Here is a 67701-nt window from a genome sequence, read left to right as displayed (position 1 = left end):
CCTTTACTGCTGAGCCCTCAGGGAACTGCCAGACAGTGTTTTCTCTTGCTCTTTTGGTATCATTGTGTCCACCTTCATTTTTAGAGAGAAGGATTAAGCCTCAATGGACAGACCTCCCATTCCAAGAACTATCTCAGTGAAACTGAATTGGCTAAATTAAGTTAATCTACTTAAATGTTGGGAAAAAGAATTCTTTACCACTCACCTGGATTGGTTGATTGTGTATCCTCACTGTTTAGATTAGGCCCAGTCACTGCTTCTTCCCCTCAGGCATTTGCCCTATAGCTGCAAATCTACATGCATTAGCCAGGGAGACACTGGAATTCTTCTCTCCCTAGACAAGTCTCTTAGTCTGGTTTCAGTGTATTTTTGTTCTCACTGGCAGTCTGGATTTACTCAGAAAATGAATTGTTGTAGTTAGGAAAGTTGGTTAGCTGTGAGATGTAATTTGGACTCACTTTCTTGGCTTCTACTGAAACCATAAACAAATCTTCAAAATATAATTATGAAAAGTTCTTCAAATGGAGAAGTATAAACTGTATGAGTAAATGAAATCCATTTGATTGAACATGCTTTTCTCCAGGCAATTCTGCCAAAGTGTTGTTTCCCAAAAAGTCTATGAGCAACGGGGAGAGAATTCCTTTTATTTCTGATACAAGTCCACATTCAAACTCGTACTAGGCTTGGCAGCAGTGTCTCCCCAGGAGATCTTCAGCTTGTTGATGCATGGCCCTGTGGCTCTTGTTTCCTTAAAGGTCCTTCTTTGTAATTCATTCTTCGCTGACTCTAGAGAAATGTTTAAATAGCCTTTCACCAAGTGCAAGTTTGGGTAATGCGTTGACCTCTCAAGTCCTCCGAGAACTAGTAATTGGCCCTGTTGGCATCTTTTCTGAAGCATCAGCCAAAGCCTTGCCTTTACTCCCACTTGGCTCCCACAGACAACCTTAGAGGCCACTGTTAGAAATGCACTTGGGCTTTGGTGAAACATATGCCTCTGGCCATAGTTTAGGATGGGATTTGTGTAAGCTTCTTGGAAAAGTTTGTGTTGGGGCTTCCTTGTTCATTTTGACACAGGTGGGCCTGGCATAAGATATATGGGGGTAGTTTCAGGCATAGGTCAGAGCCCAGATGATGCCGGAAAGATGTTACCGGAGTCTGGGTTCTTTGTGCAGTCGAAGAATGGAGTCCGCAAAAACCCAGGCAACAAGCACACAAAGTCTTTATTACAGGAAAGCAAATAGCTCCCATGGCTACTGTGTGGGGGAGAAGTGCCCCCCTTCTCTATTGTCCTATAAAGGTTTTTAATTCCTTCAAGTGTGTGTGTGGGGGGGTAACCAACATGGGGTGCAGAAAGATGTGGTTTTCTCCCACTGGCCTTGCTCAATATCCTATATCAGTCCTTATCCAATAGGGGTTTAGGTGTGGAAATGTCCTGTAGGTCTCATGGTTTTCTTTGCCCTTTTCTTCCCATAAACTGAGTCACAGGGGCTTAGGGATTAATGTCCATCTGGGGTAGGTACACCTCCTATAGTAAAGAAGGCCTGTGGGGGATGTTACTCCCTGGAGCCCTTCAGCCACAAGTGATAATCAATAGCCATACCAAAGAAGGCGTCTAAGCCCATGTTCCTCTACTGACTACCTGAGTTAGTATTCTGCCTCACAGAGAATGGACTTGTCTGTGAAAACATGATTCTTCTAAATGTATGGTTATGCTAAGAATGGAAATGTCACTTTTTGAAGTTATGTGCCAGGTTGACACCTTGAAACAGAGCAGGACCCTGTGCGGCTCCTAGACACGGATACCCAGAGCAATATCTTTGAGATTTTCTGCCAAAGCAGTCATCATTCCAGAAAGAAGGTCTTACTTTGGGAACCACCATAGCTCATCGCAGGACACTCTGAGGCCAGATTAAAGAATACAGGCTCTGAGCAAACTCTGATCCTTAGCAGCAAACCCACCCTTGAGCCATTTCCATAAAACTCCTCACCAAACCCTACCAGGGGGGGACACAATCCGGCTGATTCCCCTTTTGGCCTGGCAAAGCAGTAAAGCTATTCTTTTCTTGTATGACCAAAACCTCGTGTCTCCAAGGTCCAGTTCGGCGCCAGTGCACAGAGGCTAGGCTTCAGCAACAAGATTATCCTGGGACATTGTGACATTTTTATTAGTGACTGAGAGACACAAGTGGCAGTGCTCCCAGCTCGTTTAAGATTGAGTAAGTCACAATCATATCAACTTCATTTAGTGTGAGTGGGTGCCAGATTGCCATGCTGTATTATTACATAGCTTTTTTGTGTCTGCCTCACAGAGAGAGAATCATGGAACTTCACGTACTATGCTTTCACAGAGTAGCCATGGGAAATCACACCCAGACATGGATAAAGACCCAAGGGAGCGAATAGAAACACTGTGGCAAAGAGGCGGCCTACGCTTCCTCTCCCTCAGCTTCTGAGGTGATAAAGAGCTGCTGGAACCCTGCACAGAATTGCTTTCTCTTTCAGCAGCCTTTACCTTGAAACCAGATCAACAACACTCCTGAAGTTGAGAGCAGAGAGGGAAGCAATGATGTCAGCTCTACCCTCAACAGTGAACAGTTTTCTCGTGTGTGTTGCTGCCTGCTCTTGCACAGTCTGTCCCTCTCCTTGATTTTTTTAAAAATTGTGGCAAAACACACATGGGATTTACCATTTAAATCATTTTGCACGTGCAGGTCAGTGGCATCCAGTACATTCACATTGTGTGCAGCCATCCTCACCAGCTATCTCCAAAATTTGTTCCTCTTTTCAGACTGAACCTCCACATCCACTAAATCATTACTTCTCATTCCTGCTTTCTCCCAGCCCCTAGAAACCACTATTATTCTCTGTGTCTGAGTTGGATTTTTTCTAATATGTTGCACATAAATGCAATTATGTAGTATTTGTCCTTCTATAACTGACTTTTTCCACTTAGAATAATGATCTCAAAGCTCATCTTTGTTGTCACATTGGGCATGATTTCCTTCTTTTTAAAGACTGAAGAATATTCCATGTATATACAGCATATTAAAAAATGCATTCATCTATTGATTGACATGTAGGTGGTTTCTACATCTTGGCTCTTGTGAAAAACGCTGAAGTGAATATAGCACTGCAAATATGTCCTTGAGATCTACATTATTTGGATAAATACCCAAAATAATGGATTACTGGTTCATATGGTACTTCTATTTTTAATGATTTGATGAATGCCCATACTGTTTTCCATAGAGGCTGTAGCAATTTACTTCCACAGCAGTACAAGGTCCCTTTCTCCCCATCGAGGTCAATAATTGTTTTCCCTTGTCTTTTCTATCATACCAATTCTAACATGTATGTGGTAATAGCTCACTGTGGTTTTGATTTGCATTTCCCCAATGATTATTGATGTGGAATATCTTTTCTTATTCTTGTTGGCCATGTGCATGTCTTCTTTGGAGAAATGTTTATTCCAACCCTTTGCCCATTTAAGAAATCAGGCTGTTTTTGCTATTGAGTTGTATGGGTTCTTTATATATTTTGGATACTAACTCCTCATCAGATACATGGTTTGCACATAATTTTTCAAATTCCAACACAGTTGCGTTTTCACTCTCTTGTTTCTTGTGTTGTAGAGAAGCTTTTAATTTTGATGTTGTCCCATTTGGATATTTTCACTTTTGTTACTTGTGCCTTTGGTGTCCTTTCCAAGAAATGTCCAATGTCACACTACCCCAAAAATGTAATTGGACATTTCCCAGAAATTTCCAATGTCACACTACCTCAAAAAACACTGACCAACAACACAGCCCTCAGGTAACATTCCACAGCAGTGACAAGGCAAACACTGCCCACCACGAGACAACTTCTAAAAAAACAAAACAAAGAAAAGCTGAGACCAAGTAAACCAACAGAGCCACCTGAGTCACAGACTCGCACTAACGGGTCAGATAGTGCGGGTAGAAGATATGAACTAGCGAACCAAAAACCAAGGAATGCAAATGACTGAGCTAAGCTGGAGAGAACAAATCAGTGATGTGGAAGATAGAATAATGAAATCACCCAATCCGGTCAGCAGACAGAAAACCAAATCAAAAAACATGAAAGCAATAAGAGACCTATGGATATATAAAGGGCCAATCTACGCATAATAGGAATTCCAGAAGGAGTAGAAAAAGATAAGGCAATGGAAAATATATTTGAGGAAATTATTGCTGGAAAACTCCCCAAATCTAAAGGATACTGAGTTCAAGTACAGTGCTCCAAACAAGTTGAACCCAAATAGACCCACACCAAGACACATTATAATAAAATGGCAAAAGTTAGTGATAAAGAGAGGCAGCAAAGAGAAAAGCAGAATGTTACCTACAAGGAACCCCCATAAGGTTATCAGCTGATTTCTCTACAGAAACTCTACAGGTCAGGAGGGAATGGCAAGAGCTACTTAAAGTGCTAAAAGGAAAAAATATGCTACCTACAATACTCAATCCAGCAAGAATATCATTTAAAATAGAAGGAGAAATAAAAAATTTTCCCAACAAACAAAAACTTAAAGAATACAGCAACACAAAACCCAGGCTAAAAGAATTACTGAAAGGTCTTCTCTAAACTAAAAAGAAAGGAAGGAAAGGGAGGAAAAGAAAAAAAAGAAGAGGAAAAAATTAGAACTGAGGAAACCACAATCAGAGTGCAGTCACTCAAATAAGCCAGCATACAGATTTAGTCATGAACATGCTTCAAACAAAATAAAATTAAAAAGAAAAAAAAAGACGCATCAAAATCAAGCAATGCTAGGAAATAAATAGACCCTTGTTTTTGTTTGTTTGTTTCTCTTCTTAATTTTAATATAGTAATGAAGTGTTTGAACCTACAGGACATCAGGCGAAACACACAATTATAGAAGGGGTTAGCAGACTTAAAAAACCAGGGCAACCACAAGCCCAAACCAAACATTGCATTCACAAAAAATGAAAAAAGAAAAAAAACCACTCAAGGAGATAATAACTGGAGACCATCCAGCCAAAAAAAGAAAGGAAGGAAGAATGGAGAACCGTAGAATCAACTGGAACACGAGGTTCAAAATGGCAATAAATAATCTATCAATTATCACCTTAAATGTTGATGGCTGAATGCCCCAATCAAAAGACACAGAGTGGCTGAGTGGATAAAATAGCAAAAACCTTCAATATGCTGCCTACAAGAAACTCACCTTAGGACAAAAGATACATAAAGATTGAAAGTGAAAGGGTGGGGAAAAATATTTCATGCCAATAGACATGACAGGAAAGCAGGAGTTGCAATCCTCATATCAGACAAAATAGACTATGAAACAAAAGACATAAAGAAAGGCAAAGAAGACACTATTTAATGATTAAGGGATCCATCCAAGGAGAGGATATTACTATCATCAACATATATGCCCCAAATACAGGAGCACCCAGATACATACAACAAATACTAACAGACATAAAGGGAGAAATTGATGGGAATACAATCATAGTAGAGACGTTAACACCCCCCTCACACCAATGGACAGATCCTCTAGACAGAAAACCAATAAAGCAACAGAGATCTAAAGGAAACCATACAAAAGGAAGACTTCATTGATATCTTCAGGACACTACATCCAAAAAAATCAGAATACACGTACTTCTCAAATGCACATGGAACAGTCCCAAGAATCGACCACATATTGGGACACAAAGCTAACCTCAACAAATTTAGGAACATAGAAATTATCTCAAGTATCTTCTCTGACACAATGCCATGAAACTAGAAATCAACCATGGGAAAAGAAATGAGAAAAAACCTACTAGCGGAGACTAAACAACATGCTACTGAAAAACCAATGGTCAATGAGGAAATCAAGAAGGAAATTAAAACATACCTTGAAACAAATGATAATGAAGACACAACCTCTCAAAATCTATGGGGTGCTGCGAAAGCAGTGCTCAGAGGGAAATTTATAGCGATACAGGCCTTCCTCAAAAAAGAAGAAAGATCCCAAATGGACAACTTAACCCTCCACCTAAATGAATTAGAAAAAGAAGAACAAAAAAGACCAAAGTCAGCAGAAGGAAGGAAATTATAAAGATCAAAGAAGAAATCAATAAAATAGAGATTCAAAGAACAATAGAGAAAATTAATAAAACTAAGAGCTGGTTCTTTGAAAAGGTAAACAAAATTGACAAACCCCTGGCCAGACTCACTAAAAAGAGGAGAGAAAGAACCAAAATAAAATTAGAAAGAAAAAGGAGAAGTCACAATGGATACTGCAGAAATACATAAAGCCATAAGAGAATACTATGAACAACTATACGCCAAAAGTTGACAATCTGGAAAAATGGACAATTTTCTAGAATCTTACAGCCTGCCGAAACTGAATTAAGAAGAAACAGACCAACTGAACAGACCGATCACTAGAAATGAACTGAAGAGGTCATAAAACACTCCCTACAAATAAAAGTCCAGGACCAGATGGCTTCACAGGTGAATTCTATCAAACATATAAAGAGGACCTGGTGCCCATCCTCCTTAAACTCTTTCAAAAGGTTGAAGAAGAAGGAATACTCCCAAAGACATTCTATGATGCCACCATCACCCTCATTCCAAAACCAGACAAAGATACACCAGAAAAGAAAACTATCGGCCAATATCTTTGATGAATATAGATGCAAAAATTCTCAACAAAATCTTAGCCAACCAAATCCAACGACATATCAAAAAAATCATACACCATGACAGGTAGGGTTCATCCCAGGTTCACAAGGATGGTTCAACATATGCAAATCAATCAACATCATACACCACATTAACGAAGGAAAAGTCGAAAATCATATGATCATCTCAATAGACCAGAAAAAGCATTTGCAAAGTCAACATCCATTCATGATCAAGCTCGCCAAGGTGGGTATAGAGGGAATATTCTTGAACATAATCAAAGCCATTATGACAAACCACAGCAAATATAATACTCAATGGGAAAAACTGAAAGCTCTCATCAAATCTGAAAACAGGATGCCCACTCTCACCACTGCTCTTCAACATCTTTTGGAAGTCCTAGCACAGCAATTAGACAAACAAAAAATAAAAGATCCAAGAAAAAAGATCAAACTTCACTGTATGCAACGACAGATACTATACTAGAAAACCAAACTAACAATACTGAACTTAATAAATTAGCAAATAGCAGATAGAAGATTAACATTAAATCATATTCTTTACCAGCAATAAATACTAGAAAAGGAATACAAAAAACATACCTTTTAAAATTGCACCTCAAAAATCAAATACCTTGGAATACACTGACAAGGAAGTAAAGGACTTATATGCCGAGACTATAAAACTATAATCAAAGAAATCAAAGAAGATGTAAAGAAATGGAAAGATTTCCCATGTTCATGGATTGGAAAAATCAACATGTAAAAATGGCCATACTACCCAAAGCAATCTACAGATTCAATGCAATCCCTATCAAATTACCCATGACATTTTTCACAGAACTGAACAATCAAAAATTTATATGGAAAAACAAAAGACCCAGAATCCAAATCAATCTGAGAACATATGTATTCTTCTTTGAGAAATGTTTATTCCAACCCTTTGCCCATTTAAGAAATCAGCTGTTTTTGCTATTGAGTTTATGGGTTCTTTATATATTTGGATACTAACTCTCATCAGATACATGGTTTGCACATAATTTTTTCCCATTCCAACACAGTTGCATTTTCACTCTCTTGTTTCTTGTGTTGTAGAGAAGCTTTTAATTTTGATGTTTTTTGTGTGTATTTTCGCTTTTGTTACTTGTGTTTTGGTGTCCTTTCCAAGAAATGTCCAATGTCACGAAGTTTTTTCCACTATGTTTATTCTAGGAGTTTTACAATTTCTGGTTTACAATTTCATCTTTTACATTTAAGCCTTTAGTCCATTTGAGTTGATTTTTGTGACTGGTGAAAGATGAGGGCCCAATTTCAGTCTTTTGCATGTGGATATCTAATTTTTCCTGCACCATTAGTAAGACACTATTCTTGTCCATTTTGCTCTTGGCATCCTGTCAAAGATATTGACCATACGCATATGCATGGTTTATTGCTGGGACCTCATCTGTTCCATTGGTCTCTATGTCTGTCTTTGTGTCAGTCAGTACCACACTGTTTTAGCATGTAGGAACATTCCCAGACTGGTTTAGAAATAAGTAAGTGTAAGCAGAAAGGTGTAGATTCTAGATGGTAGTTCCCTTAACTCTATCAGGGTGTCATCCTCCTGTTTTGTCTTGCTTCTTTTGCCACACCCTCAGCATGCAGAAGTTCCCAGGCCAAGAATCAAACATGCACCTCAGCAGCCACCAAGACCTCAAGACACTGCAGTGACAACGCTGGATCCCTAACCACTGAGTCAAAGGAACTCGCAGTACCAGTTTTAATTTCTCTAGCTTTATATATAGTTTGAAATCAGGAATAGGGATGGCCTTCAACATTCTTCTTTCTCATATTTTTTTTTTTGTCTATTCAGGTCTTTTGTGGTTCTGTTTTGAATTTTGGGATTGCTTTTTCTACTTCTGTGAGAAATGCCACTAAGATTTTGATAGGGATTGTCTAAACTTTGTAGAGGGCATTGAGTAGTATGGAGAGCTCGACAGTATTGAATCTTACAATCCATGAACATAAGCTGTCTTTTCATTTATTTGTGTGGTGTGTGTGTGTGTGTTTACTTTCACCAATGGTTTGCAGTCTTTGGTTTAGAAGTCTTCATATTTGTAGTTAAGTTATTTTTAATTATTTGTTCTTGTTGATGCTCTTGTTAAATGGGATTCTTTCCTTATTTTTTCTTTTCTTTTGTGTTTGTCTTTTTAGGGCTGCACCCATGGCAGAGGGAGGTCCCTGGCTAGGGGTCTAATTGGAGCTACAGCCACTGGCCTGCACCACAGCCACACAATGTGGGATCTGAACCGTTCTGGGACCTACACCACAGCTCACAGCAATGCCAGATCCTTAACCCACTGAGCGAGGCCAGGGATTGACCTGCATCCTCATGGATCCCAGTCAGATTTGTTTCCACTGAGCCATGTCATGACGGGATCCATGGATTCTTTTCTTAATTTCCTTTTCGATAGTTTGTCCTTAGTGTAGTATACAGAAATAGAAATGATCTTTCACATTGATCTTATATCCTGCTGCTTTACTTGAATTGGTAATTAGTTCTAACCGTTTCTTTTTTGTGTTTTTGTTTCTTTTTGTGTGTGGAGTCCTTCATGACTTCTACAAAAAGTTCATATCATCTGGAAATAGATACTTTTACTTCTTTCTTTATGATTTGATGCCTCTTATTTTTCTTCTTCTTCTAATTGCGCTACTAGAATTTCCAGTGTTATGTTGAACAGAGCAATGAGACCGGAATGTGTTCCCATTTCCTAACCTTTGAGGAAAAGATTTCAGTTGTTCATGTGTTCAGTTGTTGAATAAAGAAGTTCTTTAATTATTGAGTGTGGTATAATCTGTGGGCTTTATATATGACCTTCTGTATATTAGGTTGGGATTAATTTCCTTCTACTCTTAGTTTGTGAGGTTTGTCATAAAAAGCTGTTGAAGCTGGTCAACTGCTTTTTCTGCGTCTATTGATTTTCACATGATTTTTATCCTTTATGGTGCGTGTGGTACATCACATTTACTGATTTTTGCGTGTTGACCCATCCTTGCATCCAGGGATAATCCCAGGTAATTTTGCTATACAGTCCTTTTAATATGCTGTAGAATTCAGTTTTCTATATGTCACTGAGGGTTTTGGTTGGTTGGTTGGTTGGTTTTTTTTTTTTTTTTTTTGCATTTTGTTCATCAGGGATATTGGGCCTCTAATTTCTTTCCCTCTGGTGTGTGTGTTTGGCTTTGGTGAACAGAGTAGTGTTACCCTTATCAAATGAGTTTAGAAGTGTTTTTCCTTTAATTTCTTGTAAGAATTTAAGAAGGATTGGCATTTAAAACTTTGGTAGAATTTACCAGTGGACCAACCCATTTGTCTTGCTTTTTTTTTCTTTTTCTTTCTGAGGATTTTGAATACTTCCTTAATGTCTTCTTGTTGGTGTGTTCAGATTATTTCCTTTTTTAAAATTGAAGTGTATTTGATTTTATGTTGCATTAGTTTCGGTGTATAGCATGATTGTTACGTATTTTTCCAGATTATTTCCTTTTATTTTAGAAACATGTTCTACTTTGTGCTTACTGTAGGCCTTGTTGGCTATCTATTTTATGTATGGTAGTGTGTGTATGTTCATCCTAATTCCTATAATCCTGCTTTCCATTCCTTTCCCCTTTGGTAAGCATAAGTTTGCTTTCTGTGTCTGTGATTCTATTTCTCTTCTGAGCATAGGTTCATTTGTATCATTATTTTTGTATTTCACATATAAGTGTTATCATAATGAATTTGTCTTTCTCTGTCTGACTTACTTCACTTAGTATGATAATAAGGTAGGTCTGCCCATGTTTGCTACCAATGGCATTATTTCTCTTTTTATGGCTGGGTAATATTTCATTGTGGGTATATATATGCGTGTGTGTGTCACATCTACTTTATCCATTCCCCTGCCAATGGACACATTTAGGTTGGTTCCATATCTTGGCTATTGTAAATAGTGCTGCCATGACCCTGGTGTGCATGGATCTTTGCAAATTATGGTTTTCTCCAGAAGTAGGATTCCTGGATCATATGGTAGCTCTATTTTTAGTTTCTTAAGGGAATCCCTGCTGTTTTCTTAGGGACTCTGCCAATTTATATTCCCACCAACAGTACAGGAGAGTTCCCTTTTCTCCACACCTTCTCCAACATTTATTATTTGTAACCTTTTTGAAGATGGTCGGTCTGACCAGTGGGAGGTAGTGTTTCTTTTGTTCGTTTGCTTTTCCTTCTTTTTTTTTTAAGCGTATAGTCGATTTACCCTGCATCCATTTCTGCTGCACAGCATAGTGACCGAGTCACACACATATATACAAACAATCTTTTTGTCATATTATCTTCCATCATGTTTGATTTGCATTTCTCTAATAATTAGCAATTTTGAATATTTTTTCATGTGCCTGTTGGCCATGTGTGTGTCCTCTTTGAAGAAATGTTTTTTAGACTTTCTGATCATTTCTTTGATTGGTTTGTTTCTTTTTTTTTGGTATTGAGCTGTATAACTGTTTGTATATATTGGAAATTAATCCCTTGTCAGTTGCATCATTTGCAAATCTGTCCTCTCAGGCTGTAGGTTGTCTTTTCATTTTGTTTTATGGTTTCCTTTGCTGTGTGAAAGCTTTTAAGTTAATTAGGTCCCTTTTGCTTATTTTTGTTTTTATTTCCATTACTCTAGGAGACAGATTTAAAAAAAATATTGCTGTGATTTTTGTCAAAGTGTGTCCTATGTTTTCCTTTAGGGGTTTTATAGTATAGTATATTATCGTGTACTCTTACATTTAAGTCTTTAATCCATTTTGAGTTTAGTTTTGTATAAGGTGTCAGAGAACGTTCTCATTTCATTCTTTTCTTTTTTTTTTTTTTTTTTTTTTTTTTTTTTTTTTTTTTTTGCTTTTTAGGGCTTCACCCATGGCATATGGAAGTTCCCAGGCGAGGGACTGAATCAGACGTGCAGGTACTGTCTATGCCACAGCCACAGCAAACCCAAGATCCAAGGCATGTCTGCAAAACTGCACACAGCTCATGGAAATGCCCGATGCTTACCCCGCTGAGTGAGGCCAGGGATTGAACCCATGTCCTCATGATACTAGTGAGATTCTTTATCTGCCGAGCCACAACAGGAACTCTCTAATTCATTCTTTTATTTATTTATTTATTTATTTTTACATTTTTTACATTTCTTTTTTTATTAAGATTTTTATTTTTTCTATTATAGTTGATTTACAATGTTCTGTCAGTGTACATTTTACACTTTTAAAATGTATTTCAAAATACACATTTAAAAATATTGTTCTAGGTATCCATGGGGACAACAAATTTCTTCTCTAGAGCTATAAAATTAAAAGTGACTCAATATCTTTTTAACTGGACATGGTTTTCTGATGTCATCTCTTCCATGGTTATTTTCTTAGTCCTTGCTTAGTGAGGAGAGAGTTTGCCTCTGAGTAAAGATTTTTTTTGTCCCACTCTGTTTTTCCTGAAAACCCATACCAGCTTGAGAACAGCATCTCCATCACTCACAGTTTCCACTTTGCTGGGAAAACTCCCCATCAAATAAAATGCATGTATATGTATATTTATAAAACGTATTCATTTTTCTGTATGTCGGAATCTAACACAGTAGATGCTGAGTGCAGGGCTCTGGCTGATGTACTGACTTTTCAAATAATCAGATGATTAGTAAGCAGTACTGTTGGAACCTGTGAAAATGGATGCTGACAACTTTTTACTTATTGCCAGGTGGTAAGATAAATATCATTAGAACAATTTGAGTGTGCAGTTGGGCCTGAGTTTGAAGTATGTACCTGGCCATGCTTTGAGATTAGACTGGGGTGGAGTATATCTGAAAACATTCATCAGAAGGTCTGACTGTGGTTTTCTTGATCCTGGCTTTGGCTGGGTTTAAGCCTCACTGTGTTCAGATGAAAAAAGTCTCCCTTTGATGATGATCCATGTTGTTTGGTTGTCCTTAGAAATGCCAGTCTTCAGGTTGTTTACCTTCACATTTTCTGGAGACTGTGATCTTTTCATTCAAGATTGACCAAGAGGCTTTAGAATTCCTGTTATTCTCATTCCTCAGGTTAGGTGATTAAAAGGCGTGGATATACCTTTTTTTTTTTTTTTTTTTTTTCCATGAGGGCGTAGGATGCCATATACCATAATCTATTTGGGGGAATAATGGTTGTTTCCTAATCCGCAATGGGAATCATGAGGCATCAAGTTAGAGGTTTTGCTTATATGCAGAAGTGATTGACAGAATCACACTCAGCCCAAGTTCTTTGGGGAAGGCACCTGCAGGCGTGTGGAGGAAATCACTGTAAGGAGGAAGGCTCTTTCCTTGTTCAGCTTCTGATGTGGAGTCAGTGGCAACCTTGTGGGGAATGGTCTGGGATGATGTTCCTGACTGGGCACGTTGCATTCAAGCTCTTCCTCTCCCTCAGGAGCTGATGAAAAATAAAGAAGAGTATCCTCCCCTCTCAGAATGATGTGCCACTGGGAGAATGGTTTTTTTCAGAAAATTTTTTTTCTTTGCTTTTTCTAGCACCCATGGCATTTGGAGGTTCCCAGGCTAGGGGTGTAATCAGAGCTGCAGCAGCGAGCCTACACCACAGCAACAGCGACATGTGAACTGAGCCACATCTTCAACCTACACCACAGCTCATGGCAACGCCATGTCCTTATCCCACTGAGTGAGGCCATGGGGTCCAGCCCGCAAAGTCATGGCTTCTAGTTGGATTCGTTCTGCTGCACCATGCTGGGAAATCTGAAAATGTAAGTTTTAGAAAAGTATATTCATGTGCAAATGCTGTCTTTTTGGGATTGTGGTAAGGGAAAAGTTTTTTTTTAGTTTTTTTTTTTTATTGCTGTGGTTGAATAAGATTTATAAACTTCTAAAACTTAGGAAGGTCAGAAAAAGTATATTTTGATAAATGTACTTTTTGAAGACTCCCTGCTGTTCTACAATTCTTTTTTCATATATAGTTGTTTTTCATCGTTTAAAGTAAAACTTTAGCTATGCTGCTAGCTATAATGAGTGTTCAAGAATATCGCTACTGGGAGTTCCCATTGTTGCTTAGCAGTTAACAAACTGACTCGAGTAGTATCCATGAGGACAAGGGTATAATTCCTGGCCTCACTCAGAGGCTTGAGGATCTGGCATTGTGGTGAGCTGTGGTGTAGTTCACAGACATGGCCTGGATTTGCATTGCTGTTGCTATGGCATAGGCTGGCGGCTACAGCTGGGATTGGACCCTAACCCAGAACTAACAAATGCCGCGGGTGCAGCCTTATAAAGATAAAAAGACAAAACAAAAATATCGCTATTGATGTGCTTCATAGCCAGAGTTCTGAGAACATTTTGACGTTTGTGAGTTCTTGGGACTTTTGTGTCCTCATGAGTCCTTTCCTCCTAAAAATATTAAAACTATGATTTTGCAACTGCATTGGTATATAGATGACTACAATCCAGGTTGTGTTATTAATTGTTTCTTCTTGTTTTAAAAGAAATTGAAAATTGCAGGGCTCCTAAAACTATCTTGGGCTCTAGGGTCTGTGCCTACTATGCTTCAATGGGCATCCTCCCTGATCACAATATATGGGGTCCTAAGAAAACTGATCCAGATAGGATAATACTCCCAAGTTGATCAACTAAGAACGGAATAAATCACCATGAAATACCACAAGATTTTTTTTTCTTCATACCCCACACAAGATTTATTTACCACCTGTTTTCATTATTTGTCCCCAGAGTTTTTTCAAGGCATCCTTCACTTCTGCATTTCTGAGCGTATAGATTAAAGGGTTCAGCATGGGGTTATTATGGTGTAAAACACAGTCACAGCTTTGTCAGTGGGGAAGGAGGTCATGGGTCTCAAGTACAGGAATGAACAAGGTACAAAGAACAAGATAACAACCGTGACATGAGAGGCACAGGTAGACAGAGCCTTGCGACGCCCTTCAGAGCTATGAGTCCTCAGGGACCTCAGGATGACACCATAGGAAGCAACCAGCATGCAAAAGATTACCAAACACATGGACCCACTGTTGGCAGCAATCAGGGGCCCCAAGGTGTGCGTGTCTGTGCAGGCTAGCTCCAGGAGAGGGATTAAATCACATATGAAATGATCAATGACATTGGGGCCACAGAATGGTAACTGGACCATGAACAAAACCTGGATCCCTCCATGAATAAACCCTAAGGCCCCAGCCATTCCGACCAGAAAGTGCACCACAGGTGGGCTCATGATGGTCATGTAGTGCAAGGGCTTACAGATGGCTACATAGCGGTCATAGGCCATGACAATCAACATGATGATCTCAGATGAGCAAAGAAATGTTCAGCAAAGAGCTGGGTCATGCAGCCTTGAAGGATATGGTGTTTGTTCCAGAGATCAAGTCAAAGATCATTTTGGGTGCGATGGAAGAAGAGTAGAATGCATCTATAAGGGACAAATAGGACAGAAAGAAGTACATGGGAGAAGCCAGGGCTGGGCTGATGAAGATGGTGACTGAGATGAGCAGGTTGCCTGCCAATGTGATCAAGTAGGTGGTTAACAAAACACCAAATAAGAGTTTCTGCAGTTCTGGATTCTGGGTCAGCCCCAGTAGGATGAATTCTGTGACATTGCTCACCCTTGCCGTCAACTCATCTTGGATGAGACATGTGGTCCTTCTGGAAAGAGCACAGTATTATGAGTGATGATTTTAAAATTCAATACGAAAGACTTCATCCCCTCTTTAGTCGTGGATTGGGGGAGCTACACCTTCTACCCGCCTCTGAGATTTTACAGATAATCCTAAAGAAGAAAGGAAGGAGGGTAGATTTCTCCTTATTCATATTAATTGAATATATACTGACAAAACCTTCAAACAGGACACTAAAACAAGATGGTATTGTGAACATTGACTTATGGTTGATCTCTAAACTTTCTTTGCAGCTCTAAAGTTCTCACAGATACTTCTTTCATGTTGGAGGCACGTTTCATCAATCATAATTATTATTTAAAGTTCAGCTTGTCTATGGGCATGAATATTTTTAGGTATAGGCACACAATGTTCTTTTTAAAAAAGTCCAACTGTGTATCAGATATGAGAGTAGCATCCAAGCCTTTCTCTGTCTATACCAGCTGTGTTGTCTGAGCTCTTCCTGCCTTCTGTCAAATGAAAGCACATGCACACACAGGGACAGGGATACAGATGGGGTTTTTGTCCCTCAAAATGGCAAGGAACTATCTTTATAACAGCTCATTGAGCAGCATTCACTCAACCGTCCAGGGTGTTTTGTCTGGCTCAGCGTGACTCTTCCATGCTCGCTCTTTCCCTGCCTTTGAATGTGAACATGTGAGTGGTACAGAGTTCTCAGAAAAGCTCTCGATATTCCTGAAATGAATTTTCTGTGCAATTGCTCTCTCATCACACCTAGAATCCTGCTCTGGATGAGATTATTATACCCTCCTCACATTTTACAAATGGAATTAAATGAGCCGTGAAGTTTCCCTGAGTTCCTACTGAGAAGACAGAAATGTTACAGTCACCTGAGATAACCCACTTTCCCTTCATCATGTTTAATCCATTAGGATGAACTTGAAGTTTTAGCTGCTCCCTGGTGGAAGTATTGGCTCTATGTAAGAATACATTCTTCTTCTGGGGAACGATCTGTTCGTGGATATTCAAAAGTGAGTACACATTGTTATTAGAAAAGACTGTAAGATATTTTACTCTTTATCCCTTTCTCATTTTGCTTCCTTCTCCAGTCCTTGCAAAAAATATAACCATGTGTTTTTCCTCTAAAATTCCTGGGTACTGACTTCCTTGCCATGATCCTCAGTGTCAGTAAGGATGAGGGAAGATCTTGTAATTTTCAGGAAAGCATAGTCTCTGAGTGGTTTCTTCTGTGTCCATGGCTCCTTTGGCTGGTGACTGTGTGGTTCATCATTCTTAAATGATTTCATTGACCCGCTCTAACTTCAATGTGGTGACATGGAATTCATGAAAAAGGGAAGGAATTTCTAATCCTTACAAACAGAGATGTGCAGACTCAATCTACTTAAAGAGACATAAATGTGAACCACAATCTTGTGAAAATGAGTAGTCGTTCTCAAGAGTGTCCTGCCTGGGAAAATCACAAGAGTGTTTTCTTCATTTGTTTTTGCCTGGGCCCATGGCATGTGGATGGTCTTGGGGTGGGAATCAAATCAGTGCCACAGAACTGTCAGCTTCAGGTCCTTTACCTGCTGAGCCCTCAGGGAACTGCCAGACAGTGTTTTCTCTTGCTCTTTTGGTATCATTGTGTCCACCTTCATTTTTAGAGAGAAGGATTAAGCCTCAATGGACAGACCTCCCATTCCAAGAACTATCTCAGTGAAACTGAATTGGCTAAATTAAGTTAATCTACTTAAATGTTGGGAAAAAGAATTCTTTACCACTCACCTGGATTGGTTGATTGTGTATCCTCACTGTTTAGATTAGGCCCAGTCACTGCTTCTTCCCCTCAGGCATTTGCCCTATAGCTGCAAATCTACATGCATTAGCCAGGGAGACACTGGAATTCTTCTCTCCCTAGACAAGTCTCTTAGTCTGGTTTCAGTGTATTTTTGTTCTCACTGGCAGTCTGGATTTACTCAGAAAATGAATTGTTGTAGTTAGGAAAGTTGGTTAGCTGTGAGATGTAATTTGGACTCACTTTCTTGGCTTCTACTGAAACCATAAACAAATCTTCAAAATATAATTATGAAAAGTTCTTCAAATGGAGAAGTATAAACTGTATGAGTAAATGAAATCCATTTGATTGAACATGCTTTTCTCCAGGCAATTCTGCCAAAGTGTTGTTTCCCAAAAAGTCTATGAGCAACGGGGAGAGAATTCCTTTTATTTCTGATACAAGTCCACATTCAAACTCGTACTAGGCTTGGCAGCAGTGTCTCCCCAGGAGATCTTCAGCTTGTTGATGCATGGCCCTGTGGCTCTTGTTTCCTTAAAGGTCCTTCTTTGTAATTCATTCTTCGCTGACTCTAGAGAAATGTTTAAATAGCCTTTCACCAAGTGCAAGTTTGGGTAATGCGTTGACCTCTCAAGTCCTCCGAGAACTAGTAATTGGCCCTGTTGGCATCTTTTCTGAAGCATCAGCCAAAGCCTTGCCTTTACTCCCACTTGGCTCCCACAGACAACCTTAGAGGCCACTGTTAGAAATGCACTTGGGCTTTGGTGAAACATATGCCTCTGGCCATAGTTTAGGATGGGATTTGTGTAAGGTTCTTGGAAAATTTTGTGTTGGGGCTTCCTTGTTCATTTTGACACAGGTGGGCCTGGCATAAGATATGTGGGGGTAGTTTCAGGCATAGGTCAGAGCCCAGATGATGCCGGAAAGATGTTACCGGAGTCTGGGTTCTTTGTGCAGTCGAAGAATGGAGTCCGCAAAAACCCAGGCAACAAGCACACAAAGTCTTTATTACAGGAAAGCAAATAGCTCCCATGGCTGCTGTGTGGGGGGAGAAGTGCCCCCCTTCTCTATTGTCCTATAAAGGCTTTTAATTCCTTAAAGTGTGTGTGTGTGTGGGGGGTACCAACATGGGGTGCAGAAAGATGTGGTTTTCTCCCACTGGCCTTGCTCAATATCCTATATCAGTCCTTATCCAATAGGGGTTTTAGGTGTGGAAATGTCCTGTAGGTCTCAAGGTTTCTTTGCCCCTTTCTTCCCATAAACTAAGTCAGATGGGTTTAGGGATTAATGTCCATCTGGGCTGTCTAATGTAGGGCTAGGGCAAAGTCATCTTGGAGCATTGCCTTAGCAGTAAGAAAATCCCAGCCACATTGGGAGCCCATTTCCCATTAAATAACTCTGCCTCACCCAAACCCCTTACCAGGGTGGGACACAATCCGGCTGATTCCCCTTTTGCCTGGCAAAGCAGTAAAGCTATTCTTTTCTTGTATGACCAAAACCTCTTGTCTCCAAGGTCCAGTTTGGCACCAGTGCACAGAGGCTGGGCTTCAGCAAGAGGATTATCCTGGGACATTGTGACATTTTTATTAGTGACTGTGAGACACAAGTGGCAGGGCTCCCAGTCTTAAGATGAGTAAGTAAATCATATCAACTTCTTTAGGGAGTGGGTGCCAGATTGCCATGCTGTATTATTACATAGCTTTTTTGTGTCTGCCTCACAGAGAGAGAATCATGGGAACTTCACGTACTATGCTTTCACAGAGTAGCCATGGGAAGTCAAACCCAGACATGGATAAGACACCCAGAGGGAGCGAATAGAAACACTGTGGCAAAGAGGCGGCCTACAGCTTCCTCTCCCTCAGCTTCTGAGGTGATAAAGAGCTGGCTGGAACCCTGCACAGAATTGCCTTTCTCTTTCAGCAGCTTTTACCTTGAAGCCAGATCAACACACTCCTGAAGTTGAGAGCAGAGAGGGAAGCAATGATGTCAGCTCTATCCTCAACAGTGAACAGTTTTGCTCGTGTGTTTGCCACCTAGCTCATGCACAGTCTGTCCCTCTCCCTTGAATTTTTTAAAAATTGTGGTAAAACACACATGGAATTTACCATTTAAATCATTTTGCACGTGCAGGTCAGTGGCATCCAGTACATTCACATTGTGTGCAACCATCCTCACCAGCTATCTCCAAAATTTGTTCCTCTTTTCAGACTGAACCTCCACATCCCCTAAATCATTACTTATTCCTGCTTTCTCCCAGCCCATAGACACCACTGCTATTCTCTGTATCTACGAGTTTGATTTTTGTATATTCACATGAAAGGAATTACATAGTAATTATCTTTCTATAACTGACTTATTTCCCTTAGAATAATGATCTCAAGGCTCATCTATGTTGTCACATAGGGCATGATTTCCTTCTTTTTAAAGGCTGAAGAATATTCCATGTATATACAGCATATTAGAAAATGCATTCATCTATTGATTGACATGCGGGTGGTTTCTACATCTTGGCTCTTGTGAATAACGCTGAAGTGAATACAGAACTGCAAATATGTCCTTGAGATCCTACATTATTTTGGATAAATACCCAGAAATGGGATTACTGGTTCATATGGTACTTCTATTTTTAATGTTTTGAGGAATGCCCATACTATTTTCCATAAAGGCTGTAGCAATTTACATTCCCACCAGCAGTGTACAAGGGTCCCCTCTTCTCCCCATCTTTGTCAACACTTGCTAGCCATTTTTTTTCTATCATAGCAATTCTAAATGTATGAGGTAATAGCTCACTGTGGTTTTGACTTGTATTTCCCAGATGATTAATGATGTAGAATATCTTTTCTTATCTTGTTGGCCGTATGCATGTCTTCTTTGGAGAAATGTTCATTCCAACCCTTTGCCCATTTAAGAAATCAGGCTATTTTTGCTATTGAGTTGTATGGGTTCTTTATATATTTTGGATACTAACTCCTCATCAGATACATGGTTTACACATAATTTTTCACATTCCAACACAGTTGTGTTTTCACTCTCTTGTTTCTTGTGTTGTAGAGAAGCTTTTAATTTTGGTGTTGTCCCATTTGTATATTTTCGCTTTTGTTACTTGTGCCTTTGGTGTCCTTTCCAGAAATGTCCAATGTCACACTACCTCAAAAAATGTAATAGGACATTTCCAAGAAATTTCAGATGTCACACTACCTCAAAAAACACTGACCAACAACACCAGCTCTCAGGAAACATTCCACGTAGTGCAAGGAAACCTGCCCTGCCACAGGGAGTACAACTCTACCATGAAAGAGAAAACAACAAGCAAGATGAAGAAGCTGAGAAACCACCCCCAGTTAAACCAACAGGGAAACAGATATCTGCAGTCTGACAGACCTGGAGTTCAAAAGAGAAATAGTGAAAATACTGAAGGAATTAAGAGGGGATATGAACAGTAATGCAGACACCCTCAGAAAGGAACTAGAAAATATAAGGAGGAGCCAAGAAAAACTAGAACATTCATGTGCAGAGATGCAAACTGAACTAGGGGCAGTAAAAACCAGAATGAATACTGCAGAAGAACAAATCAGTGATGTGGAAGATAGAATAATGGAAATCACCCAATCTGGTCAGCAGACAGAAAACCAAATCAAAAAACAAGAAAGCAATACAAGAGACCTATGGGATAATATAAAGCAGGTCAATCTATGCATAATAGGAATTCCAGAAGGAGTAGAAAAAGATAAGGGAATGGAAAATATATTTGAGGAAATTATTGCTGGAAACTCCCCAAATCTATAGGATACTGAGTTCAAGGTACAGTGCTCCAAATAGACCCACATCAAGACACATTATACTAAAAATGGCAAAAGTTAGTGATAAAGAGAGGCAGCAAGAGAAAAGCAGAATGTTACCTACAAGGGAACCCCCATAAGGTTATCAGCTGATTTCTCTACAGAAACTCTACAGGTCAGGAGGGAATGGCAAGAGCTACTTAAAGTGCTAAAAGGAAAAAATATGCTACCTACAATACTCTATCCAGCAAGAATATCATTTAAAATAGAAGGAGAAATAAAAAATTTTCCCAACAAACAAAAACTTAAAGAATACAGCAACACAAAACCCAGGCTAAAAGAATTACTGAAAGGTCTTCTCTAAACTAAAAAGAAAGGAAGGAAAGGGAGGAAAAAGAAAAAAAAAGAAGAGGAAAAAAATAGAACTGAGGAAACCACAATCAGAGTGCAGTCACTCAAATAAGCCAGCATACAGATTTAATCATGATCATGCTTCAAACAAAATAAAATTAAAAAGAAAAAAAAAGAGTCATCAAAATCAAGGGATGCTAGGAAATAAATAGACCCCTGTTTTTGTTTGTTTGTTTCTCTTCTTAATTTTAATATAGTAATGAAGTTTTGAACTACAGGACCATCAGGCTAAACACACAATTATAGGAAGGGGTTAGCAGACTTAAAAAACCAGGGCAACCACAAGCCAAAACCAAACATTGCATTCACAAAAAATGAAAAAAAAAAAAAAACCACCAAGCAGATAATAACTGGAGACCATCCAGCCAAAGAAAGAAAGGAAGGAAGAATGGAGAACCATAGAATCAACTGGAACACGAGGTTCAAAATGGCAATAAATAATCTATCAATTATCACCTTAAATGTCGATGGACTGAATGCCCCAATCAAAAGACACAGAGTGGCTGAGTGGATAAAAAGGCAAAAACCTTCAATATGCTGCCTACAAGAAACTCACCTTCGGACAAAAGATACATATAGATTGAAAGTGAATGGGTGGGGAAAAATATTTCACGCCAATAGACATGACAGGAAAGCAGGAGTTGCAATCCTCATATCAGACAAAATAGACTATAAAACAAAAGACATAAAGAAAGACAAAGAAGGACACTATTTAATGATTAAGGGATCCATCCAAGGAGAGGATGTTACTATCGTCAACATATATGCCCCAAATACAGGAGCACCCAGATACATACAACAAATACTAACAGACATAAAGGGAGAAATTGATGGGAATACAATCATAGTAGGAGACTTAACACCCCCCTCACACCAATGGACAGATCCTCTAGACAGAAAACCAATAAAGCAACAGAGATGCTAAAGGAAACCATACAAAAGGAAGACTTCATTGATATCTTCAGGACACTACATCCAAAAAAATCAGAATACACGTACTTCTCAAATGCACATGGAACAGTCCCAAGAATCGACCACATATTGGGACACAAAGCTAACCTCAACAAATTTAGGAACATAGACATTATCTCAAGTATCTTCTCTGACCACAATGCCATGAAACTAGAAATCAACCACGGGAAAAAATGAGAAAAAACCTACTACATGGAGACTAAACAACATGCTACTAAAAACCAATGGGTCAATGAGGAAATCAAGAAGGAAATTAAAACTACCTTGAAACAAATGATAATGAAGACACAACCTCTCAAAATCTATGGGTTCTGCAAAAGCAGTGCTCAGAGGGAAATTTATAGTGATACAGGCCTTCCTCAAAAAAGAAGAAAGATCCCAAATGGACAACTTAACCCTCCACCTAAATGAATTAGAAAAAGAAGAACAAAAAAGTCCTAAAGTCAGCAGAAGGAAGGAAATTATAAAGATCAAAGAAGAAATCAATAAAATAGAGATTCAAAGAACAATAGAGAAAATTAATAAAACCAAGAGCTGGTTCTTTGAAAAGGTGAACAAAATTGACAAACCCCTGGCCAGACTCACTAAAAAGAGGAGAGAAAGAACCCAAATAAAGTTAGAAATAAAAAAGGAGAAATCACAATGTATACGCAGAAATACATAAACCATAAGAGAATACTATGAACATCTATACCAACAAGTTTGACAATCTGGAAGAAATGGACAATTTTCTAGAATCTACAGCCTGCCGAACTGAATCAAGAGAAACAGACCAACTGAACAGACCGATCACTAGAAATGAATGAAGAGGTCATAAAAACACTCCCTACAAATAAAAGTCCAGGACCAGATGGCTTCACAGGTGAATTCTATCAAACATATAAAGAGGACTGGTGCCCATCCTCCTTAAACTCTTTCAAAAGGTTGAAGAAGAAGGAATACTCCCAAGACATTCTATGATGCCACCATCACCCTCATTCCAAAACCAGACAAGATACCACCAGAAAAGAAAACTATCGGCCAATATCTTTGATGAATATAGATGCAAAAATTCTCAACAAAATCTTAGCCAACCGAATCCACCGACATATCAAAAAAAATTATACACCATGACCAGGTAGGTTTGGTTCATCCCAGGTTCACAAGGATGGTTCAACATATGAAAATCAATCAGCATCATACACCACATTAACAAGGAAAAGTCAAAAATCATATGATCATCTCAATAGAAGCAGAAAAAGCATTTGCAAAGTCCAACATCCATTCATGATCAAGACCCTCGCCAAAGTGGGTATAGAGGGAACATTCCTGAACATAATCAAAGCCATTTATGACAAACCCACAGCAAATATAATACTCAATGGGGAAAAACTGAAAGCCTTCTCACTCAAATCTGGAACAAGACAGGGATGCCCACTCTCACCACTGCTCTTCAACATAGTTTTGGAAGTCCTAGCCACAGCAATTAGACAAACAAAAGAAATAAAAGGCATCCATATGGAAAAGAAGAGATAAACTGTCACTGTATGCAGATGACATGATACTATACATAGAAAACCCAAAAACTACTTGAACGGATTAATAAATTAGGCAAAGTAACAGGATAGAAGATTAACATTGAGAAGTCAGTCGCATTCCTGTGTACCAGCAATGAAATACTAGAAAAGGAATACAAAAATACAATACCTTTTAAAATTGCACCTCAAAAAATCAAATACTCGGAATACACCTGACCAAGGAGGTAAAGGACTTATATGCCGAGACTATAAAACTATAATCAAAGAAATCAAAGAAGATGTAAAGAAATGGAAAGATTTCCCATGTTCATGGATTGGAAAAATCAACATTGTAAAAATGGCCACACTACCCAAAGCAATCTACAGAGTCAATGCAATCCCTATCAAATTACCCATGACATTTTTCACAGAACTGGAACAAACAATCCAAAAATTTATATGGAACAACAAAAGACCCAGAATCACCAAATCAATCCTGAGAAACATGTGTATGTCCTCTTTGGAGAAATGTTTATTCCAACCCTTTGCCCATTTAAGAAATCAGGCTATTTTTTGCTATTGAGTTGTATGGGTTCTTTATATATTTTGGATACTAACTCCTCATCAGATACATGGTTTGCACATAATTTTTCCCATTCCAACACAGTTGTGTTTTCACTCTCTTGTTTCTTGTGTTGTAGAGAAGCTTTTAATTTTGATGTTGTCCGACCTGTGTATTTTCGCTTTTGTTACTTGTGTCTTTGGTGTCCTTTCTAAGAAATGTCCAATGTCATGAAGTTTTTCCACTATGTTTTATTCTAGGAGTTTTACAATTTCTGGTTTTACAGTTTCATCTTTTACATTTAAGCCTTTAGTCCATTTGAGTTGATTTTTGTGACTGGTGAAAGATGAGGGCCCAATTTCAGTCTTTTGCATGTGGATATCTAATTTTTCCTGCACCATTTAGTAAAGACACTATTCTTTGTCCATTGTGTGCTCTTGGCATCCTTGTCAAAGATCAGTTGACCATACACATATGCATGGGTTTATTGCTGGGACCTCTATCGGTTCCATTGGTCTCTATGTCTGTCTTTGTGTCAGTCAGTACCACACTGTTTTAGGCATGTAGGAACATTCCCAGACTGGTTTAGAAATAAGTAAGTGTAAGCATAAAGGTGTAGATTCTAGATGGTAGTTCCCTTAACTCTATCAGGGTATCATCCTCCTGTTTTGTCTTGCTTCTTTGGCCACACCCTCAGCATGCAGAAGTTCCCAGGCCAAGAATCAAACGTGCACCTCAGCAGCCACCAAAGCCCTCAAGCCACTGCAGTGACAACACTGGATCCCTAACCCAGTGAGTCACAAGAAACTCGCAGTACCAGTTTTAATTTCTCTAGCTTTATAATATAGTTTGAAATCAGGAATAGGGATGCCTTCAACATTCTTCTTTCTCATGATTTTTTTTTTTGTCTATTCAGGGTCTTTTGTGGTTCTGTTTGAATTTTGGGATTGCTTTTTCTAGTTCTGTGAGAAATGCCACTAAGATTTTGATAGGGATTGTCTAAACTTTGTAGAGGGCATTGAGTAGTATGGAGAGCTTGACAATATTGAATCTTACAATCCATGAACATAAGCTGTCTTTTCATTTATTTGTGTGTGTGTGTGTGTGTGTGTGTGTGTGTGTGTGTGTGTTTACTTTCACCAATGGTTTGCAGTTTTGGTTTAGAAGTCTTTCATATTTTAGTTAAGTTTATTTTTAATTATTTTGTTCTTGTTGATGCTCTTGTTAAATGGGATTCTTTCCTTATTTTTTTCTTTTCTTTTGTGTTTGTCTTTTTAGGGCTGCACCCATGGCAGAGGGAGGTCCCCTGGCTAGGGGTCTAATTGGAGCTACAGCCACTGGCCTGCACCACAGCCACACAATGTGGGATCTGAGCCGTGTCTGGGACCTACACCACAGCTCACAGCAATGCCAGATCCTTAACCCACTGAGCGAGGCCAGGGATTGAACCTGCGTCCTCATGGATCCCAGTCAGATTTGTTTCCACTGAGCCATGTCATGACGGGAACTCCATGGGATTCTTTTCTTAATTTCCTCTTTCGATAGTTTGTCCTTAGTGTAGTATACAGAAATAGAAATGATCTTTCACATTGATCTTATATCCTGCTGCTTTACTGAATTTGGTAATTAGTTCTAACCATTTCTTTTTTGTGTTTTTGTTTCTTTTGACTTCTACAAAAAGTTCATATCATCTGGAAATAGATACTTTTACTTCTTTCTTTATGATTTGGATGCCTCTTATTTCTTTTTCTTCTAATTGCGCTGACTAGAATTTCCAGTGTTATGTTGAACAGAGCAATGAGACCGGGAATGCGTTCCCATTCCTAACCTTTGAGGAAAAGATTTCAGTTGTTCATGTGTTCAGTTGTTGAATAAAGAAGTTCTTTAATTATTGAGTGTGGTATTATCTGTGGGCTTGTCATATATGACCTTCTGTATATTAGGTTGGGATAATTTCCTTCTACTCTTAGTTTGTTGAGAGTTTTGTCATAAAAAGCTGTTGGAGCTGGTCAACTGCTTTTTCTGTGTCTATGATATTATCACATGATTTTTATCCTTTATTGTGCCGTGTGGTACATCACGTTTACTGATTTTTGCATGTTGACCCATCCTTGCATCCAGGGATACATCCCAGGTAATTTTGGTGTACAGTCCTTTTAATATGCTGTTGAATTCAGTTTTCTATACGTCACTGAGGGTTTTTGTTTGTTTGTTTGGTTGGTTGGTTGGTTTTTTTTTTTTTTTGCATTTATGTTCATCAGGGATTTTGGCCTCTAATTTTCTTTCCGTCTGGTGTGTTTGTTTGGCTTTGGTAACAGAGTAGTTTTACCCTTATCAAATGAGTTTAGAAGTGTTTTTTCCTCTTTAATTTCTTGTAAGAATTTAAGAAGGATTGGCATTAGTTCATTTTAAAACCTTTGGTAGAATTTACCAGTGAACCAACCCATCTTGTCTTGCTTTTTTTTTTTCTTTTTCTTTCTGAGGAGTTTTTGAATACTTCCTTAATGTCCTTGCTTGCTGTTGGTGTGTTCAGATTATTTCCTTTTTTTAAAAAAAATTGAAGTGTATTTGATTTATGATGTTGCATTAGTTTCAGGTGTACAGCACAGTGATTCAGTTACGTAATTTTTTCCAGATTATTTTCCTTTATAGGTTATTAGAAAATATTGAGTTCTACTTCCCTGTGCTATACTGTAGGCCCTTGTTGGCTATCTATTTTATGTATGGTAGTGTGTGTATGTTCATCCTAAATTCCTAATTAATCCTGCTTTGCATTCCTTTCCCCCCCTTTGATAAGCATAAGTTTGCTTTCTGTGTCTGTGATTCTATTTCTCTTTTGGGCATAGGTTCATTTGTATCATTATTTTTGTATTTCACATATAAGTGATATCCTATGATATTTGTCTTTCTCTGTCTGACTTACTTCACTTAGTATGGTAATAGGTAGGTCTGCCCATGTTGCTACCAATGGCATTATTTCACTTTTTATGGCTGGGTAATATTTCATTGTGGGTATATATATGTGTGTGTGTGTCACATCTACTTTATCCATTCCCCTGCCAATGGACACATTTAGGTTGGTTCCATATCTTGGCTATTGTAAATAGTGCTGCCATGACCCTTGGGGGTGCATGGATCTTTTCAAATTATGGTTTTCCCCAGATATATGCCCAGAAGTAGGATTCCTGGATCATATGGTAGCTCTATTTTTAGTTTCTTAAGGGAATCCCTGCTGTTTTTCTTAGGGACTGTGCCAATTTATATTCCCACCAACAGTACAGGAGAGATCCCTTTTCTCCACACCTTCTCCAACGTTTATTATTTGTAACCGTTTTGAAGATTATCCGTCTGACCAGTGGGAGGGAGTGTTTCTTTTGTTCGTTTGCTTTTCCTTCTTTTTTTTTAAGCATATAGTCGATTTCCCCTGTTGCATCCATTTCTCCTGCACAGCATAGTGACCGAGTCACACACATATATACAAACAATCTTTTTGTCATATTATCCTCTATCATGTTTTGATTTGCATTTCTCTAATAATTAGCAATGTTGAGCATTTTTTCACATGCCTGTTGGCCATGTGTGTATCTTCTTTGAAGAAATGTTTTTTTAGACTTTCTGATCATTTCTTTGATTGGGTTTGTTTCTTTTTTTGGTATTGAGCTGTATAAACTGTTTGTATATATTAAAAATTAATCCCTCGTCAGTTGCATTTTTTGCAAATCTTTCCCCTCATCCTGTAAGTTCTCTTTTCATTTTGTTTATGGTTTCCTTTGCTGTGTGAAAGCTTTTAAGTTTAATTAGGTCCCATTTGTTTATTTTTGCTTTTATTTCCATTACTCTAGGAGACAGATTTAAAAAATATTGCTGTGATTTTTGTCAAAGTGTGTCCTGCCTATGTTTTCCTTTAGGAGTTTTATAGTATAGTATATTATCGTGTAGTCTTACATTTAGTCTTTAATCCATTTTGAGTTTATGTTTGTATAAGGTGTCAAAGAACGTCCTCATTTCATTCTTTTTTTTATTATTTATTTTTTTTTTTTGCTTTTTAGGCTGCACCATGCATATGGAGTTCCAGGCGAGGACTGAATCAGAGCTGCAGGTACTGTCCTATGCCACAGCCACAGCAACCCAAGATCCAAACTGCACCACAGTCATGAAATGCCGATGCTTACCCGCTGAGTGAGCAGGATTGAACCATGTCTCATGGATACTAGTGAGATTCTTAATCTGCGAGCCACAACAGAACTCTCTAATTTTATTCTTTTATTTATTTATTTATTTATTTTTTACATTTTTTACATTTCTTTTTTTATTAAGATTTTTATTTTTTCTATTATAGTTGATTTACAATGTTCTGTCAGTGTACATTTTTACACTTTTAAAATGTATTTTCAAAATACACATTTAAAAATATTGTTCTAGGTATCCATGGGGGCAACAAATTTCTTCTCTAGAGCTATAAAATTACAAGTGACTCAATATCTTTTTAACTGGACATGGTTTTCTGATGTCATCTCTTCCATGGTTTATTTTCTTAAGTCCTTGCTTAGTGAGGAGAGAGTTTGTCTCTGAGTAAAGATTTTTTTGTCCCACTCTGTTTTTCCTGAAAACCCATACCAAGCTTGGGAACAGCATCTCCATCACTCATGTTTCCACTTTGCTGGAAAACTCCTCATCAAATAAAATGCATGTACATGTATATGTATATGTATAAAACGTATTCATTTTTCTGTTCGTTGGAAAATAACACAGTATATGCTGAGTGCAGGGCTCTGCTGATGTACTGACTTTTCAAATAATCAGATGATTAGTAAGCAGTACTGTTGGAACCTGCGAAAATAGATGCTGACAACTTTTACTTATTGCCAGGTGGTAAGATAAATATCATTAAAACAATCTGAGTATGCAGTTGGGCCTGAGTGTGAAGTATGTACCAGCTCATGCTTGAGATTAGATTAGGGTGGGGTATATCTGAAACATTGATTGGAAGGTCTGACTGTGGTTTTCTTGATCCTGGCTTTGCTTTGGTGCTGGGTTTAAGCCTCACTGTGTTCAGATGAAAAAAGTCTCCCTTTGATGATGATCCATGTTTGGTTGTCCTTAGAAATGCCAGTCTTCAGGTTGTTTACCTACATTTCCTGGAAGACTGACCTTTTCATTGAAGATTGACCAAGAGGCTTTAGAATTCCTGTTGTTCTCATTCCTCAAGTTAAGTGATTTAAAGGCATGGATATAACTTTTTTTTTTTTAATCACAAGGGAGTAGGATGCAGTATACATCTGCATACCTGCCAATCTATTTGGGGGAATAATGGTTGTTTCCTAATCAGCAATGGGGAATCATGAGGCATCAAGTTAGAGGTTTTGCTTATATGCAGAAGTGATTGACAAGAATCACACTCAGCCCAAGTTCTTTGGGGAAGGTACCTACAGGCGTGTGGAGGAAATCACTGTAAGGAGGAAGGCTCTTTCCTCGTTCAGCTTCTGATGTGGAGTCGTGGCAACCTTGAGAGGAATGGTCTGGGATGATGTTCCTGACTGGGCACGTTGCGTTCAAGCTCTTCCTCTCCCTCAGGAGCTGATGAAAAACAAAGAAGAGTATCCTCCCCACTCAGAATGATGTGCCACTGGGAGAAGAGCTTTTTTTCAAAAAAAATATTTTAAAAATCATATTGATTCACAATGAATTGCCAATTTTTGCTGAACAGCAAAGTGACCCAGTCATACACATATATGCATTCATCTTTGTCTTCTTTGAGCAAAAAAGTGAGAGTTCCTGGGGGCCCAGAGAAACACTTATTCAAGTATGTGGGACTGGAATTCCATCAACTTGACTCCTTGGTTGTGGTTTTGTCCTGGGAAGGGGATGCCAGCAGAGGCAGGATGACTGGCCCATAGTGGAAATTTCTTGGCAATGACAGAGAATAACTACAATGCTGATTGATCATTTTCAAGGAGACAAGAAGGAAACTGGGTTTTGTGATCTTTCCTATTTTTTTCCTCCTGGGGCCTGAACCTTAGATTTATGAGGACCCAGAGATATTTTGAGAGTGCTCTGGTAGTGATGAATGGTTAAATAACTCCAAGAGATAATGACTTTAATAGAAAAAGCAGGTCTCCTAATTTATAGAAGGAAGGATGTGTTGGAAAGGGAAATGAGCTAGTCCTGAGATTTGGCATCAGAGGGAAGGGTATGAGTGAGGTGGCAATAAACTAAGGAAAACAAAGTGATTGCTGAGATTGGAGAAGAAAGTAGTATTTCGCAGTTTTGTCTAGGATGTGTACAGATGGCAGTTCACTTTGAACATAAACATTAATGGCAAAAAATTAAAAATTTGATAATTAACAAATTAAGATTTCTGAGAATAAAGATGGTACTTGCATGCAGAACACATATGATATCACAAAATTAAATAGGAAGCATTGCATCTATTTTAGTAATTTGAAATTAAAGGCAAAAAGGGATTATGGATCTGGGTATTGGTGAAGAGCTCTAGCTTCAGAGGAGGATTCTGTTTTGGTTCCTATTTTCCTGACAAGTGGGAGGCATAGTATTCTCCTGAGACAAATGGAAAATTTGCGGGATAAAGTTTATAGAGAACAGGTAAAATTGAACATAGGCTAAAAAGAATGTGTGGGAAGAAGGAACTGTTTGGAACAGCCGGAAAGTTTGCTCAAGAAGCTTTAGAGACAAAATTCATGTTAGAGTTTTATTTTGGCTGGCAAACCTTAGTTTATAACTTTGTTCAGGTTTGTCTTATATCTGAGGTAACAGGGAAAAGACGATGGTGTATACATCTGTGGGTTAAATATTTCATTAGTGTACTGCATCACACTGAAGCAGAAAATACTCTATTTGGACTCGTTCTGTAAATATGGCTATTCATGCATTCTCTGCTCTTTAAGAATCAAGATGATGACCCGAGTTATGTTACCTTTTTCTCCCTTGAACAGTTATAAGTCTTTTAAAAGATAAAGTTTGTTAGTGTATTAGGATAAGATGCATTTGCTGGAGTTCCGTCGTGGCGCAGTGGTTAACGAATCCGACTAGGAACCATGAGGTTGCGGGTTCGATCCCTGCCCTTGCTCAGTGGGTTAACGATCCGGCTTTGCTATGAGCTGTGGTGTAGTTCACAGACGTGGCTCCGATCCTGCGTTGCTGTGGCTGTGGCGTAGGCTGGCAGCTAGAGCTCCGATTTGACCCCTAGCCTGGGAACCTCCATATGCCATGAGAGCACCCCAAGAATGTCAAAAAGATAAAAAGAAAAAAAAGATGCATTTGCTGTGGCAACAAATGACTCCTGAACTCTCAGTGGCTTAACACATACAATTTTATTTCCTGTCAAGGCTAAGGCTTTGAGAGGTAGGTCACCCTCTAGGGCAGCTCTCTTCTGTCAAGTTACTCAGTGAACAGATGCTCTCACCACGTGGTCCTGCCAACTCAATGTGTGTCTTCCAGGCTTGCTGCAGCAGGAAAAAAGAAACTGAAAAAGTATGGAGAGCAGCATACTGACTCCTAAATGTTTTCAGCCTATATGTGACACACCTCACTTGTGCAAATGTCCTACTCAGTGGAGTTCCCTGGTGTCTCAGTGGCTTAAGGATCTGGTGTTGTCACTGCTGTGGCTCAGGTTATTTCCATGGTGTAGGTTAGATCCCTGGCCTGGGAATTTCTGCATGCCACGAGTGTGCCAAAAAAAAAAAAAAAAAAAGAAAAAAAGAAAGAAAAGATGTTTCCTAGATCTGCCTTTGGACAAAACCAAGAAACAAATATTGTCCTACTTAAAAACAAAGGCCCTGGAAAATATGGTAGTAACACATGGATTCCTAGTGATCAGCAAATGGAGGGGCCACAATTGAGAAAAATGGATCTCCCATTTAGAATGAATTGTTTACTAAAAATTTGAATATTAATCTGTTTGTAATAAATACTTAATATAAGATCTAGGTATGCCCATGGAGTGATTTGAGTTAATTAGGTCCTCAGAAATGGAGAAGTGAAATTTCTTGGATTTGCAAAACATCTGTCCTGACTCAGATCTGGAATCCTCTTCCTTTATCTTGGTCCTTTCTCATAAAACTGCACTGTCTATGTCTCCAATTATTTCCTTTCTTGCTCATCTGCAGTTGGTCTGAAATTTTCTATGCGAATTTGAACATGTATACTTTCTATCTTGATTACTTAGGCACCACCAACTTAATTTTTTTGGTACCGGTTACTTTTTTTATCTATTAGCTATGGCATAAATGTACGCAATAAAAGATACTTTGAATGTCTTTCATCAAAAAAAACATTGTGCCACAGAGTATCTTATGCCTGGGAAATCATGTGAAAGAGTGCTCCACATTTGTACCTGGAGGAATTTTATATCCCTCCGTGGCTTTAGGCAGAGAAAATAATTTATTCTGAGAGCCCAGAGTATAATGTCAATGGTCCCCCCTGGAATCGGCAGCAGTGCAGTACTAGTTTTGAGGATGAGTCCTGCCTTAATGATGCTCTCATTTCTCAAAACCACTTTATTTCTGTTTGATCTCTGTCTCCCACAATAAGAAATCTATACTGACTACAGTACTTGGGATTAAAACTATGCATTTTTATTTATTTATTTATTAAAATTTTATTTTCCCACTGTACAGCAAGGGGATCAAGTTATCCTTACATGTGTACACTACAATTACATTTTTCCACTTTTTTTTGCACATGGTATCTAGACAAGTTTTTTTTTTTTTTTTTTTTTTTTCGTTTTAGAGAGGCACCCGAGGCGTATGGAGGTTCCCAGGCTAGGGGTCGAACTGGAGCTGTAGCTGCTGACCTACACCACAGCCACGGCAATGCTGGATCCAAGCTGCATCTGTGACCTACACCACAGCTCATGGCAATGCCGGGTCCTTAGCCCACTGAGGGAGGCCGGGGATTGAACCTGCATCCTCATGGATGCTAGTTGGGTTTGTTAACCCCTGAGCCATGATGGAAATCCTGCATTTTTATTTTTTGTTTTATTGAAGTATAGTTAATTTACAAGGCTATGGTAATTTCTACTGTATAAACAATTCCTTTTTAAACAAAATACTTAGCTGTTAGGCTTATTGTTTAGATATTTTAATTATTTAGCCTATTGGTTATATAAGCTTTACCTGAAGCTTTACAGAGAATTGTTATACTGAATCTATGAACTCAAAGGTTTTCCATACCCTGTGATTTGTATGTTGATGAGCAATGTCCTTTGACTAATAGTAATTTATAGATTCAAAGAAGTTTCTAATTCAGAGAGACTTTAGTCATCATTTAATCAAATCTTGATATTTTGTGAGAAAGGAATCACCAAAGATTTCAGAAAGCAAGATGAGAAAACTATATTTAAAGTCACATATTTTGACCTCAAGGACCCTCATCCCTTCTATTAGTCATAATTGTCTTTAAAATATAGAATAGATTTTGTTTTTGTCTCCTCTACTCACTTGAATTGTTATCCAAGGTTACTTTTGGGCTCCAGAGCTTCCTCATGGCATTTTTCACCTCTGAGTTTCTGAGGGTGTAGATTAAAGGGTTTAACATGGGTGTTACCACAGTGTAAAACACAGCCACCGCTTTATCAATGGGGAAGGTGGTCATGGGCCGAAGGTACACGAACATACACGGTACAAAGAACAGGATGACTACGGTAACATGGGAGGCACAGGTGGAGAGAGCTTTCCGCTGTCCCTCAGGGCTGTGCGTTCTCAGTGAGCAAAGGATGAGGACGTAGGAGGCAGTAAGAATAGAAAAGATGACCATACACATCAGCCCACTGTTGGCAGCAACAAAAAGTCCAAAGAGGTGAGTGTCAGTGCAGGAGAGTTTTAGCAGGGGGAAAAGGTCACAGATGAAATGGTCAATGACATTGGGGCCACAGAAGGGCAACCAGACTATAAAAAGAATTTGAATCAGGGCATGAAGAAATCCCCCGGCCCAGGCCAGGGCCACCAGAAGGCCACACACTTGCCTGTTCATGGTATCATGTAGTGCAGGGGCCTGCAGATGGCCACGTAGCGGTCATAGGCCATCACCGTCAGCAGGATAATCTCAACTCCTCCAAAGAAATGCTCTGCAAAGAGCTGAGTCATGCACCCGCTGAAGGAGATGGTTTTCTTTTCAGCGAGTAAGTCATATATCATTTTGGGGGCCATGGTAGAAGAGCAGCAGCCATCTAGGAAGGACAAGAAAGAAAGAAAAAAATACATGGGGGAGCTCAGGGCTCTGCTGGTGGTGACGGTCATGACAATGAGCAGGTTGCCTGCCACCGTGAGCAAGTAGATGACTGTAAACAGAGCAAACAGGAATTTCTGCACAGCTGGGTTCTGGGTCAGGCCAAGCAGGAGGAATTCTGTCACGTTGTTCATTTGCTCTGTTAATCCAGTCTGGCGTTTGGATAATTGATTTATCTGCAAATAGCACAGGGATTACTATCATGGAGGATACATTTCAACCAAGCAAAGTAATTTCTGTCAGCGATTATTTTCTGCAAGACTGAGAAAAACCCCAAGCAGATAAAGCCAAGACTTAAAGTTGGGCCATATTATTAGTCACATACTGAACATATAGCCCCCCTTTTTTTCTCTCTCTCTACCTCTCTGACACACACACGCACATGCGTGCATGTGCACGCACACACACACAAACAGTTTTATGACTGTTGATATTCCAGGCACCTTTCCCTAATTGTACATCAGTGGATATTCTCCCCCATATTGGCATAGTATTTTCTCCCATGGAACAACAGGAGTACGTATATATATGTACGGCTGGGTCACTTTGCTGTACAGCTGAAACTGGCAGAACATTGTAAATAACCTATAACAATAATAAAAAAAGCAGAGACTTGAAGTCGTAAGAGTTACTCTCGTTTCTTCTCTTATCATTTGTAATGATGAGGCTAAACTGTTTGTTATTCTTATTTAAAAAAATAATTTTAAATTTTTTTTTTTATTTTATGCTGCACCTCTTGCATATAGAAGTTCCCAGGCCAGGGACTTAATCCGAGCCAGGGCTGTGACCTATGCAGCGGCTGTGGCAACAAAGGATCCTTTAACCCACTGAGCCAGGCGGGGGATTGAACCTGCACCTGCCCATGACCTGAGCCGCTGCAATCATATTCTTAACCCACTGCACTATGGCAGGATCATCCTTCTTATTTTTCACTTGTTTCGTGGTGAATACAGAACATTAAATAAATTTGATTTGCAATTAGGAATAAAGTAGTCATATCTCAGAAAAACTGAACTGAATGAATGTTTAAAATTCCAGTAAGATTACTGGCAGTTAGATCTGTGAACTTACATTACATTCAATAGAATTGTCTAAGAGTACCATCAAACAAGAAGAAAAAAGAATATTCTGAAGAGGATAAAACGGCAAGATGCGATGCAATATCCCTTGGATTTATTTGAAACTTTTGGAGTTTCACTATTTGGAGAACTACTGCATTTAGATTTCAGAGGAATTTTGCAAATCAAACTTAATTTAGGGAAGACTATGAAAAATTCTCCGCATCTATTTAGAAAACAGGTACTTTTAGTATGGAAATTAAAGCATCACAGTTTGTTTGGCAGAATGTGTTCTGTGTAGTCAGACAATTTTTTAAAAATTCTATTCTCACTGATTAGTAGCTATGCGATTTTATGTACAGCCCTTAGTCCTACTGCAACTAAACTTCCTCATATATAAATTAGGAAAAATAACAAATGACATAGAGGAATTGAAGAATATCATTGTTAACTAGGACAAGATTTTATCCTAAAAGTAAATTGCATAATTTTCCACACTCTACATTCTTGATAAGACAATAAAAATGAAAAGACTCCCATATATCATTATTCTTATTCTTGAAATATTCGACTGCTGTAATATTAAAGAAAGAGAATAAATGAAGAGGGAAAAAATTAACTAAGTACACAAGAGGTTAGAGAAACCTCATATTCATAAGAAAGGTTGAATGAAGAAATCAACACATCAGGAAATAGAAAAATATTAGAGTTGATAAATGAATTCAAAAGCGTTTTAGTATGTTAAAGGTTAAGATAAAACTCATTAGAGCACAGATAATCGGAATAAGGCCATCGGTTTTAAAGAAGATTTATAAGAATATTATGCATAGTTCATAAAATATTTTTAAACAACTGGATAGACATTTTTGAAAATAAAGCAAATCTCGGAGTTCCTGTCGTGGCGCAGTGGTTAACAAATCCGACTAGGAACCATGAGGTTGCGGTTCTATCCTGGCCTTGCTCAGTGGGTTGACGATTTGGTGTTGCCGTGAGCTGTGGTGTAGGTCGCAGTTGCGGCTCAGATCCCGCATTGCTGTGGCTCTGGCGTACCCTGGTGGCTACAGCTCTGATTCGACTCCTAGCCTGGGAATCTCCATATGCCGCGCAAGCGGCCCTAGAAAAGGCAAAAGGACAAAAAAAAAAAAAAAAAAAAAAAAGAGAGAGAGAGAAGAAAATAAAGCAAATCTCTTCATGTCATCACCAAAAATATAAAAAGCAAAAGAGAAATAGAGAAAAAAAAGTGGGAATTACAGACCTTAAATCGAACATAAATTTGTTGAAAAATAGAAAAACAAACATATCTAAACTCCTAATGAAGTAAGCAAAATGAAATGGTATAAAAACCAGGACAAAGTTAATGGATCAACTACATAAAGACATAGTCCACACTAGAAAAATGTTTTCAACAAGTGTAACAGGTAACCATTATTATAAAAATAGTTTTTACAAAAAATGTTCTACTTATAGCATTGTAAAAATAAAGGGTAAAACTAATGAAAAGAAAATTCTTAGACACCTTAGATGTCTTAAAAAATCTATTTCATAAGTCAACAAATAAATAAAATTTAAAAACACTGAAATACTATCAACTGGCAAAATAGCACAGATTTATGACAGTTATATTGCTTAGAGCTGGTGAGTGTGTTTTGACACAAAATATTCTGGAAAGACATTTGGCTGTAGATAATAAAGACTTTATAACTGGTCTTGCGCCTTGGTCCAGTACTCATTATGCTTGGGAATCTATTCCAGCTATGGAATATGGACAAAAATTAGGCATAAATGTTATATTCCAAATTTTTCATAATAATAAAAATGGAAACAATCCAAATGTCTACATAAAGATGAACAATTAAATAGAGTTATGAAATATCAGGTGAACATTAAGGTTATCTGCAAGGAAAATTAGAAAGATGAGAAAGATTAGATTCTTCCAACGTAACAGTGAATGCAAAACACAAGATATTAAACAGCTTATATATTACAACCTAAATTGTCCAAAATGACATATATACATAGTACCTGGAAAAACTATTCTAAAGATGGATAGTGCTTATTTGAATTATGGGCAGTTTTTAATCCTCTTTTAAAAATTTTAGGATCCAAGGTTTCTACAGAGGGAATATATTACCTTTATAATAAGTAGACTAATTTAATAAAAGAGATAATACCCTAGTCACTTATGATGGAGCATGATGGAGGATAATGAGAGAAACAGAATGTATATATGTATGTGTGACTGGGTCACTTTGCTGTAGAGTAGAAAATAGACAGAACACCATATACCAACTATAATTGAAAAAATAAAAATCATTAAAAAAAAGAAATAATATTCTGTGTGACTCCTTTTCTTAGTAGACTAAGTATGTTCATCATTCTTCATAAAAAACTATCATAGTAGCAACATGTTTAAATCTAACTCACCTGTAAATTGAAGATCCTAGAATCACCTGGAGGAAAAAAAAAGTAATAAAGAAATAACAGATTGTACCTACCTCCCTGGATTCATTTGGGAAAGAAGTAATAGGTTCATGTCATAATAAGGCAATATTCATAAAGCACACTTTGCCTGGAGGTAGCAGCCATGGACTCATCACTGATGGCTGCTTTAAAGATTTATTCATTTTTATCTTAAGTGTAGTTCCTTTTCCTCACTTGATGACTTGAAAATGGTTGCTGAAGGAGACTTTTTAAATAATGCTGAGATCATGGACTCAGTTCATGCCACCATGTGAGTGTGAGTCACAGCATCTTAGCTCAGATAATGATCTCTAGTCAGACAACTTCCAAAGCATTTGGCTTCAAAAGAAAGTGAAAAAGAAAAACCTAACCATTGGAGGATATCTCTATATGCCACCTTAACTATACATAGGTCATTCTTTTTTGATGTCCAAATGAAGCATATTAAAAGAGCGCTTGATCTGAGGTCTATCCTTATTTAAAGCCCCAACAATAGCAAACAGTGTTAAAATAGAAAAATCAGGGGAGTTCCTGTCGTGGCGCAGTGGTTAATGAATCCGACTAGGAACCATGAGGTTGGGGGTTCGATCCCTGCCCTTGCTCAGTGGGTTAACGATCCACCATTGCCGTGAGCTGTGGTGTAGGTTGCAGACGCGGCTCGGATCCCACGTTGCTGTGGCTCTGGTGTAGGCCGGTGGCTACAGCTCTGATTCGACCCCTCGTCTGGGAACCTCCATATGCCGCAAATGACGCTTCTCCAGTCCTAAAAAGGGTAGTGAAAAAAATTTCTCTTTTCTGAATAATACCTTTTGCAAGGGATGCTAGAATTGCTACCCAATGGTAATCAGTGGGGTTTTGGACTGGTAAGTTAACCAAAACAGCTAAGAAGAACACACCAAAAGATGATTGCTAGCTTTTCTTAGAGGAAAATATAGGCAAAAATTCTCTGACAAAGCCATAGAAATGTTTTCTTAGGTCAGTTTCCCAAGGCACTTGGGGATTAGAATACTTGGATTCTGGAGTTCCTGCTGTGTCTCAGTGGATTAAGAATCTAACTAGTGGAGTTCCCATCATGGTTCAGTTGTTAGCGAATTTGACTAGGAACCATGAGGTTGCATTCAATCCCTGGCCTTGCTCAGTGGGTTGAGGATCCAGTGTTGCTGTGAGCTGTGGTGTAGGTTGCAGATGTGGCTCGGATCTTGCATTGCTGCAGCTGTGGCATAGGCCAGTGGCTACAGCTCTGATTGGACCCCTAGCCTCGGATCCTCCATATGCCGCAGGTGCAGCCCAGGAAAAGACAAAAAGACCCCCCCCCCAAAAAAAGAAGAATCCAACTAGTATATGTGAGGAAGGGGGTTCGATCCCTGGACTTGCACAGGGAATAAGAATCTGTTATTGCTGCAAGTTATGGCATAGGTTGAAGATGTGGCTCAGATCTGGTGTTGCTGTGGCTGTGGCATAGGCCAGCAGCTGCAGCCCAGATTTGACCCCTAGCCAAAAAGGAAAAAAAAAAAGAAGATGATTTGGATTCTTGTCTTCTTCTACTAATCAGTTATCTGTGTTTCTTCTTTGGGCCTCAGTTTCCTCATCTTTAAAGGGCATATGAGTTGATATTTTAGCACAAAAGAATTCTGGATTTGTCAAATTGACCCTTGATTAACATCTGATGCTATGTTTCATAGGTTAGTGAAAGAAGTGCTATGGATTACATATGGTCATAGGTGGTGGCCTTGTCCAGAGTCTGGCATTGCTGATTCCTAGAAGTAAACTGGATCTATACTCAAGATGCACTAAGTTCTAAAGAGCTAGAGACAGAATTCTGGTTTTGAATATAAGCTCCTCTATTTATCTTTCTTTTTTACTGTTATAACTTGGGCAAGTTATTTACCTTCTTATAACCAAAGTGTCCTTCCCTTTGAACTATAGATAATAGTGTAACAACCTCACAAGATTATTCTTCAAAATCTGGCAATTCCGACTCCCAGAAGTAAACTGTGTTTCTGCTGGGGAGCAATTACGTGCCAAACAGAGACAGACATCCTGAATTTGCATACTGTCTTCTCTATTAGTTTTTCCTTATCATTGACTTCTGGGCAAGACATTCATCTTCTTGTAACCATGATTTCATTTTCTTTAAAATACAGATAAGAGTTTACTAACCTCATAAGACTGTCTTGAAGATTATGTCAAATAATGCATATAAATCACTTAGTATAGTGCCTAGCACATTGCAAAACTCAAATTAATGATTATTACCAGAATTATATGGTGTAAAAATTTATCTTTAATTATATTAAGAATGAGAAGAAGCAGATTTAGAGTAAAAGTTTGTATTTCATAATGTTAGTATTGGGAATTTAACAAGTGACAAAGATTTCTCTGCTTAGGGAGAAGTTTGCTGATGTTCTTTCCTCTCATTTGCAGTTTGGTTGCTTTTTGGTGGAAGATCAGGATTATTTTGTGAGAGTAACACTTTACTACATTTCCCATTTTTCCAAAAATATATATATTAGAGGATTTGAGTGTTATTAGGCACTGTCTAGGTCTAGAACAGAGGGAGAGAGTAATCCTGTGTTTCAGTCTGTCAATTAACAGAGACTATCAAAGACATCCATAAGAGAACTGTTTTAAAAATATGTGCTAGGAAGTTCCCATTGTGGCTCAGTGGTAACAAGCCCAATTAGTATCCATGAGGATGCATGTTCAATCCCTGGCCTCACTCAGTGGGTTAAGCATTCGGTGTTGCAGTGAGCTGTGGTGTAGGTTGCAGACATGGCTTGAATCCTGTGTTGCTGTGGTTGTGGTGTAGGCTGGGAGCTGCAGCTCTGATTTGACCTCTAGCCTGGGAACTTCCATATGCTGCAGGTGTGGCCTAAAAACAAAACAAAACAAAACAAAAGTTCTAACTACCTCAAGGTTTACAAAAAAAGTTAAGTAATAAGTGAAATAATGAGGATGAATGAGTCAAGTTTGGGGTTTTCATCTGATTTTGATTTTGAAATCTCACCTTTGGTGCAGACCTTCATGGAATTATAAAAATTAAACAGTTTGGTTGTTGATCCCCAGGGCCATCTTCTCTAGAGAAGAGTTGGCAATTAGAAGTGCATTCAACTTTCTTCCCAAGTGTTCTTGGCCCTGGACGGATTCTCTGATGCACTGGGCTGTCCAGAAAGGGGACCACGCTCCTGGGGCTTGGAACCCTGAAGCTAGCTTCATGATGAAGCATCTATGGGATCACCCAGAAGCGGTTTCCTTTCTGGGTACTTTGTTGTTACCTCGCCCAGATACAACAGGGAAAATTCATTTCACCCTTCACCACCCTTTTGCTTTAAGAATAAATAAAGATGAAAGGAATAATGGAATCTTAAGTTTAGGAAAAAGTGAAAATTAACAGTGACAATCCTTAGTTTTATATACTATCTTAAATTTTAATTGAGTGCTTGTATATTTCTTCATCATGTAAATGGAATAGACTTTGCATCAAAGGGATGTGGTGGTTTATCCAGACTTCACTTATTGACTATAGTATAAGTAGTATGGATTAAAATCAGGGTCTGTAAAAAAAAAAAAAAAAAAAAACAGAATTTTGTGTATTTAATTCTTTCATGGTTCTTTTCCCCTTTCCTGTCTTTTTCTCTTTTTCTTTTTTTTAAAGGTAAAGCATTCTTTTCCAGAGTTTTTATCTTCCACACCACATAGATGGAGAATGAAAGGAATGTGATCAAATTCATTTTAATCAGTATTACCCAGAAGCCTCAAATGCAAAACATAGTGTCTGTGGTATTTTTGGTTTTAACATGATAACTCAGGCAACCTGCTCTGTGGTTACGATTACCACCAGCCAGGCTCTGAACTCCCCTGTGTACTTCTTCCTGACTCATCTTTCCCTGATAGACACAATTTATTCTTGTTCAGCTAACTCCTAAGCTGATTGTGGACTCCTTAACAAGAAGAAAGTTATGTCCTTTAATGGGTGCATGGCTCAAGTCTATGCTGAACACATTTTCAGTGCTACTGAGATTATCCTATTGAGGGTGATGGCCTATGACCGCTACATGGCCATCTGTAGACCTCTGCACGACACGGCCATCATGAGCCACAGGCTGTGTATTCTGCTGGGAGGGGCCTGGACTGGAGGACTTCTCCATGCAACCTTTCAGATTCTTTTTATTGTTGGGCTGCTCTTCTGTGGTCCCAAAGTCATTGATTACTTCACGTGTGACTTGTACCCTTTACTGAAATTTGTCTGCATGAACACTCCCACCCTTGGTCTCTTTGTTGAAGCCAGCAGTGGGTTCATCTGTCTGCTTAATTTTTTTCCTCCTGTTGATCTCCTATTTGGTCATCTTGCATTCCCTAAAGAACTATAGCTTGGGGGCAGAGCACAAAGCCCTTTCCACTTGTATCTCTCACATCACAGTAGTTGTCTTACTTTTGTGCCCTGGATCTTTGTGTATCTGTGCCCAGTGACCACTCTGCCCATTGATGAAGCCGTTGCTTACTTTCATACAATTAGGCATACAGTTGCTCATAGTAGTCTCTCATGATCCTTTGTATTTCGGCAGTGTCAGGTGTAACTTCTTTATCATTTCTAATTTTTTTTTTGGTTTGAAAACTCTTGCTTTTTTTTTTCTTGATGAGTCTGGCTAAAGTTTTATCAATTTTGTTGATCTTTTTCTTTTTTTTAAATTTTTAAATTTTTTCTTTATTACTCAAATGAATTTATCACATCTGTAGTTGTATAATGAACATAACAATCCAATTTCTTTTTTTCTTTTTTTTGGCATTTATTTATTTATTTATTTTTATAATTTTCTTATTTTCCCACTGCACAGCAAGGGGGTCAGGTTATCCTTACATGTATACATTACAATTACATTTTTCCCCCACCCTTTGTTCTGTTGCAACATGAGTATTTAGACAAAGTTCTCAATGCTATTCAGCAGGATCTCCTTGTAAATCTATTCTAAGTTGTGTCTGATAAGCCCAAGCTCCTGATCCCTCCCATTCCCTCCCCCTCCCATCAGGCAGCCACAAGTCTCTTCTCCAAGTCCATGATTTTCTTTTCTGAGGAGATGTTCATTTGTGCTGGATATTAGATTCCAGTTATAAGTGATATCTTATGGTATTTGTCTTTGTCTTTCTGGCTCATTTCACTCAGTATGAGATTCTCTAGTTCCATCCATGTTGCTGCAAATGGCATTATGTCATTCTTTTTTATGGCTGAGTAGGATTCCATTGTGTATATATAAACACAGCCCAGGCACATCCCTCCACCCTCCAAACTGTCTCCTCTGGAGACCATAAGTTTTTCCATGTCTGTGAGTCAGCATCTGTTTTGCAAAGAAGTTCAGTCTGTCCTTTTTTCAGGGTCCACATGTCAATGATAGCATTTGATGTTGGTGTCTCATTGTATGGCTGACTTCACTTAGCATGATAGCTTCTAGGTACATCCATGTTGCTAAAAATGTTGGTATTTCGTTCCTTTTAATGGCTAATATTCCATTGAGTATATGTACCACATCTTCTTGATCCACTCCTCTGTCGATGGACATTTAGGTTGTTTCCATGTCTTGGTCATTGAAAAGAGTGCTGCAATGAACATCAGAGTATATGTGTCTTTGCAAGTCATGGTTTTCTCTGGGTTGATGCCCAGGAGTGGGATGGCTGGATCAAATGGTAGTTCAATTTTGAGTTTTCTGAGGCATCTCCATACTGTTTTCCAGAGTGGTTGCACCAATTTACAATCCCACCACCAGTGTACTAGGGTTCCTTTTTCTCCACACCCTCTCCAGCACTTATTGTTTGTAGACTTTTGAAAGATGGCCATTCTGGCTGGTGTAAGGTGGTTTTGATTTGCGTTTCTCTAATAGTGGTTTTGATTTGCATTTCTCTAGTAATGAGTGATGTTGAACATCTTTTCATGTGTTTTTTGGCCATCCATATGTCTTCTTTCAAGAACTGTCTGTTTTGATCTGCCCATTTTTTGATGGGGTCATTTGTCGTTTTGGTATGGAGCTGCAGAAGGTGTTTATCAATTTTGGAGATGAATCCCTTGTCAGTTGATTCACTCGCAAAGATTTTCTCCCATTTTGTGGGTTGTCTTTTGGTTTTGTTTAGGGTTTCCTTTGTTGTGCAGAAAGGTTTAAGTTTGATTAGGTCCCATTTGTTTATTTTTGTTTTTATTGTCAATACTCTAAGAGGTGGATCTGAGATGTTGCTGTTTTTTATGCCAGAGAGTGTTGGCCTATGTTTTCCTCTAAGAGTTTTAGAGTGTCTGGTCTTATATCTAGGTCTTTCATCCATTTGGAGTTTATTTTTGTGTATGGTGTTAGGGAGTGTTCCAATTTCATTCTTTTCCATGTGTCTGTCCAGTTTTCCCAGCACCACTTATTGATCAAGCTGTCCTTTCTCCTTTGTATATTCTTGCCTCCTTTGTCATAGATGGGTTGGCTGTAGGTGTGTGGGTTTAATTCTGGGCTTTCTATCCTGTTCTACTGATCTATATTTCTGTCTTTGTGCCAGTACCATACGGTTTTGATGATTGTTGCTTTGTAGTAGAGTCTGAAGTTTGGGAGCCTGATTCCTCCAGCTCCCTTTTTCTTTTTCAGGATGTCTTTGGCTATTCTGGGTGTGTTGTGCTTCCAAACAAACTTGAAAATATTTTGTTTGAGTTCTGTGAAAAATGTCCTTGGTAATTTGATGGGATTTCATTGAATCTGTATATTGCCTTAGGTAGTATAGACATTTTGATAATATTAACTCTTCCAATCCATGAGCATGGTATCTCTTTCCATCTATTTGTGTCATCTTTGATTTTTTTTATTAGTGTGTTAGTTTTCAGAGTAGAGGTCTTTTGTGTCTTTAGTTAGGTTTACTGGTAGTATTTTATTCTTTTGGATGCAGTGTTAAACGGGATTGCTTCCCTAATTTCTTTTTCTTCTCTTTCATTGTTAGTGTATAGAAATGCTGTCAATTTCTGTGTGTTAATTTTGTATCCTGTGACTTTGCCAAATTCATGGGTGAGCTGTAACAGTTTTCTGGTAGAGTCTTTAGGATTCTCTAGGTATAGTATCATGTCATCTGCAAGTAGTGATAGTTTTTACTTCTCCCTTTCCAATTTGGATTCCTTTTATTTCTTTTACTTCTCTGATTGCTGTGGCTAGCACTTCCAAAACTATGTTGAAGAGTAGTGGCGAGAGTGGACATCCTTATCTTGTTCCTGATCTCAGCAGGAATTCTTTCAGCTTTTCACCATTGAGAATGATGTTTGCTGTGGGTTTGTCATATATGGCCTTTATCATGTTGAGGTAGGTTCCCACTATGCCCACTTTCTGAAAGGCTTTTCTCAGAAATGGGTGTTGGATTTTGTCAGAGGCTTTTTCTGCATCTATTGAGAGGATCATATGGTTTTGATTCTTCAGTTTGTTAATGTGGCGTATCACACTGATGGATTTGCAGATATTGAAGAACTCTTGCATCCCTGCGATAAATCCCATTTGATCATGATGTACAATCCTTTTAATGTATTGCTGGATGTGGTTTGCTAGTATTTTGTGGAGGATTTTTGCATCAATGTTCATCAGTGAAATTGGCCTATAGTTTTCTTTTTTTTTTTTTGTGGTATCTCTGTCTGGTTTTGGTATCAGGGTGATGGTGGCCTCATAGAATGAGTTTGGGAGTATCCCTTCCTCTGCAATTTTTTGAAATATTTTCAGAAGGAGAGGTGTCAGCTCTTCTCTAAATGTTTGATAGAATTCGCCAGTGAAGCCGTCTGGTCCTGGACTTTTGTTTGTTGGAAGATTTTTAATCACAGTTTCAGTTTCAGTTCTTGTTATGGGTCCATTCATCTTTTCTGTTTCATCTTGGTTTAGTTTTGGAAGATTGTACTTTTCCAAGAATTTGTCCATTTCTTCTAGGTTTTCCATTTTATTGGCTTATAGTTGCACATAGTAGTCTCTTATGGTCCTTTGTATTTCTGTGATGTCCGTTGTTACTTCCTTTTCATTTCTAATTTGATTGATTTGAGTCCTCTGTCTTTTTTGCTTCATAAGTCTGGCTAAGGGTTTATCAATTTTGTTGATCTTTTCAAAGAACCAGATTTTCGTTCCATTGATCTTTTCTATGGTTTTCATTGTTTCTATTTCATTGATTTCTGCTCTGATCTTTAGGATTTCTTTCCTTCTATTAACTTTAGGTCTTGTCTGTTCTTCTCTCTCAAGCTGCTTGAGATGTAAAGCTAGCTTGTTTATTTGAGCTTTTTCTGGTTTTCTGAGGTGGGCTTCTATTGCTATAAACTTTCCTCTTAGAATGGATTTGTTGTATCCCATAGGTTTTGGAGTGTTGTATCTTCGTTGTCATTTGCTTCTAGTTATTTTTAATTTACTCTTTGATTTCTTCAGTGATCCATTGGTGGTTTAGTAGCATGTTTTTTAGTTTCCACCTGCTTGTGTTTTTTGCAGGTTTTTTTTCTTGTTGTTGATTTCCAGTTGTATAGTGTTGTGGTCAGAAGAGATGCTTGATATGATTTCAATTTTCTTAAATTACTGAGGTTGGATTTGTAGCCAAGGATGTGATCAATCTTAGAGAATATTCCATGCACACTTGAGAAGAATGTGTATTCTGTTGCTTTTGGATGGAATGTCCTATAAATATCTATTAAGTCCATCTGGTCTAATGCTTCATTCAGGGCCTATGTTTCCTTATTGATGTTCTGTCTGGATGATCTGACCATTGCTGTGAGTGGGGTGTTAAAGTCCCCCACTATTATTGTGTTATTGTCGAGTTCTCCTTTTAAGGTTGTTAGCAGTTGCTTTATATATTGTGGTGAACCTGTGTTGGGTGCGTAGATATTTCAAATTGTTATATCATCTTCTTGGATTGATCCTTTGATCATTATGTAATGACCTTCTTTGTCCCTTAAAATAGTCTTCATTTTAAAGTCTATTTTGTCTGTTATGATTATTGCTACTCCAGCTTTCTTTTCATCCCCATTTGCATGAAATATTGTCTTCCATCCTCTCACTTTCAATTTGTATGTGTCCCTAGAAGTGAAGTGGTTCTCTTGAAGACAGCATGTATATGGGTCTTGTTTTTGTATCTATTCAGCCAATCTATGTTTTTTGATTGGGGCGTTTAGTCCATTAATATTTAGGGTAATTATTGATGTGTATGTTCTTATTGCCATTTTTAAAACTGCTTTGGATTTGTTTTTCTTGCTCTTTTTTCTTCCCTTCTTCTCCTGTTCTCTCCTCTTCTGGTTTGATGACTATCTTTAATGTTGCATTTGAGTCGAGTTTTCTTTGTGTATCAATGGTAGATTTTTGGTTTGCAGTTATTCCAAAGTTTTGATAAGAGTCTATATGTATGTGAGATTGTTTTAAGTTGTTGTTCTCTTCATTGCAAGTTCATCTGCAGTGTCCTGCATTTGTACCCACCTCTTCTCATGATTTCTGATTTTGGTGGTATAATTGTGCATGGATGATTTTGTATCTTTATTGTATATATACCTTTACTGGTGAGCCTTGTCATTTGTGGTATTTTTGTTTCCTGTTGCTGTCTTTTCTTTTCTGCCTAGAGGAGTTCCTCTACTATTTGTTGTAAGGCCAGATTAGTGTTGCTGAATTTTCTCAGCTTTTACTTATCTGGGAAGCTTTTGATTTCTCCTTCAATTCTGAATGAGAGCCTTGGTGGGTAGAGTAATCTTGGTTGGAGGTTTTTTCCTTTCATCACGTCAAGTATATCATGCCACTCCCTTCTGGCCTGCAGAGTTTCTGCTGAAAAATCTGCTGATAACCTTATTGGGGTTCCCTTGTATGTTATTTGTTTCTTTTCCCTAGCTGCTTTCAGTGTTTTCTCTTTGGCTTTAATTTTGGTCAGTTTGGGTAATATGTGTCTCAGGGTATTCTCCTTGGGTTTATTTTATATGGTACTTGTTGTGCTTCCTGGATTTGAGTGAGTGGTTCCTTTCCCATGTTAGAGAAGTTTTGGGCTATTATCTCTTGGAATATTCTTTCTGTCCCTTTCTCTCTCTCTTCTCCTTCTGGCACCCCTATAATATGGATGTTGGTGTGTTCAACCTTGTCCCAGAGTTCTCTGAGACTCTCTTCATTTGTTTTCAATCTTTTTTCTCTTTTCTGTTCTGCACCTGTAATGTCTACTAATCTGATCTCCACTTCACTTATTGGTTCTTCTGCCTCCTGTATTCTGCTGTTAGCTGCTTCTAGTGAATTTTTGATTTCAGTTATTATATTTTGCATCTCTTCTTGTTTAAGTTGTATATCTTGTATCTCTTTTGGTCAGTGTTTCCTGTAAGTTATCCGTCTTTGCCTCCAGTTTATTTCCAATGTCTTGCATCATCTTCAGCATCAACAGTCTAAAGTCTTTTTCCTGGAGGCTGAGAATCTCCTCATGGCTTAGCTGGTTTTCTGGGGTTTTTCCGTTCTCCCTCATGTGAGTTATAGTTCTCTGTCTTATCGTTTTTATAGGTTTTTGGTGTGGTGACCTTTTTACAGATAATAGAGTTGTAGCCTCTCTTCCTTCTGGTGTCTTCTCCCTTGGGGCTGAAATTTGTATGGGGGCTTGGTGTAGGCTTCCTGATGGGAGGGGCTGATACCTGCACATTTGTAGGTGCAGCTGATTCTAATCCCTCTGGTGGATTGGGCTTAGTCTCTGGATGGGATTCAAGGCAGCTGTGTGCCTGAGGGGTCTTTAGGTAGCCTGTTTACTGAGGGGTGGGGCTGTGATCCCACATGGATTGTTGTTTGGCCTGGGGCTTCTCAGTGCTGACTGATGGGTGGGGCCAGATTTCCCCAAAATGGCCACCTCCAGAGAAAGGCATGCTGGTGGATATTCCTAAGAGCTTTGCTTCCAATGTCCTTTCCTCACAACAAGCCACATGCACCCTTGGTTTCCCAGAATGTCCTCCAAGAACTGCAGTCAGGTTTGACCCAGATTCCCATTGAGACTTGGCTTTGCCCTGGGACCCAGTGCAGGTGAAAGTCTTGTGTGTGCCTTTTCAGAATGGGGTCTCCATTTCCCCCAGTCCTGTGGAGCTCCTGTGTAGAAGCCCCACTGGCCTTCAAAGCCAGATGCTCCAGGGGCTCTTTCTCCCAGTGCCAGATCCCCACACGTGAGATTTTGATGTGGGGCTCAGAACTCTCCCTCCTGCAGGTGAGTCTGTGAACCAGTTAGTTTCCAGTCTGTGGGGCTTCCCACCTGGGAGGTATGGGGTTGTTTATGTCATGAAAACACCCATCCTACCTCTTGATGTGACTTCCTCTTTGTCTTCTGGAGTAAGATACCTCTTTTAAGGTTTCTGGTCCTTTTGATTGAAGATTGCTCAGCCTTTAGTTATGAATTTTGTTGTTTTTTTAGCCTATATCTCTTTTACATAAGGCTTTTCTTCTCCCAGCATAATGTGGTTGAGGTCCACCCACATTGCCATGTCAGTATATCCTTCTTGCAAGGAAATGTAATAAATCTTGATATTTCCATCACTTAACCATAATAGAAATGTATTTCCCACTCATGTCAACGTATAAAAACATTCTTGATTCAAAGACAGCTTTCCTGGATGTGGAGAGCTTGGTGACTTTGGGACCTTGTCATTTGTAGTTTCACTTTTTCCTAAGGCCTTGATATGTCTGTATCTGACAGAGTTAGTGGGTGGTGGCAGTTTGGGTGTGCTTAGACTTGCATTTCCCTACTTTGAAATATCACGAGTATTAGATCAGGAACCAGCAGTTCTGAAGATACCTCATGGTTTCCTGCCTGATGTTTCCAGAAGATCCTGCATATTCAGCTCAGAGTCTGGAAACATGTATAATTTGCAGTTCTTAACAAACCATATACATCACAGTGAAAATGCTGAATACCAAGCCAAAGAGATAATCTGAAAACATAGGCCGAACACTCTGAGATAAACCACAACAGTATCTTCTCAGATCCACCTCCTTAGGCGCATTCATCCTCCATCTCTTCCATCTCTTCCCCTTTGCTTCTCTCAGTGAGTTTACTAAACCATGTGATTCAAACATCTTAGATTGGAACTTGAGTCTTTAGGTTCCTGACCTCCAAGGCAGGTGACTTGTAATGTCCTGTGTCATGTTCATCTGCTCTGCACTATCTCCCTCTGTCCTTGCCTACACACAAGGATTTGGAGGTGTAGGCCGAGAAGTGAGGTAGTGGCACCAGGACAGAGCCAGCCAGCTTTGTCACACAGGATGGAGGCAGGCAGGCTGGTGGAGGGTTGTTCTGCTGGGAGATGCTGTAGAAGCACTGGGATAGACCCAGTGGTCTTGCCATGCAGGGATGGAGGCAGGCAGTCTCTCCATACAGGAGCAATCAGCTCAGGATGGAGTGGTTCTGGGTCGAATGGAATTTCCCCCCCAACTGACACCTTGCAGTATAACAGCTCTGACCTGGGCTGTTTTAATGAGCCAATCTGGTCTGTAGTCACCAGCAGAAAAATGCTCCTGCTGATTGCCTCAGAAGTTGCAACCAAGAGTCAGGTGGTGGTATACTGCAAGTTTTATGCCCACCTTCAGAGACAGGGGTCCACCCTGGGTAGGGACTGACCTCTTCTATGATTATTAACATTAATTGATACATGAACTTGGTATATTAAAAAAGAAAGAAAGTGGGGGTTCCCTGGTGGTGCAGTGGGTTAAAGATCCAGCATTGTCACTGCAGTGGCTTAGGGAACTTCCCAATGCCTCAGGCATGGCCAAAGGCAGGGGGGAGAAAGAAAGTAAAGAAACAGGAGACAAAGATATAAGCACTTTTTAGATATGTATATGTAAAAAAATTGAAGATTCAGAGTTCTGGTTGTGGCTTAGCAGTAACAAACCTGACTAGTATCCACAGGAGGTAGGTTCACTCCCTGTCCTCCCTCAGTGGGTTAAGAATCCAGCATTGCAGTGAGCTGTGGTGTAGGTCACAGATGCAGCTCAGATCTGGGGTTGATGTGGCTGTGGCGTAGGCTGGAAGCTATAGCTCCAGTTTGGCCACTAGCCTGGGAATTTCCAGATGCCTAAATTTCCAATTTAGGGTGCAGCCCTAAAAAGAGAAATTAACTTCTGAATTTAATGAAAGTATTGAAGGCTATCATGTAGAACAAAACTAAAACCTCTTCATGTCAATTTTCATTTTGTAACATTCAAATTAATGGTTACAACATTATAATAATGCTCAAGGTTTTAAAAATCTCTTTGCACACAGGAAATATTCATTAATAATATTTGAATAGCATACAAGGTTCAACTACAGAATATTTGAGGATATCAATATATGGCTTAATAAAAGATGTACTTATATAGTGAATTCATATAAAAATTAAAATAAACTATTTTTGAACATGGTGATAAAAATTGAGATTTCTCTTACTAATATCACTTTTTAATAGACTATCTTAAAAGAATAATTGTAGACTTACAGAAAAATTACCAAAAAATATATACAGGGATTTCCCATCACCAATATACTGTTCACCAAAAACTTAGCATGAATATGATACATTTGTTATGAATGACAAACCAATATTCATTTTTACTAAAGTTTGTAGTTTACAATCAGGTTTGGGTTACTCTGTGTTGTAGAGTTTTATGGACTTTACAGTGTGCATAATATCATGCTTCTACCTTTAAAATATCAAACAGAATGATTTTGCCTCCTTTAAAATGTCCCACACTCAACCGATTCATCCCTTTACTCAATCTGCTTAAATCCCCAACAACCGCTGATTTCTTTTTTACTCTTTTCACAGTTTAACCTTTTACAGAGTGTAAATTCATAATTTATGTAAATGTTTCTATTTCAAAATTTAAAAATCCTCCTTTGTGTTGTCTCATTGTTTTATCCTGTTGACATTGTAAAATTCTCTAACATCCCCTGTTTGTCCTCTTTACTTCTAGCTCATATAAATATGTCTTCCTTAATTTGGATTATCTATGCTATAAACATATTAACCCAATATTATGAACATGTTACTATAACTGGCCTGGTCCAAGAAACCTTAATACCAGTCACTAAATTAAAAAGAACCTAATTAGGGTGATAAATTGGATTTTATAAAAAGAATTCTCTCATAACTACAAATCCAAATGTCAAACCTTTTAAGTTCAAAGACCTACCTCAGAAGTGTGCATTTTCTCAGTATTTTATCACTGTTCTGGAAGGACTAGGTAACACAAGGTAACAATTTGAAGTGAAGGCTCAAGAAGTTATCTAGAGCGATAACTGTATTAAATATCGCCCCTTATAACATGAAGTTTCTATAGTTCTTTGAATCGGATACTTTCTCTTGACCAGAAAGAACTGCTTACTACATTAAAGGTCCATGAGTAGACATGAGACCACAGTGTTTGATAAAGGAAATAGTTGAAAGAGGTAAAACCTGCTAATATATGAATATAAGCTTACAGACCGGTATGAAGAAGCAGACAACACCAGAAATCATCTTGAAAAATGGAAGATAAAATGCTAGATGAAACCAAAGTGACACTAGGTAGGTAAGAGAGACAGAGACACAGCAATGAAAAGCCTCTAAAGCAGTGAACCTTACATACCTCTTTGTACCTGACTCCATCTCTTCCTCTACATAAAACTGATGGAACACTAAAGATTGTTGTGTTTATAGTGCTCCCTTTTCTTAAGGAACCAAATATCACTGCCCCATGATAGGATTAAATGAATACCACAGTAAGATATAAAATTCTTGAGGGACTAATTCTCAGTCAATCTAAGCTATGAAGAAAATATTGAAACTTCCATTCATCTTTTGTCATCTGAGATCAACGTCTTGCTCCATAGCATCCTCATGGCATTTTTCACTTCTGCATTCCTCGGCGTATAAATCAGAGGGTTGAGCAGAGGGGTTCCAATTGTATAAAAGACAGATATCATCTTATCCATGGAGAAGGTGGTTGCAGGGCGTGTGTATATAAATATGCAAGGACCAAAGAACAAGATGACCACAGTGATGTGGGAGATGCAGGTGGAGAGGGCTTTTTCCCTCCCCTCTGCACTGTGGTTTCTCAGAGAATACAAGATGATGACATGGGAGACCATTAGCATGACAAAACTCACTGTACAGATGGCTCCACTGTTGGACACCAAGAGTAGGTTGGTCACATAGGTGTCTGCACAGGCAAGTTTCAGCAAGGGCTACAAGTCACATATATAATGATCAATCACATTGGGACCACAGAATGGTAAACTCAAGGCTAGAAAAATCTGAGCTAAAGAATGCACACAGGATTCCACCCAGGCCACAGCCACCAACACCCCAGAGACTCCATGACTCATGATTGTTGTGTAGCGCAGAGGTTTACAGATGGCCACATAGTGGTCAACAGCCATGAGGATAAGGATGAAGATCTCCAGGCAGCCAAAGAAATGGAATGAAAAGACTTGCATTATGCATTCATTAAAGGTGATAGTGGCATTCTTCAAAAGGGCATCCACAATCACTCTAGGAGCTATAGAAGTAGAGAAGCAGGTATCAGATAAGGTTATGTGGAAAAGGAAGAAGTACATTGGACTGCCAAGTGTCTGGCTGGTCTTGATGGTAGCAATAGTGAGCAGGTTACCTATCAATGTCCCCAAGTAGAAAATCAAGAAAGTGACAAACCCTATTTTCTTCCTAACAGGATCCTGGGTCAACCCAAGCAGAATGAACTCAGTCATGTTATTTTTCAGCTGCATGATTTCATGAATGAAGGGAAAGGTTGAATGTGAAATGCTTTATCTGCAAAAAATTAAAGATATTCACTTATGATGTGATATCTAATGTGATGAAATATTTTAGAAAAAAGTGTTAAACATCAGAGACATTCTAACTGTGGTTTCTTAACAATTTTCTCTAACTCTTTGTTCCTTAATTTTTCATGACCACTGCATAGGTTGTTATGAGTCTCAGTAAGCTTACGAATATGATACTCTTCAGTAACAGTCTTCAAATAATCCCCCTGACTTAGATGTAACTCATTAATTTTGCTAATTTTATGAATGCTAATTTTATGAATGCATATAGTGCTCTGTTGTGTAATTTCTTCTTTTTTTTCACTGCACAAAAAAGATTAGTAAAAATAATGGTATGACCTCCATAATAAAACTAATGTAGAAGCCAAGAATTAAAAAGAAGTAAATGTAGCATTTTCAAATTTATCCTGCTCTCTCCTTCTATCCTGGGACTATTTTAGATGCTTCTGTTTTCCTTGAACTTTAGAATAAAATGGTCCAGCTGGGCTTCTGTGATTGCCTGTGAGAAGGGAAATGCATTCTCCTGCTCTCTGAAGACTTTCACTATAGCTTTTCTTACAATATAAGAATTTTTATTGCTCGCAGCACAAGAATTCATGTGCTTATTCTACTTTTCATTTTTAAAAAAGAATATCAAAATGCTACATATTCTCAGGATATTTGTCCTCCACAATTTCAATCCAACTGCCTGGTATAATGTAGGTGTTAATTGACTCGGAAATGAACATTCCCTACCATCTTTAAAATGTGATCATATTTATGTCATTGTTGTACTATTGTGATTTTAAAATATAGTAAGATCAGGAGTTCCCGTCGTGGTGCAGTGGTTAACGAATCCGCCTAGGAACCATGAGGTTGCGGGTTCGGTCCCTGCCCTTGCTCAGTGGGTTAAGGATCGGGCGTTGCCGTGAGCTGTGGTGTAGGATGCAGACGCGGCTTGGATCCCGCGTTGCTGTGGCTCTGGCGTAGGCCGGTGGCTACAGCTCCGATTCAACCCCTGGGAATCTCCATATGCCGTGGGAGCGGCCCAAGAAATAGCAACAACAACAACAACAACAACAAAAGACAAAAAAGAATAAAATAAAATAAAATATAGTAAGATCAAGTTTACAGAGTCTTACATCAAATTTGTAGGGTCTTCTATCTATCATTACGGGAGACAGAAAAACGTGCTTTCTATTTATGAAGCCCAAAACAACAACCCTATGATCATTTTTGAACAAGTAGTGACTCAAGTATACGTCCTCAAAAAGAATATGAGTTTCAGAGTTCCCATTGTGGTTCATTGGTTAGTGTATCTGACTAGTAACCATGATGTTGTGTGTTCGATCTCTGGCCTCGCTCAATGGGTTAAGGATCCGACATTGCCCTGACCTGTGGTGTAGGTCACAGATGTGGCTTGGATCCTGTGTTGCTGTGGGTCTGTGTCATAGGCTGGCGGCTACAGCTCTGATTGGACCCCTACCCTGGGAACCTCCATATGCCATGGGTGCAGCCATGGAAAAGACAAAAAGACAATAAAATAAAATAAAAATAAAAAGAATGTGAATTTCCAATAGAATGTAAGACATTGAGACCTGGATACCTACACAAATGATCATCTGAAGCATTTAGATTGTTTTACATAAATAATTGGCCCTTAGAACATGCTGTAAGAAGCTTTGCATTTTTCGTATCTTCCTGATATTGATTAACATCTTTTGGAGTTCCCATCATGGCTCAGCAGTTAACAAACCCCACTAGCATCCATAAGGACACTAGTCCCTGGCCTTGCTCAGTGGGTTAAGGATCTGGCATTGCTGTGAGCTGTGGGGTAGGTCACAGATACATCTTGGATCCCACATTGCTTGGGTTCTAGGGTAGGCTGGAAGCTACAGCTCCAATTCGACTCCTATCCTGGGAACTTCCATATGCCATAGGTGTGGCCCTAAAAAGACAAAAAAAAAAATGTATTTCAGTATGATTTTACTATGTATATGACTACATGTCCAAGTTTATTTTTCCAAAAGATGGTTGACATTTTCCCTCATATTTTTAAAAGAATCGGACAAATACATGGATTAGATTAGTTTGGAGGCAAAATAGCATCAGTAAATAGCACTCCTCTTCCAAATGTAAGGCCAGTTATTGTTCACCTTTATTATACATTTAAGCCTACTCATTGTTGTGTTTCCTCTGATCCTTCTCTAAGAGGTAGTTATTTATCTCTCAAACTAAATCTTTGATGTGAGCCAAGAGCAGATCAAAATCATATGATATCATTTGAAAGAACAGAAAGGGCAATACTTATACACTGCGGTAGACAATATTCTTGTCAAAGCTGTCATGTGAAGCTGGAAAAGCTGGCCTTCTCCAGAGGCTGTGTAAAGGTCAATATCTCCACTAAACTTTTCTGTAATTTTGAACCAGGAATAATCTAACATTTTAGTACCCAGAGTTCCTAACAAAACTTATTTTGCTAAGCTATCTTATGTATAAACCATTTGTAAGCATTTCTGTATTCTTCCATCTCCAGAAAATATACTACAATTGATGGATTAAAGTCTTCTGTCCCCACACAACAATACGTGAGTTTCACACACCTGATGCTCATAAATATTTGTTGATTTCTAAAGATCATTCCCGCCCTCATGGTCATGTTTCATTCTGTTAATTTCTTATATTAATGGTAAATCTTATTTTAAAAAAAGTTAGATTGTTCATTTTCCCCTGTTTCTTTCTCAGAATATGAGGGAAATATAATTACAAGATGCATGGAAATATGTTAGCAAGTGATGGTGGATTATTTTGTAATGATGCCCCTCTGAGTACTAGATTGAAATAATATGTCACTTACTTGTTGGAAGGCACTCTGAATTTCCAGTTCCACTCATCCACTTTTGACAGCAGCTGTGAACTGGAGTTTAGCACTTGCCATCTGCCTCTGCATGGATTAAACCATGAACTACTTCAACTGCAGACCCACAGCATGCCCTGAGCAGAGCTTAGGGTGAAGACCAGGAGTGAGGCACGCTGTGCTCTGGGAAAAGTGGAAGAGCAGGTCTTCAGATAGATATTGTTAGGAGATTTTTTGAGCCCACTTCTTGCATCTCTTCATTTCTCTAAAAAAAAACACAAAAACCACTAAAGCCCTTCATGGTGGTGTCTGCTCCTCATGACTAGTAGTAACATTCATGACACCAGAGGCAAACTTCATAAAATGTGTGCATGGCTGCATGCACCTTTAACACATATGTTGGTATTTCCCCTTTTCTCTTTGGGTCAGGATTTCAGAGCTCCTGGGTTGTAATAAGTGGGCAAAACAAAATATGTCATCAGTCAATGCAGTCACTCCCAAGGGTGGGATGGTGAGCCCTGAGGGAACTCAGGAAAGAAACAAAGAATACTGGCCCACAACTGAGGTACCTGTTGAAGGAATGAGTCCAGTAAGCCCAGACATTTACATCTTCCCATAGAAATAGGCTTTCTGTAAATCTTCTTCTGTAACTCTGGTGACATGTAAGTCTCTTCTTCCTACTACCTTCCCTTTGTTGCAAAAACTCATATATCCTAGCTTCCCCCTGCCTCACCTACTCAGAGGGGCTTCTCTGGGCTACCTAAGATACTGTCTCCTAGGCTTAAGTCCTAATTTTGCCCCACATAAAACTTAATTCCAGCTTTCATGTTGTGCATTTTTTTAAGTCTACACAGCCCTCTCACAGAACTCTGAAAAAAATGTTCTTCTCTGCATTCCAGGATGGAATCTTAAAATCCATAAGATCTTAAAAATTCCATATTTTAAGACATAATGATGTAAGATATTGCTATCCTAAAGAATATAATACTCTAAAGTTTTCTTTACGTATAATTATCCAGATAAAATCAAGTCAATTTTAATTTTTTTTCCCACTGTACAGCATGGGGACCAAGATACACTTACATGCATACATTTTTTTCCTCCCTTTGTTCTGTTGTGATATAAGTATCTAGACATAGTTCTCAATGCTACACCGCAGGATCTCACTGTAGATCCATGCTGAGAGCAATAGTTTCCATCCATTAACCCCACGCTCCTGATCCCTCTCACTCCCTCCCTTACCTCCTGGGCCGCCACAAGTCTATTCTCCAAGTCCAGGATTTTCTTTTCTGTGGAAATGTTCTTTTGTGCTGTATATTAGATTCCAGTTATAAGTGATATCATATGGCCTTTGTCTTTCTCTTTCTAACTTATTTCACTTAGTATAAGAATCTCTAGTTCCATCCATGTTGCTGCAAATGGCATTATTTGTTCTTTTTTATGGCTGAGTAGCATTCCATTGTGTATATATACTACAGCTGCCTAATCTTCCTAATATGTTGATGGACATTTGGGTTGTTTCCATGTCCTGGCTATTGTATATAGTGCTGCAATGAATATTCAAGTGCATGTGTTTTTTTAAAGGAAATTTTTGTCTGGATATATGCCTAAGAGTGGGATTGCTGGATCATATGGTAGTTCTATGTACAGATTAATAAGGTATCTCCAAAGTGTTCTCCATAGTGGCTGTACCAGCTTACATTCCCACCAACAGTGCAGGAGGGTTCCCTTTTCTCCACAACCCCTCCGGAACTTGTTATTTGTGGACTTACAAATGATGGCCATTCTGACTGGTGTGAGGTGGTATCTCGTGGTAGTTTTGATTTGCATGTCTCTAATAATCAGTGATGTTGAGCATTTTTTCATGTACTTGTTGGCCATTTGTATATCTTCCTTGGAGAACAGTCTGTTCAGGTCTTTTTCCCATTTTTCCATTGGGTTATTGGCTTTTTTGCTGTTGAGTTGTATAAGTTGCTTGTGTATCCTAGAGATGAAGCCCTTGTCCATTGCATCATTTGAAACTATTTCCTCCTGTTCTGAAAGTTGTATTTTTGGTTTCCTTTGCTGTGCAAAGGATTGTCAGTTTGATTAGGTCCCACTGGTTTCTTTTTGCTCTTCTTTCTGTTGCCTTGGGAGACTGACCTGAGAACATATTCATGAGGTTGATGTCAGAGAGTGTTTTGCCTGTGTTCTCTTCCAGGAGTTTGATGGTGTCTTGTCTTCTATTTAAGTCTTTCCACCATTTTGAGTTTATTTTTGTGCATGGTGTGAGGGTGTGTTCTACGTTCACTGCTTTGCATACAGCTGCCCAGGTTTCCCAGCAATGCTTGCTGAATAGACTTTCTTTTTCTCATTTTATGTTCTTGCCTCCTTTGTCAAAGACAAATTGACCATAGGTGTCAGGGTTTATGCGTGGGTTCTCTATTCTGTTGCATTGGTCTGCTGGTCTGTTTTGATACCAGTACCACACTGTTGTGATGACGTGGCTTTGTGATATTGCTTGAAGTCTGGGAGAGTTATGCTTGCTGCTTGGATTTTGTTCTTCAGGATTGCTTTGGCCATTCTGGGTCTTTTGTGGTTCCCTATAAATTGTTGGATTGTTTATTCTAGTTCTGCAAAAAATGTCATGGCTACTTTGATAGGGATTTCGTTGAATCTGTAGATTGCTTTGGGTAGTATGGCCATTTTTACAATATTTGATTTTTTCCAATCCAGGAACATGGAATATCTTTCCATTTCGTTACATCTTTAGTTTCTCTGATTCATGTTTTATAGTTCTCGGCAAGTATGTCCTTTACCTCCTTGGTCAGGTGTATTCTGAGGTATTTGATTTTTTGATGTGCAATTTTGATAGGTATTGTATTTTTGTATTCCTTTTCTAATATTTCATTATTGGTATACAGAAATGTGATTTCTGAATGTGAATCTTATATCTTGCTACTTTGCTGAATTTATTAATCAGTTTAAGTAGTTTTGGGGTTGAGTCCTTAGGGTTTTCTATGTATAGTATCATGTCATCTGCATACAGTGACAGTTTTATCTCTTCTCTTCCTATTTGGATGGCTTTTATTTTTTTTGTCTATTTAACATGTAGGTACAGCTACTGATCCTCTTCATACTCAGTAACAAGATGGAAACAAATGTTGGAGTTGTTAGTACCTTATTGCCCAAAGGTACTGGGGAAATAGAAAAAGAAATACAAATACAAGGAGATCCTGCTGAATAGCATTGAGAACTTTGTCTAGATACTCATGTTGCAACAGAAGAAAGGGTGGGGAAAAATGTAATTATAATGTATACATGTAAGGATAACTTGATCTCCTTGCTGTACAGTGGGAAAATAAAACTAAAAAGAATTAAAAAAAATTAAAAAAAAAGAAATACAAATAGATGGTGAAGAATAGAAAGAAGAGAAAAAATGTCATTGGTAGAAGAGGAGGGAGATCACTCGCACCCAGTGCCCTAAGTTGTCCTGTGTATTAGAAGACAAACTTTTATAGCTCTTGTAATTTATTTGCAAGTATAATCCAGGGAGTGTAAGGTGGTGCTTTGGAATTAATTTCTTTGCTGTGAGCTTCACACATCCCCAAACGTGGATCTACAGACTTAGAGCAAGTAGTACCTTGATTAATTATAAACCTCTTTTTGCAAACTGAATTTATATCTCATATTTTTTTCAAATGGATATCCAACTGTTTTTCTAACTTATGTTAGTAAATGTACACTTATTAATGAAGGTGTTTCATTGAAATAATTTTACTTACCATATATTTAGCAACAGCCTCTATGTTTGTCACTGTATATAAGTTACATTTTGTATTTCCCATAAATATTGCACCAGATAAGAATGAACAGTGATGTTTCATGTGAGAGAAAACTGAAATGCACAGAAGTCAAGCAGCTTGCAAGGTTATGTATTTGGGACGTTCAATCCTGAGAATGATATTCATGATTGTTTCATTTCATGGTTTATCCTCTTGCCACACATTATTTTATATGCTCCTAAGTGGAAACAAGGATTCATAAGTGATTATAACAAAAGTTGATTCGAATGTCTGAGTAATGGTATCTATGATTGAGGAGCTGAGAATGAATAGTGAGACAATGAGGACAGGTTGAAATTAGGGTAGCCACAGGATATATGTATGAAAATACTCATTTTGGTTTTTTCACAGTTTAAAATGGATGTCAGGACTCTAAAACTAGATTTGGGAATCTTTGCTTGTAAATGAGAGTTTAAATTATTTGGAAATTGGGGAAGGTCATCCAAGAAAACAGAGAGAATAGAGAATTGAGCCACTCTTCTGGGTAGGGTTAAACTAACATAAAGAATCCCAGAGTGGTCTCAAGAAGCTTGTGGAAAAATCATAAGTGAAACCATGAATAGTAGTGATATCATACTTAAAGGAGTGGAGTTTCATAAAGATGTGAGTGGGTGTTCTGTGTACAAAGGGCACATTAGCACTTGTGACTAAAACTCAGACACCTGTAAATCCTGATTTACATATCCAATGAGTAGAACAATTTCAAATAGAAAAAAATGTGCTAGAAACCATGCATTTTATTTCCATTGCTCAGAAGCCTAAAGTTCTGTAAACTAACACTAACTGAGGACAGAAATCATGACTGTTTGGTTCTCCATCATTATCTTTATCATAGCAAACAATAATTTGTAGCATGCAATTTCTCTCTCTCTCTCTCTTTTTTTTTTTTTTTTTCATTTTTTAAGGAAGGCGAAGAGATCTGAAGGTAGTTTGTGGAGGAAGCCAGGTCAAAGAAATGTGCTTTTTAACAATGGAAAGAAAGGAGTTCCCATCATGGCTTAGCTGTTAATAAACCCAACTAGTATCCATGAGGATGCCTGTTCAATCCCTGGCCTTGCTCCATGGGTTCAGGATCCAGCATTGCTTGGAGCTGTGTAGGTTGCACCCACGGCATATGGAGGTTCCTAGGCTAGGGGTTGAATCAGAGCCCTAGCTGCTGTCCTATTCCACAGTCCAGCAATGTGGATCCAAGCTATGTCTGCGACCTCCTTACTTTGAACACTTTTGATCAACCCTTTGATTTATACACTAAGGAAGGCATAAGTGAAAAATGCCATGAGGAAGTTGTGGACCAAGAAGTTGGTTTCAGATGACAGGAGATGAATAGAAGTTTCAGTTTTCCTCATAGTTTGGATTGACTGAAAAGAAGTCCATACCAAATAAGATCTTTTTCTTATGGAGTTAATATAATCCTAACATGTGGTGTGAATATTAATTTCTTTAGGAATATAAGCCATGTGAACACACATGCTAGTGTTGAGTCAAGTTTATGTAGAAGAGACGGTCTTACAGTCATGTGAGAACCTTGTCTTCAATGGTCACTGCTGGGTCTCTGCCTCTCTGGTCTGCCGACTATCCCTGTGGTTTGATCTCCTGTTTCCACTGCCCTGTGTGTTGACTTGTGTTTATAGTTATACTTCTATTTGCTTATAACCACGGCTCGACAGGTGTTCCTTCCAAAGAGTTTATTTACTAGAAATGGTGGTCTCGTGTCTCATTGTGGACCTTCAACTTGTTTGTTCTTCCTGACTCAGGAAAAAGCACCAGGTTCAAGTAAGCATAGCATCTTCATATTTTAAAGGACAATATATTTAATCTAAGAAACCTCTCTTCTTTTTCTTGGGGTTATATTGGAAATTCTTATCATATGTTTACCTAGATTCTTCTAGAACAGTGACAGAACAGAATGAGAAAATTCACCCTTTTAGGGAGTTCCTGTCATGGCACAGTGGTTAACGAATCCAACTAGGAACCATGAGGTTGCGGGTTCGGTCCCTGCCCTTGCTCAGTGGGTTAAGGATCTGGCGTTGCTGTGAGCTGTGGTGTAGGTTGCAGACGCGGCTCGGATCCCACGTTGCTGTGGCTCTGGAGTAGGCCAGTGGCTACAGCTCCAATTTGACCCCTAGCCTGGGAACCTCCATATGCCGCGGGAGCGGCCCAAAGAAATAGCCAAAATCCAAAAAAAAAAAAAAGAAAATTCACCCTTTTGTAGGAGTATTTTTTCCTTAGGGAGGTTCTGACTGTTGGGATTATATTAATAGTCTATCTGTAAAAAAATCCTTTCTGCTCTTAAAATGACCCTTTATATTTGGGAGGAAATATTTTCTTATCTGTTGAATCATACTCATTTCAATAATTTGTTTATATAATAGTGGGTTATTATGATTACAACATAGATGATCTGAATGAAGGCATATTCAGGTGAGCTAGAAGTAAAGCATACATGTAGTTGATCGTAGGGAATTGGAAAATAATAATCAATTAAAGGAAGTATGTTATACCCAGGAGGAGTGTTTTTAGGCTTTGAAACATAAATAGTTACATCAGAGATGTGAATGGTTTTTAGTGAGTTTTGATATAATTCAGAAAAGAGTAATTTGAGAAGGATGTAGGCATTTAAAAATTATATTTATATAATTACAAATATAATATATGAAAATTATATTTACACCATGGAGATTGACATCATCTTTTGTCAGCATTCATCAACAGTATGGTCTCTAGTTACATGATCATTAGGAATCTTTTTTTTTTTTTTGCCTCTTTGTCTTTTTATTTGGAAGTTCCCAGACTAGGGGTTGAATTGAAGCTGTAGCCTCTAGCCTACACCACAGCCATAGCAATGCAGGATCTGAGCTGCATCTGTGACCTACACCACAGTTCACAGCAACACCAGATACGTATCCCACTGAGTGAAGCCAGGGATCGAACCCACATCCTCATGGATGCTTGTTGGGTTCGTTAACCACTGAGCCATGATGGGAACTCCAGTTTGTTGCCTTATTTGTATTTTAACCATATAGAAAACTTGATATGAGTATTTTTTTCTTATTTGGAACTTCTATTTCTGTTTAAATATTACTAAATTATATCAATTTTAATAAATTTATATTAACTTTATTGTCCCAAGAAGTTTACATTTTTTTTAGTTTGAGAAAAATATTTATTTCTGAGTGTGGGGCCAAAAACCTGTGAATTCCAAGATGAAATCCAATGACATATATACATCACCTTTTTTTTTTTTTTCAGGCTGTACCTGCAGAAAATGTAAGTTTCCAAATTAGAGGTTGAATCAGAGCTGCAGCTGCAGGCCTATGCCACCACCACAGCAATGTGGGATCTTAGCCTTGTCTGCAACCTACACCATAGCTCATGGCAATGCCAGATCCTTAGCCCACTGAGCAAAGTTGGGGGTTAAACCCACATCCTCACAGACACTGTGTCAGGTTCTTAACCCACTGAGCCACAGTGGGAACACCTACCTCACCTTTTAAAAATCAGATTGTATATTTTTCATGGCTAATCTATCTCAAGCAGTTTATATCACTGATCACAGCTGCTACAGTTTGATTTCTGCTTTTGCAAGGTTTGCATAGTAAAAGGTTCCAGTTTATAGGGTTTCAGTTGAAGCCTTCTATTTCAAGACAAGGAAAATATGAAAAGGGTTGTATCCCAGAACCAATCTGGGTACCTCCGCAAATGCACTCTATATAATATGTCTTCTGGACAGGCTTTGGATTTAGAACTCCCGTGTCACTGTCACCACATCTCTTGCAGACAGAAATGTATAATCAAATTCCTGCTTACGAGGCTATACTACAGATAAGAGAAATGTAAAGAGGTCTGAATGTACACCCTCACAGCATTTTTTTTTTTTGAAGTCAGTGGTCTGATACAGCAAGGGTGGGACTCTGAAATCTAAAATAGACACACTTGCATGAAGAAGAGTGAGAAGCATGAACTCACAAATATTCTTGCAAGGCCCTAGTTGTCCTAAGTAGCTTCCTCTTTCTTGAAAGAGAGAAAAGAACAGTCAGCCCTAAGAAGACAAAAAATGCAAATTAATAGAAAAACATGAATCACATCTACACACTCACAGAATAACACTTATGCTAGGAGTCTGCTCCAGAACCCTGAACTACTAATGACATTGTAGTTTATCCTAAGGCACCAGGGCCCTTAATATTAACTTGATTTTAAAAAGATATATTCTCTGTTTTCAAGAACTAAATGAGCCTGATCATACCCAGTGCATCATTCATTTTTTCTAACATACCAACTGTAATTTTATTATGATATGCAAGAAATAAAACAACTAATTGCTGTTTGCCTTTTTTTTCATGGTAAAGAGCACCTAGGAGATGAATATTCACTAAAAATCTTCAGAGAACTGCACAATATGTGATTGGCAGGAATACACTGGTCACTTGGCAGGAAGGATGAGGCGAGGACCTTTATATAGGTCGTAATAGATGAATAATTAGATATTAATAGATGACCACTAACCTTAGAAAGTTGTAGGAGGATGAGTCTTGTTAACTACAAGCCTTCATTTTGCAGGTTTTGGATCAGAGCTAAATTACAGAGAAAAATGAAAAAGTCACTCTGTCCTATTTGTGGTCTAACAATCCAGTCTCCCTTTGCTTTCATTTGAAGATGAATTTCTACTGCTCATCTTCCCATTCACTAGTTTTGCCATCTTACCTGAAAACAGAAACTCTTCATTTCATATTTAAAGTAGAAGAAATAAAAGAGTTATTTGGAATTTCCAAGTATACATATTTGTAGGTATAATTTTGGGGTAATTAAGCAGTATAATGGAGATCTTATATGTTTCTCCTCTCACCCCCCCCAAAAAAGAAAAAAAATCCACCCCCTTACTTGGGCTGTGTGCACTTGAGAAATGGTGGGATCATGACCTGTGCTGGCTGCTGACATCCTGGGAGCAGTGAGAGAATAGGGATCTTGCATTCACTGTGTAGATTTTCACTTCATCTTAGTACCTGCTAATGTACATTTCATCACTGCTCTCTCCAGTGATACCTGAAACTCTTTAAGTTCAATTAAAAATAAATAGGAGTTCCCATTGTGGCACAGGGGAAATAAATCCAACTAGTAACCATGAGGTTGCAGGTTTGATCTCTGGCCTCGCTCAGTTAAGGATCTGGCATTACCATGAGCTGTGATAGAGGTCACAGATGAGGCTTGGGTCCTGCATTGCTGTGACTGTGCCATAGGCCAGCAGCTGAGGCTTGGATTCAACTGCTAGCTTGGGAACCTCCATATGCCATGGGTGCAGCCCTAAAAAATAAATAAATAAGCAAACAAACCTCCAGTCTTTTGTGAGATGGTGTAGAGGAAGTACTGCCCAGCTATGGAGAAAGTGGGATAGAGAGAGAAAATAGTCTTCTTGCAATTCAAAGTGCATTTCCCTCCTACATTCTATGGAGCTTGATGCTCTAAGCTCTTAGCATCTCAGGAGTTTTGCAGGTGAACTACATGCTCTTATCCCCTATCCTATCCTATTTATCTCCATTCTCAAACATTTGTAACTTCCTCTATCTGTAAAATCAGTTACTTATCACCCTTCTCTATGTTTCAAAGAACATGTGGAAGTCTTTCACTAACTGGTATTTCCTGTTGTTCCTTTTATCACTATGGATTAACACATAATTTGGGGTTTTTTCATTTGTTGTTGTTGTTGATGTTTTAGCTCCACACCTGTGCCATATGAAAGTTCCTGGGATAGGAGTCGAATCAGACACCGGCTGCTGCACAATGACAGATCTGAGCCATATCTGTGACCTACAACACTCAGGGCAATGCAGGATCCTTAAACCACAGAACAGGGCCAGGGATCAAACCCACATCCTCATGGATACTAGTTGGGTTTGGGTTCATTACCACTGAGCCTGAAGAGGAACTCCTTGGTTTGCATTTTGTACACTTTGTCCTTCATGTTCACTGTTCACTTCAAAGGTCTGCTTTCATACGGCTCTGGTTTGTCAAGACACAAATTCTTTCTCCACATATCTTTTACAATATTCTCCCCTTTCCCATCAGCCTCTTAGGTCCCTATTCAGAATTTCAGAGAGGAAATCCCCAATCAATCTGGTTTGTCCTTGAGCTGAATAGACTAAACTTAGGTCATTGGCCAATCTACAGAGTAACCAACTCCCCCAGTCAGGCATCATCCTGGGTACAATCTGCTGTGATTTAAAGGGGGGGTGGGAAGGGTAATGGGATAAAAATATGACACCTGATCATATTTGTTTAGCATGGACTGTTAGCCAAGTATTTTGAGGAAAATATGATAGTATCTAATCAAACATTTACTTAGACACTTAGATACATTTGACTTGCTTTCTCTTTGTTTTTCTATTAGCTTTATTGAGATATTAACATCTAACATAGGTAACTATGAGGTATATAATGTGATGATTTGATACAGGTACATATTAGAAAATGAGCATCAGATAAATTTACTTAATACCCCCACCCCATTAATTACATTGTGTATGTGTGTGTGGTGATAACATTTAAGATCTAACTCTCTTAACAACCTTCAAATATATAATTCCTTTTTGTTAGCTATAGCCCCCATGCTGCACATGAGACCCTCAGAACTTATCCATTTTATAGGTGGGGGTTTGTATCCTTGAACTAATATCTTCCCTCTCCACCGCTCAACCCCTGGAAACTGCCATTCTCCTGTTTCTGAGGTTGGCTTTTTCAGATGCTATATGTCAATAAAAACATACACTTTGTCTTTTGCATCTGACTTACTTCAATTAGGCTTCAAATTCCATCCATGTGGTCCCAGAAGGTAGGATTTCCTTCCTTCTATGGCCTAATAATGTTCAATTTCATGTATATCTCACATCTTCTTTATCCATTTATCCCATGATGAACATTTAGGTTGTTGCCATATTTGGCTCTTGTGGAAAATAGTGCAATGAACATGAGAGCAAAAAATATATTTTAGAGGGAGATACTCCACAATGGTGGAGTAGCAGGACATAAGGCTCACCTACTCCCACAAATAGATTGAAAATAGAACTACATGTGGAAGTACCGGAAGAGAAAATTTGAGAAAAACTGACAAAAGAACTCCAAATTATGATAGACCAAGAAAGATGTTACACAACCAGATAGGATAAGAGAAAGAGGAAAGAAAAAGAACAGAGAAAAAATA

General features: G+C 38.5%; 1 protein-coding gene and 2 pseudogenes across 1 annotated transcript; all 3 read right to left on the bottom strand.

Annotated features, from left to right (window-relative positions):
* Nucleotides 1–14376: 14376 nt before the first annotated feature.
* Nucleotides 14377–18674, bottom strand: LOC110258142 (annotated as a pseudogene).
* A 15097-nt stretch (nucleotides 18675–33771) lies between these two features.
* Nucleotides 33772–34700, bottom strand: LOC110258141 (olfactory receptor 4C5-like). Its single transcript, XM_021081300.1, is given in 2 exon segments — nucleotides 33772–34319; nucleotides 34322–34700. Coding segments are annotated over 2 exon segments (927 nt in total).
* An 18156-nt stretch (nucleotides 34701–52856) lies between these two features.
* LOC110258151 lies at nucleotides 52857–54204 on the bottom strand (annotated as a pseudogene).
* Nucleotides 54205–67701: the final 13497 nt, after the last annotated feature.

The sequence above is a fragment of the Sus scrofa genome, unplaced genomic scaffold, assembly GCF_000003025.6.
Source record: "Sus scrofa isolate TJ Tabasco breed Duroc unplaced genomic scaffold, Sscrofa11.1 Contig1409, whole genome shotgun sequence".
NCBI classification, from domain to species: Eukaryota; Metazoa; Chordata; class Mammalia; order Artiodactyla; family Suidae; genus Sus; species Sus scrofa.
Note: the sequence above shows the minus strand (reverse complement) of the source record. Positions and strands in the feature narration are given on the sequence as shown.